The sequence below is a fragment of the Terrapene carolina genome, unplaced genomic scaffold, assembly GCF_002925995.2.
Source record: "Terrapene carolina triunguis isolate 2854851 unplaced genomic scaffold, T_m_triunguis-2.0 Scaffold141, whole genome shotgun sequence".
In the NCBI taxonomy this organism is placed as follows: Eukaryota; Metazoa; Chordata; order Testudines; family Emydidae; genus Terrapene; species Terrapene triunguis.
In genome coordinates, this window is record NW_020664492.1 from 11,994,986 (window position 1) to 12,067,074 (window position 72,089).

The 72,089-nt window shown below is 40.4% G+C and overlaps 1 protein-coding gene across 11 annotated transcripts; it reads right to left on the bottom strand.

The window, feature by feature from the left end:
• Nucleotides 1-7,560: 7,560 nt before the first annotated feature.
• On the bottom strand, nt 7,561-56,769 carry LOC112103053 (periostin). 11 transcript variants are annotated; one of them, XM_024194639.1, is made up of 25 exons: nt 56,585-56,769; nt 55,029-55,127; nt 47,966-48,030; nt 46,450-46,607; nt 45,565-45,729; nt 44,083-44,229; nt 41,025-41,166; nt 36,641-36,853; nt 36,258-36,392; nt 35,148-35,296; nt 34,417-34,553; nt 33,111-33,241; nt 30,012-30,142; nt 29,725-29,827; nt 28,818-28,885; nt 26,985-27,030; nt 25,843-25,914; nt 21,364-21,426; nt 19,816-19,893; nt 16,674-16,763; nt 15,721-15,801; nt 15,012-15,092; nt 12,678-12,764; nt 9,862-9,903; nt 7,561-8,906 (listed from the first exon to the last, which is right to left on the bottom strand). In XM_024194639.1, exons 1-25 carry the CDS (start codon nt 56,704-56,706, stop codon nt 8,869-8,871), a joined length of 2,643 nt encoding a protein of 880 aa, XP_024050407.1. In that variant the 5' UTR covers nt 56,707-56,769; the 3' UTR covers nt 7,561-8,868. The 11 variants fall into 11 exon arrangements, with proteins under 11 accessions (XP_024050407.1, XP_024050409.1, XP_024050408.1 ...); XM_024194641.1 differs by lacking the exon at nt 25,843-25,914; XM_024194640.1 differs by lacking the exon at nt 21,364-21,426.
• Between the last annotated feature and the right edge of the window lie 15,320 nt (nt 56,770-72,089).

Consider the following 72,089-nt stretch of genomic DNA (forward strand, 5'->3'; position numbering starts at 1 on the left):
TGCAATATCATCCTAATTCAGAGTTCATATCACGGTTGGCAAGCTGAGCTGTTAAAAAAGCTGTCAAACTTTTTAAGTAAGAAAAAAGATATTGGATTAGCAATTAGAGGACTATCTCATGAGACTCAACCCAGATAAGACTGAGATAATGCTTAGAAAATAAACCCCAGAAGTAATTGTTGAATGTTTATGTGGAATGCGGCTACCCACCTATTAAGCAGTATTTCTCACAGAATACGTGTGCTATCCTTTGTGATCCATTTGATTTCCACGTGAAGTTTCAGGTGTTAATTTTGATCTATAAATCCTTAAATTGTTCTGGTTGTGGCTACTTGAGAGGAGAGCTGGTTGGAAATGTTTTGACTACATGTTTTTTTGGTTGGAAAATGTTCATTTTTCAAAACACAAAATGTTTCCATGGGAAAAAAATAAGTTTTGATTAGACTTTCCTCAGGTCCAGGATGGAAATGAGAGAGAGAGATAGCCAAGATTAGCCAATCAATCATAACTGCTGCAATATCACAACAGAGAAGAGGAAATCTCTAAAGTAGATCTGGGTGGGAAATTGTCTTCCTGTCCGACAAAAAGTTAGGGAGTTTTAAAAAAAGTTCACATTCTGCACCCCGCAGAGATGAGCTATGAAATACTGGACAAAGAGCTGCTCACCATAAAAACTCAATTGTACTTCTCCATCTTAATTCAATCCACTGTGCAATCCTAGCTGCTTTTTTGCCACCTTTGATTCAATGCTTAAGCCTTCCATTCTTCCTGCCTCCACTTCTCTCTCCACACGGGATCTCGCCAATTTCTTACAAGGAAAAATTTGACAGACTATAATGTGACCTTCTGCTTCCCCTTCCCCTCCTACAACTCTCTCCTCCTTCTCCCCATCACAAATGCATAAGTTTCTCATCTCCTCTCCTCCTCTAAACCCTTCACTTGCCCCAGCTACCCATCCCATCCCATCTCTCATCCCACTCCAGTATTCTTCTCCTTAACCTCTCACTCTCCTCTGACTCTTTCCCCTCAAATTACAACAGGCTTTAGTCTTCTCAATTTAAAAAAAAAACACCCTCTCCAATGACCTCCCCATCTGCCTTCTCCCTTTAACTCTAAACTCCTTGGTCACACTGTCTACAATTACTGTCTTTAACTCCTCTTCTCTAATTCCATCCTAAACCCTTCCCAATCTGGGTTCTAACCTTCACAGTCCACTAAAACCACTCTCACCAAAGTCTCTAATGATCGCTTCCCAGCCAAAGTTCAGAACCAATACTCCATCCTCATCCTCCTTGACATGGTAACAGCCATTATCACGCTCTTCTCGAAATTGTCTCTTTCCTTGGCTTCCATGAGTCTGTGCTCTCCTGGTTCTCCTCCTAGCCCGCTAATTGCTCCTTCTAAGTGTCCTTTGGAAGATCTTCCTCTTCCCCCTTCAACTTTCAGTGGAGATTCCACAGGGCTCTATCCTTGGTCCCCTTCTCTTCTCCTGATCTGGCACAAGGACCTTGTCTCTGGATAAATCTCATCCACAAACAGAAATCCAACAACTATCTCTTTGGACTGAAATCTTGGCATGTCTCTCTGACATCTCCTTGTGGATGTCTAGCAGTCAATTTAAGTTCAATATGTCTAAAAGATTGCTCAGCTCTTCACACCTTCCCTTCACCCCCAAGCTCTCCTCACTGTCTCCTTTCTCAAGCACACGTCTCACTGTGGATAACATCAGCATCCTGCTTATCACTCAGGCACAGAGCTGTCCCTTGGGTATGGCAAATTGGGATGACTTCCCTGGGCCCCATGCTCTGGGGGCCCCCGTGCTTCTATATATTCATAAGGAGGTGGGCGGGAAGGTGAGGTGGGAGGGGTGAGGAGGTGAGTGGGGAGGCGAACACCTAGCAGCAGGAAGGTGGGGGGGTGAGGAGGAGCCCCCCTACCAGAACCTCCCCCTAAACTCAGCACCTCCTGCCCACTGGTGGGCGCCACCAATCAGCACTTCCCCCTCCCTCCCAGCGCCTACCGCCTGGCATGGATCAAATGTTTTGCAGCATCAGGAGGTTCTGGGGGAGAGGGGAGAGGAACAAGGGAGGAGTGAGGGCGCAGCATGCTCGGGGAAGGGGACGCAAGAAAGCCTAAGAATTTATGGCGTTTATAGCTTATAGTGTGAGTGCAAATGCTCTTCTTTGGAGTTATACATTCTTTTGTAAAGGTTATTTTTGTTTAATGAGTCACAAATCCATAAAATCAGCTCTATGGTATTTAGTGGATGCCAGATAAAGCAAACAGAAAAGAAATATTGAAGTCTTTTATAGCATTAGGAATAAACTATTTGGCTGTAAAGGAGACTGGTAGGGATTCAGTATAATGAACCAAAGAACATATCACTGGGTTTGTTTAATTAGTGTACTGAGTCCTTGGTGGTACAATCTCATCTTGATGGGCTCTCACACAGCATTTATGTCCATCTTTGCCATGAGAAATTATGCTTTTCACTCTCCATTAGAACTTGTATGTGAAACTTACCCATATATAGAGCGGAAGCACAAGGCTTATGCACAATTGAAATCTGATTTAGAGCTAAAATGCTCAAAAAGTTGACATTTCAACCAATTTTTGGTCAAATATTTAACTTTTTGCCAAAAACCTCTCAAAATTTTTTACAAAATTTCATCGACATTTTTCATGTTTTTGACAATTGAAAAGTTCGTTCACATTTTGACTTTTTAAAAAATTTCAAAAGTTTGTAAAAACAGTAGAAGATTTTGAAAGTTTCCAGTGAAACTTTTTACTGTTGGTTTGTGTGGGGAGGAGAGAAGGGGTTTCTGACTAGTTCTCAACCAGTTTTCCAGACGTAGTTTATGTATAAGTGATCTATAGGTCTAGAGCTAGCCCTGTATCAAGGTGAATTTCAGCCTGTAAGAGTATGTGGGGGGTCTGGCTTATTTAAATATGCCAGTGAGGATGGGCCATACTGTACATCACAGTTCTGTGATGAGCCATTACTATCATACTAACATTTAATTTATCATTACCTATGACTGTACTGCTTTATAACTTTGATTTCACTTCAACTATGTGAAAATATTGAAGTAAAATAAATAAAATGTGAGGAAGAAAGAGAGCTTATGAGTCAATGTGCTCTAATGATTGGAGTGGAGGAATGGGGATCAAGTATTTTTTCCTTTCCATTATTGATTTGCTGTGAGATCATGGAAGTCACTTAGGCCAATCTTTTCAAATGGGTACGACCCTTTCGAGCATTCAGCCCTGGAGGATTTGCAACATTTATTTAAATTTTATAATAGTGATTATGTACTGGTCAAATGTCCACCACAGGTGAGAAAGAGATGGGGTGGCCTAGTGGATTGCACTGGAATAGGACTTTAGTTCTACTCCTAGTTTTACCTCTTGCTTGCTGGGTGATCTAGGCAAATCACTTCATCTTTCTGTTCCTGTTTCCTCATCTGAACATAGGGATAATGATACCAGTCTCCTATGTGAAGTGCTTTGAGATCTGCTCATGATAATATATAGGTATTATTACAATATTTATTATTAAACATTTTAATCTAACTAAATATTTTCAGTAAGTAGAAATAGAAGACATTTTGTGAATGTTTTGTATGGTGAATTTTTGCCATTTTCATCAGGTAATTTATTAGACATATTTTGTAGTAGTTCACCAGCTTTATAGCTAGTCATAGACATCATCTGGCAAATAATAGAAACATTTATTGAATAATTCATTTGCTAAATATTTTTGAGTATTTATCCAGTACTAACTGTAAACAGCTTTGAAAAAATTGCAAGCAGAATAACGTACATAGTACTAATCTTAATTAAATTATGATGCTATACATTTTTGTTGTTTGCTGTCTCGTTTTATAAAAAAAAGGTATTTTTTGAAAGGTCTCTGTATAATGTCATACTAAGAACTGCAGTAATATGTTGGCACAGTGGCAATCTTGCAAAAGTCTCTGTAATTCCCATGACACAAATAGGATTTCAATGAAATGGAATGAAAAATCCAAGAAATAATGCAAACCGTATTTCTTCATAAACTGGAGGCCTAATCTCTTTAAAATAATGATACTATAGAATACTTTCAAAAAAAGTCCATAGAGAATAACTTATGGAACGTTTTTGATGAGATGTTGTGTTGGTCTTTATAAAACGCCAAAATGGAAAGTTCATAGCATAGACTTTAAGGCCAGAAGGGACCACCACATCATCCTGCATGGCTATGTCTACACTGCATGCTAGGGCTGTGATTCCTCTGCTTGTGTATACACACTTGTGCTAGCTCTCTTTAAGCTAGTGAGAATATAAGTAGTATTGTACATGGGTAACAGCAGCGGAGCTGAGCTGGGCCAAGTGCATGCCAACCAGTTTGAGGAGGGCTTGTATTCAGCATGGCTCAGCCATGCGTCCATGCTAGCTCAATGAGAGCTAGTGCAAGTATGTGTACACGAGCAGGGGAGTCACACCCTTATCTCATAGCATAGACATAGCCTATTAATTAAGTGACAAATACGTAGATGATCCTAGCAAGTGTCCTGTGCCCTATGCTGCAGAGGAAGCAAAAAAAGCCCATGGGCACTACCAATCTGACCTGGGGGGAAATCTCTTCCCATCCCCCCCTCTCCCAGCATGAGGGCCAATAGACTGCCAAAGTTTACTCTTCTCAGGCCTAACCTGGGATCTAAGGCTGGGTATACTAATTGCTAACACCTTAACTATGCTAGCCTAGGCAGGAAGGGTGAGAGAAATGATTGTCCACAGACTGAGGCTGGCACACTGATTGAACAAGACACAGAAAGCATGCTGCTGCCTCATCCTAAGATAGTGGTAACTGGGCTGAATGGAGCTCACTAAAGCTTGCAAGGAAATATTAGGCAATGGAAATATGCAGATAGGCCTTTTTTGTTTTATGCCTTTGCTCTGTGTGCTTCATACCATTGTTGTGACGCTATTTTGAGTCACTTTAATCAACTAGTTGGTCCCAGGCTCTCAGAGGGCTTGCAGGTGCCAAAATCAGATGGGCCTGTTTCATTATTATGTTGGGAAACAGGGAGGCTGCCGCCCAGAGACCCAGTCTAAGTGTGGTTAGTACCACATAGTTACACCCAAAGGGGGTAAAGGTAACCAGAGTACCCCTGAGGACCTAAATTGCAGCTTGCCCAATAACCATGACAATTTTATATTAGCATAATGATCCACATTTTTCTTTCACTGAAAACACATCTTCCTACTGACTTAAGTGAGCCAACAATCACACTTTATATCCTAGCCTTGCAGGAGGGTGTATTTGATGATCTGTCAGGTCTGTTCCAGGACCTGATTTCAGTCCTAAGTTCCTTCTTCTTTCCACATTTTCAGCTTTGTATTTTCTTTCATGCTACTCTATATGTTCAGAAGAATATCCCACATGCTTCCCCACAATTCCTGTGTACCAATTGTCTTTCTTTTCTTTCAAATTCTTCTCAAAAAACCCCCCACTTCTTGAAGCTTTCCTACACTGATCTCAACTCTAACAACATTTTCACACTGTGTAGGGCTGAAACTATATTTTTGCTTATTTCTGTGTTTGGGCTGACACAGAAGAAGGTTCTTCTGGCTTGACATGTCAGAGGTCACTATCCATTGACCCCTGTGGCTATGTTACTATGATGACACCTGTTTCATGCACTGTTATCTGCTACAGTTTGAGGCTGGGGCATACCTGCTGAACTGTTTTGTTGATCCGTCAACAACAGCAAAGTTACCGACGATCTGAGTGAATGGACTCATTGGTGGCTGGTGGGACATCATTTTTTCCCTTATGACTATCAGTAGAGTTCCCCCTAAATGCCAGGTCCCTTTTCTCATACTCACAGATTACCTTGTTCTATAGATGACACGGTATGTTCCATAGATGACACGGTAGCTGAGATGGGTAGAGTACTGGTGGCAGAGATTTTGTTATGAGCCTGACTGCCTGAGACAATGAGGTCTTCGGTAGCATTGTTTTTTGTGTGTTTTTTAATTGGGGGGTGGGAGGGGATGGGGGTTGCACATGGATGAACTTTTTCACAAGCTATATTAGGTACAGACTTACTGTCAGTCTTAAGTATTCTTGCCATTGCAACTGTTTCTCTCGCACATGTGTAGTATGAGCCTTGAAAAGAAGATTCCCCATACCTTCTCCCACAGAGTGCTGTGAGGTTGTGATAGTATAAATGATCTTTATCTACATTCTTTTTGTCTCTGAGGCAGTTCCTCTGTAGACCCCAGCAACATTTGTAATAAGTTAAAATGTTATAGGAGATGTAGAGGGTTATAGGAAATGTGAGTTGTAGTGGCTAATGTTTTGTGCAAGTAGGTGCATGCGTGCACACACAGATCAAACAGAGTTTTATTTTTCTTAATTTAGAAGTGTTGCGAAGAAGACAGAATCTTGTTTTGACAGCTGGAAAAAAAATTCCATCGAAAGGGTGTATATAGTACAGTTGAGTATATACATTCTGTACTAAACTAAGCATTCAAAATGAATGGCACATTTTAGCTCCATTTAAGGAAATAAAAATGTTGATTAATGAGTCCCCCTTAATATAATTCATACCATATATGTTGGTGTATTACCTAAAGTAGAATTAAATAAAACTACATACTTTAGTGAATAGTGAAGGTATTTGCTTGAAGGAATAAAAAAAAATGAAAAAATTGTGAGACACAAAGAGATACAAAAAATAAACACTTCTCCACAGTAAGACTATTTGTTACCATTTTAAGAATTAGGTAAATTGGTGTGTGAGTCATCGAAGCAGAAAGCGGGGGGCAGCTGTGGTCTGGCTTTGCTCCTTCTCCCCCACCCCTCTTGTGAAAAAGGTATCAGTCCCTCTTCATCAACTCCCCTATCTGGAATCTTCTGTAAGCTCCTGTCCAGATCCCCTCTTTCCCTCACAGGTCTCTCTCGGCTTCTTGGAGGCAGGCAGAAGAGCAGAGGTCTCAAAGTTGCAGGCCATGAGCTCCTATCTTTCAAAACACACCTGACTATGCAGGTCAGTGTGACAGAGAGGCTGAACCAGCTGTACTGTGGAACATACAGTTGAGAGCTTTGGGGAAATGTGCTGATTCTGGCCATTTCTTGGGCAGCCTCCACCAGTAGAGCTCATATACAGCCCTGGCTACAGTTTAAAGCTGACCTCCTACCAAGGCATAAAGTCAGTGGAGCTATGCTGATATACAACCACTGAGGATCTGATCCCCAGTTTTAAAGGACACCCAGCCTATTAAGTCACCATATAAATTCCTAGATAAAGATACTATATTAGTCCAGTAAGACTAAATGGTCTGTCCGGTGCTGACAACATAACTACCCCTGTCACTCATTACTCAATTGACAAAGGACTGTTATGGAGTGTTTTAGGGCCTGATTCATAGACCCTTGAATTCAGTGGGAGACTTTCTGTTGACTTCAAGGGGCTACGGATTAGGTACTTACAGAGTTGTGCTGCTAAAACCCTACACATTAAGTTTAGGATAAACTCCATATGCTAAGTGGGAAAAAGAAAAAATCTGTTTATATGAATGCATGTGTTTATTTAAAAGTTACCCTAGGGATCGTAAGAATATTTAGAATTGCCCGATCACAAAAGGGTTTACTTACAAATAAAAAGAAGCATAATTTAGCCAGGTTTTTTTAATGAGTATTTGTTTCAAAACAGAAGAATAATATCTAATGACTCCTCTTCAACCTTGGTTCTGCAGAATTAAGGCACCTTGAAGAAATATTTTTTTCTTTCCTCTCAAATAGTTGCATTCCAACATTTGACATTAAAATATTGCAAAAGGCAAATGACTTAAACATTTTATGAGTACAAAACTAGAGTTATAAAAATGACATAATTTACAAACAAATCCACATTAGTACCAGACATTAGCAAAGCATGTTTTGATATAAAAGCTTTCATATCAAGCACCAATTATTGTTATGCTTGTTTCCATGCAGAGGTAACAGTTTGCATGCATTTTATTTATCCCTTATGATTTAACATTTCAAGGGCTCATTCTTATTTAAAATGTTATCCCTTTAGTATCTTAAATTTTGTGTTTCCTATAGGATTCCTATAATAGGAATTATTTTTATTAATAGATGAAAATGTAGCCAGCATCATCCTACACAAATACATTTTAGTAAATTCATTTGTGATATTTTTTTAGAACATCCTTTAGCCATATTACCAGGAAATGTTTGAATATGTAATGCAGAACTAGATGATACATTTAATATATGGTATAACTGTTAATTTAAAAAGGTAATGTTGTTGTGTCATAATGACATTAAAAACATGACAAAAGTTGACATCAAAATGCATGATATTACTGAACCAAAAGTGCTAGGTTTATACAGCTCTCCCTAGATTACCCATCATCAAGTCACCTAAACTATATATTTCTAGAAATGATCTAATTTCATGTATATTTCTCATTTATAAGAAATAATAAAATTTACATTCTGAAATGTTCCCTGCTCAGTTTGAGCCCAATCCTGTAAACACTTATTACCAGGCATAGGGTGAAATCCTGGCTCCATTGAAGTCAATGGGAGTTTTGCTATTGACTTCTGTGCGGCCAGCATTTCACCCTAAATAATGCTTACTGCCAAGAGAGGTCTCATTTACTGTAATAGAATACTCATACTAGTGGGCACTAAGCCCAGTAGTGAATGTTTACACAATCAGACCCTTTGTGTGGGCTCATGGTTCAGTTTATACTTGATTCGCAAATGACACATTCATTTTGATTTTATTTTAAAACAACTTCTTTTCCTCTCAAAGATCAGGCTATTCATTTTTAGTTCTATGGACTCTATCTCACTGGAAAGCTCTAAGGACGAACTAGCCTTGTCCTTCTCCGTGGTGTTCCTAGTGGCAAAACATAATAGAAGAAAGTTATTTGCAAATATAATGGATAGTCAATAGGTCAATAAAGTATCCAAAAAAATTAATTTGTCCTAAATCCTTCCTTGCTCCTGCAAATAGCCCAATGGAAGTCAACAGATCTGGCTTTGAACTTCATAGATTACCACTCATTTGATAATAGGACTGCACTAAAACCCTGGATCCAAATACCCCCAGACTTTGAGAATACGTGGAATCTAGACACCTCTCAATCCCATATCTAGTCTTAATGGGACAAATCCTGAGGCCCTTACACAGTTATTATTTATTCCTTATACCAGCAAAATTCTTAATGACTTCACCGTATCAGTGCTGCAGGCCAAATGCAACCTAACTATCTTCCAGTGATGCCCATCTGCAACTCCAGTGAAAGCTAATGAGGTTACACAAACCCAGCCGAGGACATCATTTAGAGAGAATGGGCTTCCACTAGTCTAACCAAGGGTATGACTGGCTTATCTTTGCTGCTGCTGCCAAATCATGAAAAACAAAGTATCTAGCTTGACTTTCAGATGTCACATTGCGTTGCAGGCCTGGCAGTTAGGAAAGTAAAAAGCATCCTTTTCCTTGTCAAGCAACCAAGATTGCTATCGAATTTGTGAAACACAATAGAGATGGAACCCCACAACGCCATTGTTATAAAGCCTGTATTCAGAGTGGAAGTACTGGTTAATACCTTTCAATATTCAACTTTTGTTTCAATAAATGAAATGTGCAACCCAGTTTATCCAGAGCACATAGTCCCTAGGAGCTGTTTTCAGGCATATTAGTGTTGTAAAAAAACATTAACATGACCAACTCTTGTAAAAGAGCACAGTGAACAATGACTACCATTCCTTTTACTGGAATGTATTTTAGTCTCAGGAAAGGATTATTGTCTTAGAAAAAGTATCATATGAAAATGCTTGCTTTCTTGTACCTTGTGCCTTTTTGGGTGGTTTTGGTTTCCTCACTGCTGTATCTACAAAACAGAAATATTGCAGTCAGGAGTGATTGATAAACAAGTATTTGAATTAGAGCTCATTCAACAGCTGATTTGAAACTCATAGCTTAAAAAAGGAAGTCAACACTGTTGTAGGTATTTAATAAGCTTGGGATTACTGATGACCTGCAACACAAAGGCTTGTACTAAGAAAAAATAATAAAACATTTTCATTTTGTTCATTCTACACATTGTAACAAAAATCATCCTTTAAAACTACAGAATTATCCTTAACATTAGGGTGGATTGTGCTGCTGACAAGCTATTTTTTCCTGGAAACGGGAGCAAATGGATAACTTACTGATCTCAGAAGATAAACATAAGACTTGTACTGTTTTGTATAGTTCTTGAAGGTGAACCATCTCTGAGATGCTAGTTGGAAATTCCAAATAACCATGTACAGTACAGTCAATATTGTGATGTCGCAGCACCATTGTATATACAATTCAGATTCCTAGAATTCCCTTCTTTTGAGTGGAGAGGCTTACAGGAATGATGCAAGTAATATGTTGGAGAGGCACCCTTGATTAATAGACATGTAGGTGTTTTCCAAAATATCCATTTGATCTGTGACTCTACAGGCATTTGCTAAAGGTTGTGACCCACATCTGTAGATTAGTGCAAGAAAACATAAATATGAGAAAAATTCCAGAGGAAGAAAAACAAATCTTCTCTGACATCCTTACAGCAGATTTTGCCACTGATATTACATGCATGGAATGCCTGTTAATGTCATCAGAGTTCTGAACATGTAAGAGAGACCAAAATATTAGAGTCAAGATCCATTGATCTGAGTGGAGAATATTCCCCTTAGAATCCATCAGACAACTAAGGCTGTATTTACTAACACATGCAGTTAACTAGCCTTCCACTTTACTTTGTTTACCTCAACACTTTGATTGTGCAAGTCCTTTCACAATCAGGTCCCTTTTTAGGAACATATCCTCCCGGCTGAGGTTGCTCAAAGTTACATCAGCTATTAGGCTCATAGCTAATGGGCATCTCTCTCACTGATGGAAGATCAGACTTCTCTGCCTTCCCTGTCCTGCTTATCACTGAAGTTATACTCACAATACTCCACATCTTCTTTGTGTATGATCAAACCCAGCGTTTATCGCGCACCATTATGCAGTATATGTCCTATAAGTATCTATACCGGGGTGACCAAACCTACTAACCCACCGAGCCGCATATGACAATCGTCAGATGTTTGAGAGCTGGGACGTGCCTGCCGGGGCTCCAGCCCTGCAGGGTGTGCCTGCCAGGGCTCGGGGCTGAGGGAAGGGGAGTCTTGGGACTCCAGCCCCATGGGAGGCACCTGCCGGGACTTGGGGCTCCTGGCTGGGGCTTGAGGCTTCAACCCTGCTTTTGATGAAGCCATGAGCCCCTTCTCCCTGCTGGGCAGAAGCCCTGAGCTCCTCCAGCCGCAAGTTTGGTAGGTGGAGAATGGGGGGAGGAGTATGGGGAGCTTTGTGAGTCACACTTTAACTGTAAAAGAGCCGCATGCAACTCGCGAGCCACGGTTTGGCCACCCCTTATCTATACAGTTGTATCATGAGTCCTGTAAACACAAATACCGGGCACTTCATTTTGAACAATTAAAAAGTGACTATTTATGTAAAAACCAACCAACCAAACAAATCCTCTGGTATATTGTAAATTTACCCTCTGAATTTCTTTCACATTTGTAAAATCCATTAAGTTAACATAAGTTGAAAATACAGTTGAAACAAATTAATTTCTTGGTACTTCAGATAACATGAGAAACTTCATTCACCAGAAGCTATACTTGTTTCTATGTATCCTATATCTGGAATGTGAACAGTTAAGAAACAGATAAACTGTAGCGACCGATCTTGAATGATTAGAAATGCTACTTCAAAGAGGACACACACAAATACCACAAGAAATCACTGCTTTATTTTAACTCACAGTGGGTACTGTTAGATAAGCAACTTGCAAGTAACTGCAAGTTAAACTAGAACATCTAAATTCAGCCCAGGCATAAGCCAGGAATGAATTTGGTCCCTAAGAATTTCATTGCATAGTCCAGTGATTCTCAATCTTTTTAATACTGGGATCCCACTGGATCTCAGATACCACTGGAACCACAGGTGCTGAAACTAGGAATGCTGCCACATCCCCTTGCTTGCAGTGGTTTCCATCATACACAGGGTTTACAGTTTGGTTCAATGGCTCTCCGCACCCCACTATTCAAATTGTTCCAGAACCCCTAACTAGAACCTCCTTCCCATTTAACAATATGAGAAGGGAAGAATGGTCGCAACCCACTGACACCTGTTTATGTTTCCCTCCCCAACCCCCCCCCCAGGGATTGTGACCCCGCAGTTGAGAACCCCTAGCATAATGGATGAAGATTGAAACAGGAAACAAACTAAAGTTATTGAGAACTTACATCTTCTTCTTGTAGTGCTGCTCACAGAAAAGGCAGTAAGTTTATTATGCTCATTTTTCAGTATTCTTGCCTAGATTTTGCAGCTAGACATTTTTTTTGCCTACTACACATGACAATTAATTTATTTAGGATGAGCCTCAAAACAAACTTTGAAATGATTCTCTGCAATGTCAGCGTACGATCAAATCCTTTAAAAAAAATTGACAAAACTCTTTCTGCTAAAACCGTCGTTTCAGAGCTGAGCAACTTATGTGTACAGACACTATAAAACCCCACCTGGGATGATCACTGCAGATGAAGATGGTCTCAGTGCTATTGCATTATTAGACAAACTAACCTTCCAGATGGACTTCCTTGATTTCTCTCTCGATAATCAGTGGCTCTCCCTCAATTACTTTAGTAACCTTGGTGTACTCAGTTCCAGCTATGATAAGCATTAAAAACAAATGAGTTAAATCTGGGATAGCATTTTTCAATATGAAGGGTGCCTGGGCTGGACACATTTCATTCTGGGGGCATACTGGTGAGTAGGATGTCATGTTATAAGCATCGTACAATCCTGCCGGTTTTCTCAGCCCTGACACTGGGGAGTCTCCTTCTCTAGGGCTGAACTGGGGTTTTGTTTCAGCAAAGACTGCCAAGTGCAGCAAGCTCTGCTGGATTATATATAAATTTATAACAGCCCATTGGAGAGTGTGTTGCTTTGCACAAAGGCAAGACATACATTTGTGACTGGACTCAGGTTTGTTCAAGTGCTTGGGGAATTCTCTGTTGTAAAACAGAAATGCTCTGATGCAGTTGGAAGGAGCAGGGAGCCATCACCACCATTATTACAGCAGCCAGAATGCAGCATGTGTAGCTGCTCTTCTTGGCTAGAAGTACTGTACTGTGGTGTAAAAGACTGGTTTAAAACATGGAAAAGTGTAGAGAAGACTGAAGAAAAACAGATAATCTGCTCATTTGATCCATTACATAAAGCAAGAGGCTTTTACTAACCACCTTATGATAGCAAGGAGAAGAAAAGAATTCAAGAGACTATGTTGTGTTACCCAATTTATTACTAATACTCAATGTATCACCATTATATAAATCTGTAGAGTCATATAGCTTTATAGATTAATTGTATTTAATTGCAGAGCTTGATAATTTAGGGCAATAGCTAGGTACTGAAGAGATCCAAAGTGTCAGGACACTCTAATTCACAACAGTAGAGCTTTGCAGACCCATATGGGGTAAATTCTGCATTTTTGACTTCTGCACCCCCACTGTAGACAATGGAATTTAGTCCAGTGTTTCTAATTTGTCTGCTATATCTTTTGTAATTTTTCAACTTAATTTTAAAATAGCTCTAACTGAATTTAGTGCAGGTAAAAGATACAAGATGGGTAGCCCTGGAGACTTTACTGCTAGTATGTGTACACTATATTCAGCAGTAATGCAAGCTTTCCCACACTGCCCTAATCCCAGTGCCTTAAATCCTGACCTAGAGAAGTTTATGAGTAAAGATAATGCAGCAGTTCATTTTCCATGACCAGTCTTTTACTTGTCTGCTGAGACTACCAGTTAAGTTAAGGTGGACCAATGAGTGTTAACTGTGATGGTTTTACTTTATAAAAGAGCTAAGGGTTATATCCTACAGCCTTTACTAAATCCTTACTTAGGCAAATCTCTAAAGCCCAGACTTCAAAGGTATTTAGGTGCCTAATTCCAATGGGAAGTTAGGCAACTAAATACCTTACAGAATCTGAGCCTAGTTGAATTTGTCTGTAGGATTAGGTCCAGGATTGTTTGTGACCTACTTCACTGACTTCCAAACTTGTCATTAATAAAAAGATGACAAGAAGAAATGGATTCAATTAATCTAAATCAGAGGTTTTACTGTATGACTCGAGAAACAGACAAATAGCCTTTCGAGTTTATTAGTCAGGCCAATACTAAATTTCCGCAGAATACTTGAATTCTTTTTCACTGTCACCTTTGCTATTACAGGTAGTTGTTCTAATCTATGCAATAAGCAGAAGACATTCCGTATTTATAGATAAAGAATTAATTTCATATGCACAAATTTTTCTACTTTTTTTTCTACATCCACTGGTTATTTATTGCTAAAACTGTTAGAATAGAGAGACAGAGGGAGAGAGAGAGAATCATTACCAGGAATGCTGTACTTGAAGAGAATTAAAGTTAATATTTTAACCCACATTACCTGTCAGTATTTAAAGAGAGATGCTAAACATGCCTTTGATTATTAACTTGAGGGCAATGAATATTCATTTCTGGATAACAGAAAAGCATAATGGATTTGTCCTCTTGTAACACTTTCCATTTCATTAGTGTTTCTCAAAGTTAACTATTTCCTGGAAAAAAGTTTGCAGCTAATAGAATAAATCTTCATTGCTCCCGTAGGTTTGAATTAGGTAACATTTTAAAGACTAAAAAACAAACAAGCTTCTATTTGTTCATGATCAATGCGAGTATGAAAATTGGCTGTTCAAAGTTTGCCATTTTATAGTTCAGGAGGCCTTTTTTTTTTTTTTTTTTTTTGGTAGATTTATATTTAAACTAGATCAGCTAGGTCAATCTTTAAAATGTTAAGAGATCAAATTGTCTGAGAGAGGTTTCAATCACCAGAACCTGTTATGTAAAGGTTAGTTGTCATACACTCACTAACCTCCCTGCAGGAGTCTTTTGATTTCTTCATCTTCAAGTAAATGACCATCTCCTTCAATGAATTTGGTCACCTTGGTAACCTCTGAGAGGATACATGTTTATGGCATAAAGTTGATTTACATAAGACATTCAGAATTCTAAATTACATTATATTACATTAATGAACAAGCTGAGTAACTACAAAATCCATTTATTATAATAAGTTCCATGCCAAACATCTGGTTATCATCATGACAGAAAAGCAATCATTTTGATCAGTTCTCAGTATACAGTATACATGAGCAGTTTCACTTAAAATGAATTGCTAATGAAGTACATATTGAGACAGATACCAATGATGGGTCATTTGTAGTATGCCTTTCACACCTCCTTCTGGGACTTCTTTTCTTGTCTTGATGTGGAACTGGACATGTTGAAAAATAAAGCTCTCTACTGCATTTCAAGCACATGTTTATATAGATCCAAACAAGCCTCAACTATGAGGTTCAGATTTCAAGGAACCCTACATCTCTATAATAGATCAAATCAAATCCTCAGATCTGAGCACTCCTAAACTTTGCAGTGTTTAATCTCTAGCTCTGAACTTGTGGCTTGGGCCCACCTTGTATATGTATATTTATTAAAATTATAAGATGCATAATTTTCAGAAACTAAATACCTGGGTAGATCTCATGGCGCCTACATTTTTCTTTGAGAAGAAAAATACTAACCTTCTTCAAGCAATTTCTTCAACTGTTCCTCCGTATCTCCTCTACCACCCGCAGTAATTCGGGTATATTTAATTTCAGGACCTGAAACAAAGTTTAAAAGGGGCAGCATTGAAACAAAGACTACACTATTGCATTTTATTGTATTTTCTCCTATGAAACATCTAGTATGTTTTTGTCTTTAACAGAATCATCATGTTCAAATTATAATTAAAGATGACCCCAGAATGCTATATAGATCTCTTCCCCCCTACCCCCCACCCTCACAAGGTACTTACTTAGATTCCTAAGAGCCTAAGTTCCATTTTCAAAATGGGAATTAGAATCCTAATTCACGTAAGTGCTTTTGAAAATTTTACCCACCATGCCTATAATTGTTTTATTAATTAATAATTTATTATGTATTAATTTATTTTAAATGCTAGTAATACATTACTTGTTAATACTAAAATTTTAAATTTAATTTTGGAGATGTTGCCACCTTCCCAAATTTTGCTTTATTTGAAATACTGATAAAATTGTCCTTTCCATGGCAGCAATGTGAATTTTTTTATCCTTTTTCTTCAGAAATCTTCTTATCTTGAAAATGGGCCTATTTTTTAAAAACTAAAAAATAATACTAATACTTAATCATAAAAACCCACCATGGCATACATTAGTGAAATGTTTGCAAAAGGGACTCCTTTTTGAGATATAGAAACATGCTGACTTTTGATAGTTCTACTTTGTGTTTAAAATATTGCAGACACTTCTGTGCACATCTGTGTACAACCCACAGCCAGGAGCTGGCCTTCCCTAGGAGTAGTGGGAAAGGCTTAAGAATTTTGGATGGCATTCACCTTTCTGCAGAGTGCACCACAAGAGCCAGAGTGGGACTTCAGAAATGCATAGATTGGCCTGGTGCAGAAAGGTGAATTTCAGCCAGTCCAAATAGAAAGGTGCTTCACATAGTTTACCTTGAATAATTCTCTCTTCTGTCACTTTTTTTTCAGTCACCTCGACAGGATGGCCATCAATTATTTTGGTGTATGTTTCAATAATAGGCTCTATAATGATATTTTAAAAATTAAAGATCTTAATAAAGTGGTGAGGAATATACTGGATATGTCATTTTGGTGATCCTGCTTTCACATTGGAAAGTAAATAAACTGTCAGATAGGGCACCAGACTGGGACTCAAGAGCTTTGACAATGACCTGCTTTTTTATCTACAGCAAGGCACATTACCTCTCTGTGCCTATATTTCCTCTCTTCTACCCTTTATTTGTCTTTTCTATTTAGATAGTAAACTCTTCAGGCAGGAACTGTTTCTTACTATGTGTTTGTACAGCACCTAGCACCATGGGATCATGATCTTGATTGGGACCCCTAGGTGCTACTTTAGTACAAATTAATAATAATAAGAAGAATGGCCCTATGGAGCTGGCCTCAGTGCTTGGATCTGGATCAGGACCTAAGCTTCCCTCAAGTCCAGGGATGGCCATATCCAAAGTTTTGGTTGAGGCCCATATTTGTTAGAAACACTTCAAGGACCTGAGGAAGTGGAGGAAATGCCAGTGTCCACGTGGAAAGTGGAAGTGGATGAAAGTGATCTTGAAATGATAGAGTTCATGATTCTAAAGAATGTTTGGAGGGAAAACAGCAGCATAAAGATAATGGATTTCAAGATAACAGACTTTAGCAAACTCAAGGAGATGGTAGATAAGCTCCCATGGGAAGTAAGTCTAAGGGGGAAAACAGTTTGAGAGAGTTGGCTGTTTTTCAAAGAGACATTAGTAAGGACACTAGAGCAAACTATCCCACAGCATAGGAAAGATAGGAAATATGGCAAGACATGACCCTGGCTTAACCAGGAGATTTTCAATTATCTTAAACTTAAAAAAAGTCCTACAAAAAGTGGAAATTAGGTCTAATTATGAAGGATGAATATAAACAAACAACACAAACATGTAAAGACAAAATTAGAAAGGTCAAGGCACAAAATGAGATTAAACTAGCTAGCGACATAAAGGGTAACAAGAAAACATTCTACAAATACATTAGAAGCAAGAGGAAGACCAAGGACAGGATAGGCCCATTACTCAATGATGGGGGTGGGAAACAATAACAGAAAATGGGAAGTGCTAAATGACTTTTTTTGTTTCAGTTTTCACCAAAAAGGTTAGTGGCAATCGGATGTCGAACATAGTGAAAATGAGGTAGGCTCTGCGGGTAAAATAGGGAAAGAACAAGTTAAAAATGACTTAGACAAGTTAGATGTCTTCAAGTCGGCATGGCCTGATGAAATACACCCTATAGTATTCAACGAACTGACTGAGGAGATATCTGAGCCATTAGTGATTATCTTCAAAAGATCATGGAAGATGGGAGAGATTCCAGAGGACAGGAAGAGGGCGAATATAGTGCCAATCTATAAAAAAGAGGAATAAAGACAACCCGGGGAATTACAGACCAGTCAGCTTAACTTTAATACCCGGAAAGATAATGGAGCAAATAATTAAGCAATCAATTTGAAAACATCTCTAGAAGATAATAAGGTGACAAGTACATGGATATGTCAAGAACAAGTTGTGTCAAACCAACCTAATAGCTTTCTTTGACAGAGTAATAAGCCTTGTGGATAGGGAAGAAGTGGTAGATGTGGTATATCTTGACTTTAGTAAGGCTTTTCATACTGTCTCACATGACCTTCCCATAAACAAACTAGGGAAATATAGCCAAGATGGAGCTACTGTAAGGTGGGTGTATAACTGGTTGGAAAACCATTCCCAGAGAGTAGTTATCAGTGGTTCATAGTCAAGCTGGAAGGGCATATAGAGTGGGGTCCCGCAGGGATCAGTCCTGGTTCTGGTTATGTTAAATATCTTCATAAATTATAAGATAATTGCTTAGAGAGTATACTTATAAAGTTTGCAGATGATACCAAGCTGGGAGGGGTTGCAAGTGCTTTGGAGGATAAGATTAAAATTCAAAATGATCTGGACGAACTGGAGAAATGGTCTGAAGTAAATAGGATGAAATTCAATAAAGACAAATGCACAGTACTCTACTTAGGAAGGAACACATACAAAATGGGAAATTACTGCTTAGAAAGGAGTACTGCGGAAAGGGATTTGAGAATTATAGTGGATTGCAGGATAAATATGAGTCAATAGTGGAACACTGTTGCAAAAAAACGAACATCATTCTGGGATGTATTAGCAAGAATGTTGTAAGCAAGACGTGAGAAGTAATTCTTCTACTCTATTCCATGCTGATAAGACCTCAACTAGAGTATTGTACACTGTTTTGTGCACCATCAGGAAAGATGTGGACAAATTGGATTAAAGGTCTAGAAAACATGACCTATGAGGAAAGATTTTAAAAACTGAGTTTGTTTTTTGTTTGGCTGGAGAAGAGATGATTGCGGGGGACATGATAACAGTTTTCAAACTGACATGTACAGTTTGTTACAAGGAGGAGGGCGAAAAATTGTTCTTGTTAACCTCTGACGATAGGAGAAGAAGCAATGGGCTTTAATTGCAGCAAGGGCAGTCAGGATGGACATTAGGAAAAACTTCCTAACTGTCTGGGTAATTAAGCACTGGAAGAAATTGCCTAGGGAGATTGTGGAATTGCCATCATTGGAGGTTTTTAAGAACAAATTAGACGAACACCCGTCAGGAACAGTCCAGTTATTACTTCTGCTTTGAGTAGAGGGGGCTGGACTAGATGACCTATTGAGGTCCTTTCCAGTCCTATGCCTCTAAGATTCACTTCTATGTCAACACATGTTCACTTTCTATCACATGTCTACCCACTGCACTTTAGAAGGCAGGACAACAGCTACCAAACACAATTAAATTGAGACAGATGGCAACCCAGGATGTAAAGTGCTGGAATCATAACATCAGATACAGTGTGTTTGAGAAGAGTTAGGAAAAATCTGTAACCAGTAGGAATGAAATGCTACTATTTTTCCTGAATGAAATAATAAAAGCAAATCCGATGACTCATAAAAATCCACATGGCTTTTCATTGAAATAAAACCTGACTTGGAACTATAAATCTTCCATAAGTACTTTGACTAATAAAGTCTAGCCACTGAAAGTTTATTCACCTCCATGAATCACTTTAGTTATTGTCTCGCCTTCTCTAAACAATTTTGTTTCTGGTTCCCCTTCGATTATTCTCGTGCCTGGAAAAAACATATATATTATTCAAAACAGCTAAGGTAGAAAAGGCATTAACACCCTCCACATAAAAACCATAACATATAATATTCCATTCTGATTATTTATTGTTATAATAATACATTTGTATAAAGCCAGAGAGTTTTATTTTCTCATATAAATAAGTGTATCCATTCATGAGAACAACTGTATAATCTTGCATTTTCTCTCTCACACCAGTTGGAGTTATAATATCCCTCAGCCTGTTGTATATTGGGAATTTAAAGATTTGTTGACTAGCCTGTGTCCTGTCTGTGGCAAAAGCATTTCCTCGGGATCTGCCTTCCTGGGTATAAGTTGGGACACATCTCCTCTTTGACATTGTCCCCACTCCTTGGAACCCTACAGATGCTTCTCCACCAGAGCTCTGCATGGAACAAGGTCTGTGAAGATTTGGGAGGTGGACTCCTGACTCTCTTCATGGCACTGTCTCCTGCTAACCACTCAGATACCCAGTTAGTTCTGCTTCAATCAACCTTACCTCCTTGTAGGATTTCTCTGCAGCTGCCACTGTGCAGTCAATGGTAGCATATCTCAAGCAGAGCCATAGTGGAGGCCAATGGAACAGCCTGTAGGGACTGGTGCGGTAGGAACACCTGTCAGTGCAGGTGACTATTGTCTTTGCAGCTCAAGGGGTGAGGTGCCCATAGATCCTCATGCCAATCAGTTAGTATTTTAAAGCCATTTTATACTGACGACAATAACTACACATTATTTAAGACAGCAAAGAACCAGGCCCCAAAGTCTGATTCAGGGAGGCAGAGTTTGAGTGTCTGGCTCAGACTCATCTCCAATTGTAAGGCAGCAGTTGAGTAATGCATGACTAAGTTTAAAACACAACATCAGTGCAGTTTCTTTACAGAGTATTAGGGTGTTCCCAAGAGAGAGATGTGGTTTTGCACCTCCCCTTACTCTGTTTTCGGTGCTAATAGCATGATATAGTCCGTAACCTTATTAGCGGACATTTATTGTACAATTCCTCCCTTTGTAACAGATATCAGAGGGGTAGCCATGTTAGTCTGTATCCACAAAAACGACGAGGAGTCCAGTGGCACCTTAACGACTAACAAGCTTATGCCCAAATAAATCTGTTAGTCTTTAAGGTGCCACCGGACTCCTCATTGTTTTTATAACAGATAGTCACTTTTTTTTTTTTAAAGTTGACCTTCCATAGAAGTTGACTCCATAAGAAGGGTTTTTTTTTTATGATTATTAATCAGGATTAATCTGACATTGTGTTTTCATACAGGTTGGTTTATTGTCAAGTGGTTAAAACAATAAAGTCCAGACTTGCTGGACCTCCTATATGTTGCAATAGGAGGCGATGCACAGGGTCCTAGATTAGCTTTTAGCTAGTTAAATAACTAGCTAAATGAACCTCAATCTAGAGCACACTGGTGCATCACAAAACATATAGCTCTGTTTATAAATCCTACCTTGAGTAACTTTTCGAATTGTTGCACCACCAACTACTTTCGTGATTTTTCTACCTGGTTTTTCTGATAAACATACATATATATTTTAGTGACCACATCAATAACAACTATGCTCAGTTGTTGCTGCTTTAAATTTAGAGGCATGTTTGCATTTTAATTGCGGGCATATTATACAAGTACTTAATAATGCAATGTAATAGAATTTAATGACACAACTCAATACAATTATTCATAAAATGATGTGGTGGTTTTTAAAACCCTGCTCCTTTTAACCTTAATCTGCTTTGTTTTTTGTCAGACTAGTGCAATTGAAATATGTGGCACATAGAGGGCTGCATAAAGCAGTACTCTTCTGCTTAGTTCAGGATGGGTTATAGATTCATAGATTCATAGACTTTAAGGTCAGAAGGGACCATTATGATCAGCTAGTCTGACCTCCTGCACAATGCAGGCCACAGAATCTCACCCACCCACTCCTGTATCAAACCTGTGTCTGAGCCATTGAAGTCCTCAAATCATGGTTTAAAGACTTCAAGGTGCAGAGAATCTTCCAGCAAGTCACCCGTGCCCCATGCTGCAGAGGAAGGCAAAAAAACCCCAGGGCTTCTGCCAATCTGCCCTGGAGGAAAATTCCTTCCCGACCCCAAATATGGCAATCAGCTAAACCCTGAGCATGTGGGCAAGACTCACCAGCCAGACACCCAGGAAAGAATTCTCTATAGTAACTTAGATCCCACCCCATCTAACATTCCATCACAAGCCATTGGGCATATTTACCACTAGTAGTCAAAGACGAATTAATTGCCAAAATTAGGCTATTCCATTATACCATCCCCTCCATAAACTTACCAAGCTTAGTCTTGAAGCCAGATATATCTTTTGTCCCCACTACTCCCCTTGGAAGGCTATTCCAGAACTTCACTCCTCTGATGGTTAGAAACCTTCATCTAATTTCAAGTCTAAACTTCCTGATAACCAGTTTATATCCATTTGTTCTTGTGTCCACATTGGTACTGATCTTAAATAATTCCTCTCCCTCCCTGGTATTTATTCCTCTGATATATTTATAGAGAGCAATCATATCTCCCCTCAGCCTTCTTTTGGTTAGGCTAAACAAGCCAAGCTCTTCGAGTCTCCTTTCATATGACAGGTTTTCCATTCCTCGGAATGGATAAGACAGAGTCTGTCTGGGCAAAAATCACATTGGGAAAGAAAGCTACTAGAGCCTCCCCGAGATAGTGCTTGGGGTGTGCTACAGACCGCCGGGATCTGATTTGGATATGGATAGACACCTTTTTAATGAAGTAAATACTAATGGGAATTGTGTGATCATGGGAGACTTCAACTTCCCAGATATAGACTGGAGGACAAGTGCTAGTAATAATAATAGGGCTCAGATTTTCCTAGATGCGATAGCTGATGGATTCCTTCACCAAGTAGTTGCTGAGCCAACAAGAGGGGATGCCATTATAGATTTGGTTTTGGTGAAAAATGAGTACCTCATAGAAGAAATGGTTGTAGGGGACAACCTTGGTTCGAGTGATCATGAGCTAATTCAGTTTAAACTAAATGGAAGGATAAACAAAAATAGATCTGTGACTAGGGTTTTTGATTTCAAAAGGGCTAACTTTAAAGAATTAAGGAAATTAGTTAGGGAAGTGGATTGGACTGAAGATCTTGGGGATCTAAAGGTGGAGGAAGCCTGGAATTACTTCAAGTCAAAGTTGCAGAAGCCTGCATCCCAAGAAAGGGGAAAAGATTCATAGGCAGGAGTTGTAGACCAAGCTCGATGAGCAAGCATCTCAGAGAGGTGATTAAGAAAAAGCAGAAAGCCTACAAGGAATGGAAGATGGGAGTGATCAGCAAGGAAAGCTACCTTATTGAGGTCAGAACATGTAGGGATAAAGTGAGAAAGGCCAAAAGCCATGTAGAGTTGGACCTTGCAAAAGGAATTAAAACCAATAGTAAAAGGTTCTATAGCCATATAAATAAGAAGAAAACAAAGAAAGAAGAAGTGGGACCGCTAAACACTGAGGATGGAGTGGAGGTTAAGGATAATCTAGGCATGGCCCAATATCTAAACAAATACTTTGCCTCAGTCTTTAATGAGGCTAATGAGGAGCTTAGGGACAAATAGGAATGAGGATATGGAGGTAGATATTACTACATCCGAGGTAGAAGCCAAACTCGAACAGCTTAATGGGACGAAATCAGGGGACCCAGATAATCTTCATCCAAGAATATTAAAGGAACTGGCACATGAAATTGCAAGCCCATTAGCAAGAATTTTTAATGAATCTGTAAACTCAGGGGTTGTACCATATGACCGGAGAATTGCTAACATAGTTCCTATCTTTAAGAAAGGGAAAAATCTGGGCAACTACAGGCCTGACAGTTTGACATCTGTAGTATGCAAGGTCTTGGAAAAAAATTTGAAGGAAAAAGTAGTCAAGGACATTGAGGTTAATGGTAACTGGGACAAAATACAACATGGTTTTACAAAAGGTAGATCGTGCCAAACCAACCTGATCTCCTTCTTTGGGAAGGTAACAGATTTTTTAGACAAAGGAAATGCAGTGGATCTAATTTACCTCGATTTCAGTAAGGCATTTGATACGGTTCCACATGGGAAATTATTAGCTAAATTGGAAAAGATGGGGATCAATATGAAAATCAAAAGGTGGATAAGGAACTGGTTAAAGGGGAAACTACAACGGGTTGTACTGAAAGGTGAATTGTCAGGCTGGAGGGAGGTTACTAGTGAAGTTCCTCTGGGATCGGTTTTGGGACCAATCTTATTTAATCTTTTTATTACTGACCTTGGCACAAAAAGTGGGAATGTGCTAATAAAGTTTGCGGATGACACAAAGCTGGGAGGTATTGCCAATACAGAGAAGGACTGGGCACCCTACCCTCTAAAGAGACTTTGGAAGAGTATTTATTTTCACTAAATCTTCTCTAGCACTATGATCTGTCTATGACTTCCTGCCATAGCTAGAAAAAAATAACATTTTGGCAACTTTGGGAGATTTTTTTAATGGCAGTTGCAGGCATTTGTGTCTTTTGGGGACTGCTGCAGCTGCTGCTGGCAAACCATGAGAGCCAAAACTGGCTTCACCAGGAGTGAGACTCAATGGTGAGAATATGGGCGGAGTCAGAACACTGGCAAACAAAAAGCATGCATTGAGGTATAGTCAGAGGTAGGATTACTGATTTGCCACCCAGTGATAGTTGGCTGGATGAAGTGACTAGTCAATGCTCACTATTTGTACTGTTATTTCATCTTGCTTTGGTGAATGGCTCTGACCCGTGCATCAGAAAGTACCAACTCACGCCATTTCACATTGTCATTAACTGTGGAATAAGCAAGATCACAACCTTCATGTTGGGAAGAAACCCCCTCAACAACAGATAATAACCTTGATAGAAACTTTACAAGCATTTATTTAATCCCTTCTTTGCTGGGTTTGACTTCAGTAAATTCCCTTCAGAACATTGCAGTGGGACATGGGGGCTTCCAAGTGATGTGCTGGGTGCCTAAGGAAGCAGCGTAACTGTGTTCTGCCTTATGTACCAAGTTCACGAGGCAGCATTTAAATGACTGAAGATTTTTTATTCTTTCATAGAATTTATCCAGTAGGGATGAGAGTCATGAGACTTTCAAGAGTACTCAGTGTTGGCTTCATTCTGCTTCCAATGAACTCAATGGGAGTTTTACCTTGGAGTTCAGTAGTAGCAGAGTTAGGTCAACATTGAATGCTTTTGAAAATCCCTTCCAAGATTTCTATCCCACTTTCTTTGGTCCCACCATCCAGAGGTGGTGACTTCCTCTCTACCCAGGGGTACTCGACTGCCACTCCACCCAGGCTCGCCCTTCCCCCCCTGACCCACCTCTTCCCCCAAGGCCCCACTGCCTCTTCCCATCCCTGCCCCACCTCTTTCCACCACCTACCCGGAGTGCTCCCCGTCCCCGCTCCTCCCTCCCTCCCTCCCAGCTGTTCCGTGGTGTGCAGGAGGCAATCGGAGGGAGGGGGCGGAGTTGATCAGTGGGGCCGCCAGCAGGCAGGAAGTGCTGGGGGGGAGGAGGGGAGCTTGGCTGTCGGTGGGTGCTAATTACCATTTTTTGTTCAATGTCCCATTTTTAAAAATGTTAACCAAAACACTATCGAAAATTTCAGTTGTTTTTTTTCATTTACTGAAAACCGAGTAAAGTTTTTGGTACTTAAAATAACCCAACAAATCTTTGAAACAAGGCACAATTTGGTTTTTTGTTTTAATTAAAATGCAAGCCATTTCCCATGACAAAAATTACTTTAGAAAACAGGCCTTTTAAGAAAGATCTTTTTGTTCAGAAAAGTTTGGCCACTTCTAGTTGTTATCTCTGCTTTTCAAGCAACATGTGGAAACCTGGATTTGTTCTGTTCCAAAATTAATCCTATTACATCAATGTATTTCAAGCTGAAAAGGAGCCAGTTTTACCCTCTTTTCTGGTGATGGGCTGGAGGCTGCCTTCAATCACTTTAATATTTGGCTTCACTTTAAATTTAGATGCTGAAAGTACAGAAAGTGGAATATGAAGCACAGTTACATAAAAGCATCCAAACAAAGTTGTTCCTTTATTATGATCTCTTTATAGGATGGCTCTTTCAGACTTGGTGTGGCTATAAGGAATCAGGTAAAATCAGTGTGAAGTACTGTATGCAAAAAAGGACTTTTTTAGAGATCCAGAGTAAGAACCTACTCAGTTCTAGTGATTAAGCTGTGACATTATACACGTTATGCACAGAAGGAAACTATTCAACAGAAAAATCAACTAAATGTATTAATAGGTTTTATTGTTTGTATAGCACCAATAGCGTTCTAGGCTTGGGGATTATAGTGTTGGACTACACAAATATGCCATTTACCTTTGTTTGTATCTCCTGAAAATGTCAGCTCCATGGCAACAGAAGATAAACAATGGAAAGCAGAGACTCCTACAATTCTCTAACATTTTTTTAAAAATTTGAATTCTATATTTTTTTTCAGGAGACAGCACAGGTGATAGGGAGACAAAAAACAAACAGCATCGACTCATGTCATTCTGAGAACTGAATCTGAACGTCAGCTTATCAGTTCCGAATTCTCTAAAGCCCAATGCAGTGTTCTCTAGATCTAGGCTCCAGTCCTGCAAAGACGTAGGCATCTGCCAAAGTCTAACATGAATAAGCCTTTGTGGCACCAGAGCGTTGGGCTATGGCTACACTAGAGAGCTCACAGGTCAATGCTGTCTCCTGCCACTTCTTTGAAGCAATATGACTCTGCACTGCCCCTAACACTGGGCTATGGCTGAAAGCTAAACGAGGACTTTTTTCCCACCACTGTAGCCCAAGGAATTTAAACTGCTTCCTTCCGCGATGCTTCCCCATCACAGATGTGAAATATGAAAATACAGCATTGGGTATCATGATAAAGACAAATCGGTGTCTTTGTACTACCCTTCATCCATACGCCATGAGAATGGCCTAATTTCATAGCGATGACTTTCTTTTTAATTGAAAAATGCTTTTCAAGCTGCAATGGCAACAGTTTTTAAAAGCAATATCACCAAATGTATCTGGAAATATTCCAAATTAACTTACTGAAAAATGTCAGGGGGATCTCTTGGAAGCGGCTGCCATGAATAAACTATAAATAAAGAACAAATCCAGCAAACATATAAGGACTTTTACAATAAAAACTTACTTTTTAATGCATTAAATACTATATGAACCAGATCCAAAGCCTACTGAGATCATGGGCAAGATCCATATTGAATTTCCTTAGGCATTGGATCAGACCCTATGCCACAGTAGTATTGGAGACATGAGGGTGTGCAAGGCTCTAGCCCCTGGTTGTACAGACCATGAGGGATGTTGGCAGAGGACACACAAGAGTGACAATTGCTACACCCTCTAAAAATTCTACACCTTAGTGCACCATAATGGTCTGCCCATTTCTGCCCACCTCTGTGGAAGGGCCAAACCTCTGAGCTCCCTTCTAGCGGTGCCTCGACCACGCCTCCTTTTGCCCCCTGATTCATGCTGGCGCTGGTGTGTGTGGTGGCAGAGGTGATGGCAGATCCTTTGCCACTCAAGGTTTCTCCCAGCGAGGCAGAGGCAGATTAAGATTTATTGGGGCCCTGGGCACAAAGAACATCTGGTCCCCCCACACCCTGGGGGCCCCGGGGTGCCAGAACTGGGCAGGCCAGTTGTGCCATGGCCCCTCCATACTTTTAAAAATGGGAGGGGCATGCCTGCCCACTTTTTAATATGGGTGTAGTGGCTTTGAGCAGGCACAAGGTGGCGGTAGTTTTGGAGGGTAGCAGGGGGGCGTTGCCCCTCCCCAAACAGCAGCCTTGGGCCAGAGGTGACAGGAGGAGCATTGCTGCACATGGGTGATGCCTTGGGCACAAAGCCCAGACAGCAGAAGGGGCAGCCTGTCACCGGGAGCAGGAGAGACCCAGCAGGGGCAGCCTGGCAGCGGGAACTGGGCTCAGGCACTGAGCGAGCCTGGGCAGAATGTGGTGGCTGCTGAGGCCCGGCCAGTAGCAACGGGAGCTGTGCCAGAAGAGCCCTCCCTGCCCGGCTCCTCACTGCCTGTGACCTTCCCGGGGCTCCCCACAGTGCCTCTCAGCCAGGGCCGGGCCTCCTCTCCTGCAGAGTGTGTCTGCAGGTCCCAGGGAGAGGGCAGGATGCCTGACCAGAGCCCCCGTCCCTGGGTCCCACTCACAGTGGGGTGCCCTGGGGGATGGGAACACGGGTTAGGGGCTGCTCATGGGCACCCTGGCCCCTGTCTAGGGCAGGCAGAGGGTCCGGGGCTCCCCACGGCGGCCCTGGCTCCCTGGGAGTCTCTTACCATGGCCCAGCTTTGGCTTCTGTTCTGGCCAGTGGGTGGGGTTCTGGGGGGAAAAGGAGAAGCAGGGGGCGGGGCCACAGTTCCAGTGTAGGAGCCCCCTCCCCCCACTTCCACCCAGGTTCTGGAGCTCCCGTGGGGGCCCCCATCTTGGCCAGGGCCCCTGGGCATGAGCCCCATAGACCCAGGCATTAATCCACTATTGCAGAGAGGGGAATCCTCATTTTAGAGCCATCTGGCTTTAGAACTGGTTTATGCTGCTGGAGGGGTGGAATATAACCACAACAGGAATCTGAATCTGTTCCAGAGTGTGTCAGAGACTTCAGTGTGTTCAAATGTACTGTAACCAAAGATACTTGGCAGGATATTTGTTTAATCTGGTATTTACGAGTTTCATTTGACAGTGAATATAATGGCTCATGGGATGACTCTATGGAAAGTAGATCCTTGTTCTAGAACAAACAGGGCTCTATCAGTCAGATTAAATGTTGTTCATTGAAGAAATACTGGTGGAGGGAACTCTTCTGTTTCATATATATGGCTAAAAGCATAAACAATCAAACCTTTATTTAAAAAAGTACCTTAATTTGAATGTATTTAATCATCTTATTAAGGATGGTGAGCAACTGATCATTTCCAACAGGTACATCTGCAAAAAGGAATGCAAATATTTTGGGAAAAGGAAACAGTTGTAAAGATCTTCCGTTGATCAGCTGCCAAGGACTGCACTGTTCTGAACTGAAGGCATTTCTTGAGGTTCATAATAAGCGTTCAGATTTGAATTTATAATTAAATGACACAATCTGAAGTCCAGTAATGAATAAAAATATGTCAATTTTAAATATGTCAATTTTAAGTGTCAATTTTAATAATGGTAAAGGCAACTTGCTATTAGTAAGACTAGAAACCCTGTGAAGAAACAGTATTCATGTACATTTGACATCTTTAACTCTAATTATTTCCTTCTGCCATTGTTCTTAGCAATCCGAAGGGATTTTGATTACCATGGACATGGAGTCCAAATCTCTCTCCTATTGGGTACATAGTCTGTATCATCTTGTATTCTACTATAAGCCTCAGCAGTGTTTAATTTGTGCCAGGGCTTGCCAAAGCTGAGCCCCGCACTGCTAGGCTTGGCAGTTCGTAGCCCCCACACATCTGGACTTGCTGCATCAGTTTTGAATGTAAAAAAACTTGCTTGAACCCCAGCACCTAATTGCCTGAGCCCTGGCACCTCTTTCATTACAAATTAAGCACTGAGCCTCAAGTATTCTCACAATTAAGAAACTACCACAGCACCAGGCAAGGGTTGTCCAAAAACCGATTCTTATTTGCTTTTCTGCATTGTGTAATTATAAAAGTAGTGATTTTTTTAAAAGACACAAAACATAGAGTACTGCTAACTCTTTGCATATGCTTAGACATGTCTGAGAAGAGGTAGATAGAGGTTTTCTATAGATTTACTCCCTGCATTAAGCCAATACTCACCTACTGGATACAAGAGTTGATCTATAACATGAATAACACCATTAGTTGCCATGAGATCAGATTCTTTTGATTTCAGTTCATTCACCAGAACTGTGTCATTTACCTAACAAACAACGAAAAGGAACTCAAGATACTGAACATGTATGTTTCCAAAAAAGTTTAGTCTTACTACGGTGGTTTATTACTGTTCAAGTACACATCTTTCTGTAATATACACTATTTAATATATGGGCCTGATATGCCAATTCCCTATTAGAGGCAGTATCATAAGTTTTTTTAGTACTTACTGTTTTCAAGTACAGTTTGCTTCCTTGGATAGTTTTGAGAATGTTTGTCACACCAGGTTCAAAACCGCTTCCAATGTAAATTCCTTTTGTCAGGTGATAAAGAAGAATAGTCCTGAGAGCGTTTTTGTCCCCTATAAAAATAGCCATTAATTGGTACTGCTTAGTTCATTTGTAAAGATACCAAGGACTCATGGAATGATGCTTGAATAAGATCACTGCTTAGACAGACACACAGCCTGGCATATTCAAAAGCACATACCATTCTTCCCCTAGGAAGAGGATGAGTGAGAGCATGAACCAGATGTGACCAAATGTTAGTCACATTGCTTAATGAGAAGGCACTAAGAAAAAATACAGTGATGAGGGTGTATTAGAACCTATATAGAATACAACAGAAAAGTGTTCAGCATTTTGCTCCTATTCACTTGCTTTGAAAAATCACAGCTATGAATTCTCCAGTCCTTAAATACTTGTCTGATCTCCTCTTACTTAAATCCCATAAAAAAGCATCTACCAGACAACAGTGTAATGGTGTCCCAAGCCCACTATGGCTAGAATGAGATCATATTGAACAGTCTGCAGTATATTAAACAAATTCAGAAAGCTAAGCCATTTAAAAAATCCAGTGGGATCCAGGCTTTATATGAATTCTCAGAGTGAAAATAATGGCAGAAAATAGGAGAAGTAAATGCTGGGTGAAAAGTTAAGTAGTGAATTAAAGAGAGTGACAATGGACTTGGATTGTTATATGCAGTGTTGCTGTAGCAATGTTGATCCCAGGATATTAGAGAGACAAGGTAGTTGAGTTAATATCTTTTATTGGACCAACTTCTGTTGGTGAGAGAGACAAGCTTTTGAGCTTAGGCCTGGTCTACTGTAGGAAATTAGGTTGGTATAACTATATTACTCAGGAGTGTGAAAAATCCACACCCCTGACCAGTGCAATTAAATCGACCTAAGCCCTGGGAAAATTCTCCCTTCCACCTAGCTGCTGCCTCCTGGGGAGGTGGATTAACTAAGCTGACAGGCGACCTGCTCCCATCAATAGGTAGCATCTTCACTGAAGTGCTAAAGTGGAGAAGCTGCACTGTTGCAGCATTTTAAGTGTAGACAAGCCCTTACACAGAGCTCTTCTTCAGATCTGGGAAGTGTACTCAGAGTGTGACAGCTAAACACAAGGTAGAATGGATTGTTTAGCATAAGTAGTTAACACAGAAAAATGATAAAAAACAAAACCAGCATCTCACCTTTGGGGATAGGCAATGCGTCGGATGGGTATGTGGGGTCAAGTGCCCCCCCCCAGATTTCTGTTTGGCCTGCGGGGAGCTGAAGGGGTGGGACCAGCTGCTTCTCATGAGCTAGGTTGCTGCTCTGTGCAGTGTGGCGGATGCCTGAGAGAGAGTCTGGATGTGGCAGTGGCCCACCCAGCCCTTTTGCTCCCCTCCCATGCCCAGCTGCCAGGGATGGGGGGAGGTGGGGCTCTGGCTCGCTCTGCTGCTGTCCCCGGCAGCCAGGCCGGGGCGGAGAACAGAGAGGGTGGAGCGGGGCAGGCCACCACCCCAGTCAGGCTCTCTCTCAGGCAGCCGCTGTGCTGCACAGTCACCAACCCAGAGAGGCCATTTTCAGCCAGTGTGAGAAGCGACTCACTCCCACTCCCCACCTGGGCCCAGCTGCCAGCAGGGAGAATGGCCAAACGTATGGGGGAGGGGAGGCGCAGCGGGAGAAGGACAGCGCCTCCCCCCTGCAGGTAAGTCTGGTGGGGCAGAGAGAGTGCAGCAGCCCCAGGCTGGGCACAGGGCGGGGAGGTCGCTGGGCAGAGGAGACACGTGGGGTGGTCACGTGTCCTTCCCTTTAGATTGTGCCGCCCCAGTATCAAGAGGCACGAGTCGTCTATGCCTTGGATCAACACTTTTCACGAAGTGATCACTGTATATCTGACATTTAAGTCCTCATCCTCAAAGGAAACCTGCACAACACCTTCAAAAGATGAGCCCGGGAGCTTAAATTCATAACGTTGCTAGATTCCAATGGACTGAACTGAGACACTGGATTTAAGGCTTATTACAACAATCTATAACCCACGTAACCTCCCTCCTACCCACCAGCTTTTTTTCCTTTCCTCCCTATGACTGGAGAGGTGTTAATCAGCCACTTAACCTTGAATGGTCCCTTGCAAGATGTGTTAACTGCTTATGCTAAACAATCTGTGTAGCCAGAAAGCTCCTCTCTCTCACCAACAGAAGTGGGTCCAATAAAAAGATATTACTTCACCCACTTTATCTCTCTAATGAATTTAGAGGGACATGACAAAGTAGATTTGTTCCTGTGGAATAGTTCAGCCTTTGAGGCAAATAATAATAAGTTATGATGTAGCTCTTAACTGAAGCAATTGGGTGAGTAAGTGACAGAATGATTGGAGATGTAGGATGGGGTGTAATTGATTGACACAGCTTTACACTATGGCTCTGATCTTTACTCTTTTCACTCATTAAAGATCCTCTAGAACTTTCTATAGGATATGAGATATTAACCCTGATATCATTGCTGAATTCCAGTATGTAAAGTGAGGGGACTGGACCTGTTTCTGGCCTTTGCCCAGGGAGGTACAAAGTGGTCAAAGTCTTTGTACCCTGCCACAACGCACCCGACTGCAGTAGTGTTTGAAGTGAGCAGTGTACATCCCTTGTGGGGTTTAAAAAAGCTACTTTAAGTGCCATGAGAGTCTTGTTTGAAAGTCGTTATATAAATGCAAAGTATTGTGGTATAAGTAGCAAAAGTAGCAAGGATCCAGTGAAGATATACTTTTCTAATAGGAGGGTGAGGGCAGAGATGGCTGTGCTGGAGGCAGGGGAAGAGAAAGGAAAGAAAAGGAGGGATGCCAGCTTATAAACTCTGATCCCGTTGCCTGGGGGTACACAGAGTTCCTTGCAGGGACAGGGTCTTTGGTGGATCCTAGGAGTATGAAGCACGCAGATTTCAGGCACATTAAACATTGAGGGTGAAATCCTGCCCCACTGAAGTCATTGGAATCTTTCCCATAGACTTCAGTGGGATTTCACCCCTAGTTAATTACATTTCTAATATTCTTGTGCTACTTACTTCTCAGTATTTCCTTTTCCTCATCCGTCAAGCCTTTAAAGGCCTCATTAGTTGGGACAAACAAAGTCCATTCTCCAGGTTGTGATAGAACATCATCTAAATCGGCTTCTTTCACCAGATTAAGGAATATGCTAATCAGAAAAAAAAGCACACATTAAGTTATGGTCCAGTTCCCAAAGACTTGTTTACACAAGGAATTTTGCAGGCAACATCAGCACACAAAAGTTTGCTTAATTAGTTCCTGTCACTTCTAAGCATCTGTGTAATACCTTACTCTGCAATTATTCCCAATGATTTCAAGGACGAGGGAGAGTGGAGGAGGTGGTGAGTCATTGAATGTGTCAAGAGCAATGGCTAGACTGAAGAGGAAGGGAGTAGAGGAAGAGGAGGATGTTGGTGACCTTGATACAAGTACTGTTCATGGAGTGGAGCAGTCAGAAATGAGAATCCAGTGGAGAAGTAGAAGGAGAGGAAGACTGTACGCTCCCAGGGCAGTAGATAAAAGGGAAGAGGGAGATAATAGTAAGATAAGTGAGTTCAAGGGAGTAGTACTTCATTAAATGGGATACTAGAGTATGTACTCAGGCTACCCTGTGTACAGGCAAGTTGTGTACAGGGATTAGGGTTTGAGAAAAATTAAGGCCCCAGGCTGTAGCCACACTTACTCATGAGAAGTAGTCCTATTGAAAACACTCTAGACACATCCTCTCTGCTCCCCTACTGTCCCAGCCCCTGTGAACATCTTGCCAGTAGCTGAGCATGCGTGGCCATGTAAAGCTATTACACCAGCCCTACACTGCTCTGGTGCTGGAGGACTTACCAGCAGGGAATGAGTTCTGGGTTCTGGACCTTATTGTCACTGGAATGGCATGAAAGAGCTAGACTGCCGCCCAGAATGGGAGCCTATAGCTTCACTGTACCATTCTGGTATTATAAAATATACCTGCATGGAAAATGGAGAAAGAAATCCATTTCCCACCCTACCATTTTTTGTCAAAATTTGATTTTTCAGAGCAGCTCTACTCTATATTGATCGAGGGCTGGTCTAGACTACAAAGTTAGATCAGTTTAACTACATTGCTCAGGGCTGTGAAAAATGTCATATGCTGAAAGATGTAATTAAGCTGACCTAAGCCCCGGTATAGAAACCACTAGGTCAATGGAAGAATTCTTTCACAGAGGTGGATTGACTACAGTGACCGAAGAACCCATCACTATAGTATGTGCTGTGCTGCTGGAGCATTTCTTGTGTAGACATAACCACGTCCATAGAGAGATTTCTATGCTATGAAAACCTTTTGCTTACCTAAAGCGCTTATCATTCTTCAACACTTCACGCAGTGACTTTTCGGCTGGTTTGATGATCTGTCTGAAAATGTGAATAACACCATTCCTTCCCTCTTTGCTTCCTCTTACCATGCATGAATTTTCAATACATACAGCCTGATATAAAAGAAAAAACAAGACAAACCACCCGACATTATAGTCACAGCGTCCATGCCACAGCCATGGCGACATTAGTGAAGCATATTTTTTGTAATCAGCCTGAAACATGAACTCCTCTGTAGCCTCTACAATTTAAAAATAGAATTTCTCCAACTGCTCATTGGCAAGTTATTTGTTCCTCCTTTTTCAAATAAAATGTGCAAAAGGAAGCAAACGATGTGGTAAATGAATATGTAAATAGTTTGAAACTTGATTACTTGTGTCACTTGAAAAAATTGTTAGCTGTTCAGAAACTAGAAATTTTTATTATTAATCTCAAGCCAAATTGTGAAGCCATCTTCTAGTTTTCCACTCATTCATCTATTTCAGCCAAAGTTTAATTTAATTTAATTGCATAATATGTCAAAATCAAAGACCTCTCTACTGTACCGTGGTGTGGTAACTGTTGGTAATTTTGACTTTCAATGGTGAGTTCTCTTATAATACCAATAGTATTGTCTTCTCGAGTGAGCTCCATCCTTCTCCAGCTTCAGATTTTGGATAGATTTTATTAGTCACTGCCCCAGGATTTGGAAATCCTCATTCACTTACTGTGCGGTATACAAAGATTCTGAGTCGTTTTCCTCCCAAGGTCTCCACCTTCTGCCCATTGTAGAGCTCACTGAGGCCAATTTTCACTTTCAAAATGTGGTTTTGCATGATCAGTTTAAGAAGGCGTTGGTCCATCCTCAAAGTGTCATCTACAAAATCATTTAGACAATAATGTATAAATGATTCCTTCATTTAGGTAAGGTTCACTGCACACACTATGTTTGAGTATCATGAAAATACTTGTTCTTTTTGCATTGTTTACATTTTAGATCAATCATTTTAGACTTAATAAAATTGGGAAACTATTCACCGAAATGAAATTAACTCCTTTTTATGATTACAAATGATCTGTAAACAGGCTTCTAATTCTTTAGTAGATATTTGGCAGATGATTTATGTATAGGCATGTTTTAACCTCTAGATTACTTGTAAAATATTTGTTGTAACTATTGCTTTGAGTATCCACCATTTGTAATTCACTCTGTGTTGTGACATCTAAGTCATATGGAGCTGTTTCTTATCTCTGATTGGATGACTACCAAATCCACAAAGAGCTTCCAGAAGGGCCATGTGGCCACTCCTAGTGCAAATACTAATTCAAATGTGTATTGACACATACATATGTGACACCTTCTCTTTGCTCAAACATTATGGTAAATAAAAATGTGCTTGTGTGAAACTACTTGGACAGTAAATAAAGGGGGTTCTGATGACAACTCAAGTGAATTTAAGGGGATTTATTGTAATATATTATTACATTATTCATCCAGCTCTCCTGCTAAGCATTAGGGTACGTTTTGCATCTTATTTTAACTCTACTTTTCCCATCAAATAAAGAGGTTCTCAATATACTGAATAAAATAAATTGTGTAGGCTTAAGTAAGACTCAAGTGGCACATAGGTCTTCTGCGGTCTCTGCATAGTGGTAAATTTTACCCACTGTGCATATTGAAAAGGACAAAGAATCTCTTATTCTCAGTTGTGCCAATTCTTTGCAGTCTCAAAACACAGACTGGGGAAAAAAGTTTGTTTTAGAAAACCATGATGGCAGAAAAGATGCTTTTGACACTATGTCAGAAAGAGGGAATATTCCCCTCCAAGGCTACCTACCTGAGAAAGCACCATTCAGAGGAGCCAGCAGAGTGTATTGTCCCTCTGGCCTTAGAGAAGAAACCAATCCCAGCTGTGCCAAAAGGTCTATGAAGGTGGTCTGCTGGTCACTTGCAAGCTCAATAACTTGCTTGGCTGCAATTGATAAAGGAAAAGATAATTAATTTTAGCCTGTTAATTAGTTTTCTTGATTCAGCGACTGCCCTCCCTACAAATTACAATTCAATACAAGAGGGTTTAGAGGGTTTGGATAAGGTACAGAGGAGGAGTGCACACAGGTCCTCTCAATAAACAGGCTTGTATAGATTCTCAGGTGGAGAATGTCTTGTAGTCAACATTCCTTATCACTGTGATACATACATGAAACTATGTCAGTTACTCACCAGAGTTAGGAATCAGCACGTGGTCAATGAGGTGGATAACACCGTTGCTTGTCACAATGTCTTTGCGGTTTATCATCTTGACTCCATTTACAGTCAGGCTTTCACCATCACAACCTACTTCAATTGTACTCCCTTCCAAGGTCTCATAGACTGCTCCACCCATGATGGCTTCAGAGCATTGAAGAGTGTTTAAAATATGGAACTTCATGAGAGCTATGGAGAAAAGAAGAGACAGGCACTTGATTGTAACAGGATTGCTTAAAAGAATTTAATGCATTGACTGAATTAATGTTGTTACAATATAACTTTGAATAACTATCTTTATTTCCCATAATTTTTCATACCAAGTTTGAAAAATACAAAATATAATATTCTCTTAATGGCTGTACAGATAACTCTTTTTTCTGGTCACTGAAAATAGGGTTATTTGTACAAGAACTCATACGTGCAGACTGCTATAGCACATTATGGTTAAGAATTTTTTTTAGTGATTCCCATGATATCATTAAATACATCCTAGTCTGTTAATTAGATCTCCAGAGGATATAGTTTAATGGTCATGGGTAAAATTAGGTTGCTGGTGGAACTCAACATATTTTGTATTGGGTATTCAGAACCAAGCCTCAGCTTTTATTATTATTGTTCATTATTTGGTTCTAGTAGCTCCCACTGGGTTTTTTGTTTCTCCTTTTTTCCTTTTTTTTCCTTTTTTATAATGGGAAAAAGGGCACCTCCAAGAAATATCCTCCTGCTAGTGATCCAGTGAGAGGATTTTCTAGCTGGTGGCCTTACCCCTTCAGATACACCAGTGTCATTAGTTGTCAGTCACTAAACATCTGCAACCAGTCTGTGGAGAGGCTGGTAGTAGACACAGATGTTTACTCTTCCCTGTAAAATGAAGGGAGTGTGAAATGTGGTTACTTGCTGGCAGTGGGGAGAGTCTGTTAGACATGTGGAGCTGAGGATAACCTAGGTGGTCTGAACTTTGTGGAGGAATTTAAAGATGGTGTTACAGGACTGTCTGCTGCTTTCAGTTCTTTACTTTTTGCAGATACTGAAAACACAGAGGGCCATATTCTGTCCATGGGCAACCCTGCTGCCTTCATTGTACGATGAAGGACAGAATTCAGCTCACAGGTGTGTAGCCCCAGCAGAGATTTCTCTTCCTTTTTGTTGTCAAATATACAAGAGGGGGTTCTGGTACATATTGGAGAAGTGAGATTCAGAGTCCAGTCTTCTGGGTGTGGTGCCCAGAAGACAAGATGAAATTCTTATAGGTGAACTCAAAAGCAATTTTAAAAAAAATCACATTTTACTTTTTTATGATGCATAAAGAAGTTCTATGAGATTTCAAAAATTTCTCTTTTCTTGATTATTTTTTTACATTCCAAGTATCAGCCCAGATTCCCTCCCTCCAGCATTTGCCACTTTATGCCACTCAGATGATGGCAAGTTGCCTGATCTGGCCCTAATGAGAATTCTCCTGGAGTAGGGGAGCTTGCAGATTGTTTAACGTGACACAGAGTATTCCTAATGCCTCACCCTCAGCAGAGTGCACAAACGCTGTTGGGGTCACAACAAGGGTCAACTGGAGCTCTGCCGATTAATAACTGGCATTTGTTCCCTTAGGGACCATAGCTAGCTAGCACAAGATAGAGCAATCCTTAGGCTACTATAAATTATGTGGGTCCAGGACCAGAACAAATCTGCCCTGATCCACTCAGTATGCAGCGGCAGTCAAAAAAGTGAAGAGAATGTTGGGAATCATTAGGAAAGGGATAGATAATAAGACAGAAAATATCATATTGCTGCTTTAAAAATCCATGGTACATCCACATCTTGAATACTGCGTGCAGATGTGGTCACGCCATCTCAAAAAAGATATATTGGAATAGGAAAAGGTTCAGAAAAGGGCAACAAAAATGATTAGGGGTATGGAACAGCTTCCACAGGAGGAGAGATTAATAAGGCTGGGACTTTTCAGCTTGGAAAAGAGACAGCTAAGGGGGGATATGATAGAGGTCTATAAAATCATGACTGGTGTGGAGAAAGTAAATAAGGAAGTGTTATTTACTCCTTCTCATAACACAAGAACTAGGGGTCACCAAATGAAATTAATAGGCAGCAGGTTTAAAACAAACAAAAGGAAATATTTCTTCACACAACGCACAGTCAGTCTGTGGAACTCTTTGCCAGAGGATGTTGTGAAGTCCAAGACTATAAGAGGGTTCAAAAAAGAACTAGATAAATTCATGGAGGTAGGTCCATCCATGGCTATTAGCCAGAATGGGCAGGGATGGTGTCCCTAGCTTCTGTTTGCCAGAAGCTGGGAATGGGTGACAGGGGATGGATCACTTGATGATTATCTGTTCTGTTCATTCCCTCTGAAGCACCTGGAATTGGCCAGTGTCAGAAGACAGGATCCTGTGCTAGCTGGACCCCGTATGGCCATTCTCATGTTCTTATGTTCTGAGAATCAGGTGACTGTTACAGTCCCCAGACCGCCTCCCTCATCCTCATCAGGTCCTGAGTTCTTTCTTTTTTGCTGGAGGACTTCTTGGAGAATTGGATAAATAAACTAACTTACTGCTTTAATATCTTACTCCTCACAAACAGTTGGGAGAAAACCTGTATTTTTGAAAGATTACACACGCTTCAATAAATTGTTAGGAAACATCCCATAGATTCCAATCCTCCAAGGAATGCTCCAGAAGAAAAGATGAAATCAAAACTTGATATGTCTAAATTCCCCTCCCCCCACTTTTGTTTTGTTTTGTTTGCTTTTTAGTTTGGGAAGAAAACTTTGAACCATCTTTAATCTTTGTAAAGGAGAACTTACCAAAAGGCATAAAAGTGCCCTTTGCAGTTCACCTTTAAAATGCCTCAAATATGCAGCATAGTGCATACAGAAACTGCAGTCTCAGTCTTTACAGCATAGTTTCCATAGATTTCTTTCAGACATCCTGCTCATAATGCTTATTCTGAATCCCTTGGCTTTTTTATTTTATTTTATTTATTTATTGGTAATTTAAAGCAGGACAGAAACTCTGACTCCTACAGTACAGTATATAGCAATTGCCCTTTCTTAATGAGAAGGACAGATGTTAGCTGTAACTTACAACTATAATGATTCTAATGGGACTTCCTTTTCCTTTCTGTGGAAAGTAAATTTTATGAGCTATGCATGCATTTAACCAATGTTGATTGCATTAGATGCATAGTCTTTCTTTTGACAGCTTGGTTGTTAAAGGATTCTTATCCCCAAGTATCAGACCACTGCAGATAAATGTGCTGGAAAGTGATGTAATAGCCATACAATCCGCTTAAGGACTGGGGTTCAGTGACTGGTAACATCTTTTTAAAGGATTAAAATTAGATTGTCTTGAAACCATAGTTGCACAGACAAACTGAAGACAATCTTCCTTCTTGACCTTCACTTACACACCACAGACATAAGTAGGACAAGAAAATTGGCATCTGCCTCATTATTTAAAATGCACTGTACAGCCATCATTAAATGATTCTTCTTCATTAATAAATGGTGGGTCAGATCCTCCACTGGTGTAAGTCAATTTAGCTATACCACTTTACACCACCTGTAGATCTGGCCCAGCACATTCTGCTCTGTTTTCCAATTGATGCCTGTCATTAAAGGGCCTGCAGGCATAGCTTCCATAAACTTCAATGGCAATTCTGCCTGCATGAGATAGGAATATCCAGTTTAAAGCATGTAGGGCAAACATTTTAAAAGCACCTCTGTGACTCAGCTAGGTCTCCATGAAAGTCCATGGGAAGTAGGTTTCTAGAATCACTTAGGTGCATTGGAAAATTTTACCCATAAACAACATGTTGGATCCCTGTGGGATTGGGAACCAGTGTACATTTTTGTGGAAGTAAAATCAAATTGTCTTGAGTACCCTTCTCAAATGAACTGAAGGTTATTTTATTGGTAATTATTATTATTTTTAACACAGCACATAGATGTGCATAGCATTTCACAGACCAAATTGTCTGTGCTTTTTATTTCTTTGTGTTACAATAGTACCCAACAGACTGAATTAGGATTGCAGCCCCACTGTGCTCTGTAAAAAAATAAGACAATCCCTTGAAAAGTTTACACAGTAGAATTTGGCCCATAGAATACATATACCCTTACTATGAAAGAGCTATAGCTGAGATGGCGTTTGAGGCAAAAGCCCAGATCCAGATGCCCCGGAATATAAAGCTGAGGTCCATTTCTATTAAATAAATACAAACAGTTATAATTTTCTGATCACTCTTTTGAGAGATGTGTATGGTTTTATAATCCCTTTGTTGCTAATTCCTGATTTGATTATGTTTGATATATTTTCACATTTTCCCATATACAAAATCACTGATGTACCTTCAGAGGCCACCTTGTCGCCCATGATCCTTTCCAAGACTCCCCGTGGAAGTTTCTCAAAAGCTTCATTAGTAGGAGCAAAGAGTGTGTAATGGCCGGGCTTTCCAAGTGTGTCCAATACACCAGATGTAATGGCAGCAGCCTAGAAAAGAAATGTATTGCTTACTGAGAACATTGTTCAAATACATTAAACTTATGGGTGCAGAAAAGCAAAACCCTTAATTTCAAAACCTCAGAGGGTCAAATCCTGCACTTGAATGCTCACATTCATCTCTCATTGAGAACAGTGGAAGTTGTTGTATATGAATCTGTAGGTAAAATTTGGCACATAGTTTCCGTGCAACTGATACCATATTATGATTTAGCACTTTAGGATTTGTATCCAGATATCTTAGTGGTATGTTGAAATGAATTATAATATTCTTCAGAGAAAAGACTGTTTACAGAAGTAAAATTACAGAAACAAAATGTAGAAAACTAAATACTCTAGGGAAACATCTTGGCTCAGTCTTCTGAGTTTCTTTGATATTTTAGCAGATATTAAGAAAGAGCCCAATTCTGATACAATTTATAATGATTCAAATGTAGCATAACTCTGTTGATTTCAGTTGAGATAGATTGGATTTACTCTAGTCCAAATCAGAATGTAGTTCTGAATGTAGTTCATTAGATTCATCCACCACATGAAAACACTCAATAGTAAATTTAAATAAAGCTGAATGAGTGAAATTCTATATACAAACCTTTAGGTTAAATGAATACAAAGAATCCTGAAAAAGTTCAGTGCCTTGAAGAACATATGCACATAGGTTTTGCCATAGCAGATGAAACCAACAGTCTATCTAATCCACTGTTTTACCTTTGGAATAGAAGCCAAGACCTGATACTTCTGAAGAAGGTAAAAAATCTTTCATAATACAGCTAGTGAATTATGTGTTGTACAGTACATTGTTTCCTAACCCTTCCTAAGGCATAAGGATACATTTAGCCATAATGTTTACATGGTTTAATTCCTTCAATTTTGTTCAGATTGGCTAATGGACATTAATGATGAAAGGTATCTAATCACAGTAGATATGAACTAGGATTGAAATATCTAACCTCAATAGGGGTTCATCTTTACTTCCTGGAAACTAGGTATGTGGGAATCAGTCTGAATGAAATATGAACTAACTCAATTCCTGTCCTAAAAGTGTAATCAAGCCAACCCTTTTCTGATTAAAGAAAAAAGTTTTCTTAATTTGCTTATTTTAAGTTCTCCCCCTGCCCATATGCTTGTCCATGCTCAGATAAATAGGTATACTGAAAAAAATATATTGAGAGGCTGTTTTATAGGTAGCTTTGGTCCAGTTGATACTAGAAAGAATTAGGAGTCTTTCAAGAAAGCATAAGATTTTCACATCATTTGTTCAGATACAAAGGTTTGGCTACATCCAGACAAGTGCAGATAAACACCAGGGTGAAATCCTTGCTGTATTGAAGTTGACAGGGGCTGTGCCGTTAGACTTCAGTGGGTTTGGGATTTACTCCAGAACTTTTGGAGGCATAGCTGAATTGAGCCGCTAACATTTTTGATGTTTGATTTGCCCTGTTGAAAACCTGCCCTAAGCTGGAACTCATCAGACCAATGGGATTATCATGTTTTGAGTTCATAGAATCATAGAAGATTAGGGTTGGAAGAGACCTCAAAGGGTCATCTAGTCCAATCCCCTGCTCAAAGCAGGACCAGTCCCAACTAAATCATCCCAGCCAGGGCTTTGTCAAGTCGAACCTTAAAAACTCTAAGGATGGAGATTCCACCACCTCCCTAGGTAACCCATTCCAGTACTTCACCACCCTCCTAGTGAAATATTTTTTCCTAATATCCAATCTAGACCTCCCCCACTGCAACTTGAGACCATTGCTCCTTGTTCTGTCATCGGCCACCACTAAGAACAGCCTAGCTCCATCCTCATTGGAACCCCCCTTCAGGTAGTTGAAGTCTGCTATCAAATCCCCGCTCACTCTTGTCTTCTGCAGACTAAATAAGCCCATTCATACAGAACCTACTAATTCCAGTGTCAAAATATAAAACATTGAAATAAGTTATCTAGATTAATATAGTTATTTACAGAACAGTGTAAGTGTACTTGAGATACGTTGCTGAACAGATGGGAACATCTCTAAGCCAATTTATTTAAAAAACTATCTTTAATATTAAGATGTCTGGGTTTATATAAGAATTATAGTTACATCTTGTCATGAATGTCTCCCATTTGTCATTTGAGCATAACAACACAATTATATTTTGACATCGTATATGACTCCACCGACCAGGAAATAAGAAAAGCAGCCCTATATAAGGGTTGACTTCACACACCTTCCATAGTTTTTCTCACCTCCTCATGCTACAAAGAGGGAGTCTGCTGGGCCCTCTCTGTTCTCTGCTGCTTCTAACTTTTCTCTTTCTTCCAAAGAAGGAAGAAAAGATGAGAGAAATCAGAGGAAAGGAAGGCAAATGAGAGAGTTTTTCAGTTCTGGAAGAGAGTGAGGGAGAGGCTTGGAAAGATTCCATAATATCCTGGTGCCCCAGCCCAAGCCAGCGAGTAAATATCCTTCTCACCACTCTCTAACCAACTTTCTGAAACCAACTGGATCACTTCAGCTTCCATGATGATATCTCTATTACTTCCATTACTTTTAATTATTGTCCTCATTTTGGATCTAATTCTGATCAGACAGGACCAGATTCTGTGATCTGTACTCACACTGAGTGATACCTTACTCTCCGAACAGCCCCAGGGCTCAAGGAGTAAAGACTACTCACTGCGAATAAGGGTGCCAGAATCTGCCCTAGTGACGTCAATTACACGACTATCACAAAAGCAGGACTGGGCACTTATGTAAAAATATATAGCTCTTCTACCTTGCATCATATGGTGGACTGGTCCTTGATTTGGTTCATTTCACTCCCCTGACAATGTGTTAATAATCTTTTCTTACATCTAAGACTACAGAAAAAGAAAGGAAAATTACAAGGCCAAAGAAGCTTATTAGCATTTTATTTTCCCCCACTCACTCTAAGAGATGAGAGATCATCCTCAGCTTCAAGGAACTCTTGAATGGTATTTCCAACAGGGGTCAGGACACGGTCAATGACATGAACGACACCGTTTGTAGCAATCTGGTTGCCATGGATGATTCTGGCACAGTTAACAGTAACAACCTATGTTTAAAGAATTGAACAGTAGAATATTAAGCATCCTATCTCTTTTAATTTATTTTTAAGGAGGACATCCACCTAGCCATAATTGCCAACTCTGTGGGTGTTCTGGGGCTCAAGCACCCACTGAAAAAAAATTGGGGGTGCTTAGCACTTGCAGGGCTGGATTAATCTTCTGTAGGCCCCAGCATCCGGACCATGAACCCACCCACTGCTCTGCCCAAGCTCTGCCTGAGGCCCTGCCCCCACTTCAGGGCAGTCCAGAGGGGTGGGCAAGTGGGGCAATTTGCCCCAGGCCCTGCAGGGGCCCCCACAAGAATATAGTTTTCTATAGTATTGCAACTTTTTTTTATGGAAGGGGCCCCCGAAATTGCTTTGCCCCAGGCCCCCTGAATCCTCTGGGCGGCCCTGCCCCACTTGGTCTCTTTGCCCCAAGGCCTTGGCCCCGCTACATCCTGAGGCCCTGCCCCTACTCAGCCTTCTTCCCCCTCAGGCCCCATCCCTGCTTGGCCTCTTCCCCCTAAGGGCCAGCCCACGTTCTGCCCCAAGGCTCCACCCCCACCCAGCCTCTTTCCCCCGACGACCCGCCCACTGCTCGCAAAGGGGGAGGGAGCGAGAAGAGCACAAACTGGCAAAAACAAAAGTCAGTGCCTGTGCACCTAGATTTACCAATAGATCAACTTGTGCAGGTCATCTTGATTTCCAACCATATTACAATTGTTTAGCGTTCCATTTCCCTGAATGGTTAAAATGGTTCTTGCTTTTGGTTTACACTAATTTCAGTGCCAACCTAACATGTAGTTTCTATGAATTTAAAAAAATAAATACTAGTGACTTTACTTTGGGAATCGTGGTTTATAAAAATTAAATCCCATGTAGGAAGATAATATAAGCGTTTCTTCTACGACTAAATATTTCTGTCACATGCTGCAATTGGAATAAAAATCTAATTAAAATGTATTTAGTAATATATGAAAAAAGTAATAAATCTAACTTCTGATATTTAGAAGGATAATAATCTGTCCTATCCACAAAAGGCTACCTCTTTAGAGGAAAATTCATTCCGTGTTTTTACAACTTTCTTAAAACAAAAATTAGCTCTTGTTACCCAGTCCTTTCTTAGCAATTAGCCTTCAGTCTATGAAAGAGTCCTTTAATGGATAGATTTATTCTGTATTCCTAGCATTTGTAAGGTAAAATGTATAACTGACATGCCAAGTGATAATCTCGTTATGACTTTATCGATTCTTCATTAGATAAATAAAAAAAATGCACAGAGTTAATGAAAGTGACCACTCTGAAATACGGTATCAAAGAAGCTTATGGAAATAAACTTACCCCATTAGGATAATGATTAATAAGCAGTTGCTGATCATTGTACATGGATACAAGAGTCAGGCCATTCTTAAGATCCTTTGTCAACATACGCTTGTTTACCATATGGTTGTGGAGGGCATTGTACAGTTCAATATTTACATTGTCAACTAAATTACTATGAATTTCCTGAGGAAGAAGATTCAGTTAGACATTTTCTGGACAATCTTAATCAGCTAGTTATACAGATTTCTTTGCAACAAAATACGCTTTCAACATATTTTTGAATGTATATTTCATTTGACTAGGTAAATTACTTAAGTTACATACCTTACTGGTACGCAGCTGGCTAGAGGATTCTCTAGACTGATTAAGTATCGAAGACAGCAGGCCTCATTACATAAGCAAGGCATTCAATTTTTTTTTTTTTGGTTCTGTACTGGATTTGATTAACATTGTAGTTCTAGGGAAAGTACCCTACAGTCATGCACAAAAATGTCTGTCACCCTCCCTTATTGGAATTACTTCAGTTTTCAAAACTATTCCCAAAGCTATGCTGACAAGACTAATAATGATAATTGTATTTATAAAGCAGCCAATCACAAAAGTACTCAGGGTGCTGAGCAACAATCATAAAAACAATTTCTCTTTGACGGTGCTCAAACAGATATCCTTTGCAAGTGTTCATTGTTTCTAGACTTTTTTTTTTAAATGTAAAATACCTATGTTCCTTAAGCATAGTTTAGTTTAGAATAATATAATAATTGAGTTTCAATATTTATCTCTGATATATAAAAAAATCATCATTGTTTCTAATGTGGTTTAAAACACAGCTACTGTAGATACAAAAAAGCACTCATAACATTAATGTGTGTGTGTGTATATAGAGATATATAGATATATAGTTACTCGATCCAACAGCTCCCAAGCATCATTGCTTGGTGAAAAGAATGTGAATGATCCCCGTCCTTCAATCTCTTCTCTCAGCTTTGACATATCAGAATACCGTTGAGTAGAGGTTGCTCCCACAATGCCCAGGGTGCCATAAACATGATCAATAGGAGCAACTAAAATACACAAGACAAGACTACTGTAAATTCTTTGACAAGTCAGTCTCTCAAAATCATTACCTATTACCACTCTTTTAACTGGAGGAGAGAATCATCTTAATAAAACCCTTTTAACTAAACATTGCTTTTAAAATTCCATAATTTGGGTTCAAATTAAGCAGAATTTGCCATATATGCCAAATCGTCATTGCAGACAGTGCCCAGAAAAAATAACTCAACAAATATCCAGAGGGGAGGAATTCTCCACCCCAAGTTGTGGAGAGGTGAAGGTCTGAAACTTTTGTTTAGAAAAAATGTAAATGGCATTCTGATTTTATTTTTTCTAAACAAAATCCCCAAGCTGCCTGGAGCCCCAGCTGCCCATCTGATAGGTTATTGAGAAGCCTAGAAGTCCTGAAAACTCTGGCTTGTGTTAAGGCTCCCAGGGCTTCCAGGATCCTGGCAGCCCATGTGACAGGTGAGCTGGCAGAAAACCCTTTGAAAATCTGCTTGGTTTCTATAGGAAAATTGGACAAAATTGAAAAGTTCCTGCAAAAGTTTTCATTTTGACACCAGCATTTTCCCATGAAAAAATGTTCCACTGGAAATTGTATAGCCAGCCAGTTCTACTGAGTAGTACTTGGTACCTTCTTATACACCTCTAATACCCATCCCTCCCCACCCATCTCACCTCCTATACCTGGTTTTGCACCATCCTTCCCCCTACCCAATGGTGCTTAGTCCACTGCAAGCAACTATGTAAGTGACACAGAAGGGAACGCCACACCACACAAGAATCATAGAATATCAGAGTTGGAAGGGACCTCAGGAGATCATCAAGTCCAACCCCCTGCTCAAAGTAGGACCAATCCCCAACTAAATCCCCAAATGGCCTCCTCAAGTATTGAACTCCCAACCCTAGGTTTAGCAGGCCAATGCTCAAACCACTGAACTATCCCGCCTCCTCATGTATGCCTCATGTACAATTCCCCCAAATCCTGTCCCCTTACACAGTGGGACTGTGATATTTCTGCTGCCGGGGAACCTATCACATCAGCAGGACCAAGACTTGCCAGGATTATCCATAGTGGTCAGGTTCATATTTTAAGGGTTTTGGCTTAAATTTTCAAAAGTAGCCTCTAATTATGGATGCCTCAGTGTTCGGTGTCCAATGTCAAACACCGTGGGGATGATTTCCAGTGGTGCTGCCCACACTCAGGGACATCAAATGAAGTTGTGGATCCTCAATCTTCCCCTCTGAGAAACAAGCTCTAGATGTCTCAGGTTGGGCACCCAAAATTACAGACCACTTCTGAAAAATCTCCTGTGTTAGAATGGGACCCATATGTAAAGATCATGCGCATCTAAGACTGTACCTGCCGGACAACCTCTCATTCCATCCAACTTCATGTAGCCAGGGCAACATTCATACAAGACAGTTCTGCAGGGTATAAATAAAACTAGATTAAATAAAGTACAAACGAAATGACACCATTTACAGTTAATTATCTTAGTTTTACTTTTTTACAAATTATCTACTTCTATTCAGTTTCCTTGGCTAGAGTTACCTAATCATCTTTTTTTTTTTTTTTAACATTCAGCAGCCTATTTTCTGTTGGTATCAAATCAGACCCTATTAAGTGGCTGCACTGTACTGTGTTCTGTAGCTACGTAGCATTTTAAATATACAACACATCCACAGTCATGAAGGTTGACAAGGAGCTTGGAATGGATGTGGGAGGGGAAGTGGAGCTAGTGAAGGGACTCGTAAAGGGGAATGATGTATTGCAGTAGCAGGTGAAGAAAATGAATCTGATGGTGACATTTTGGCTAGGAGAGAAGGGATTGGAAAACCAAAGAGAAGATTACAGGAGGGATCAACAGAATCAAGATTGAGAGGGATGGGGAGGATTATCAAAGCATGGACAAGCTTTTGACAGTGTGGATGTAAAGAAAAAAAGCGCCAAGCTTTGGCAATAGTCTACATGTGAAGGGTAAATTGATGGTAATTAGAGTCATGAAAGCAAATAAGACCACCCAGGGATAATGTGAAGGAATGAAGGCAGGGGGTTAGGAATAGGCCCTGTGGGATGCTGACAGAAAGGGGAGGAGGTGGAGCCACAGAGGACAACACTGAAAGAGAAATGCAAGAGGTAAAAAGGAAAACTGTTCAAGAACAGTGTTGTAAAAGCCAATAAAGGAGAGAATCAATAAAGATTGACTGGTTATGTTGAAAGCAGGGGAAAAATCAAGGAATATGGAGAAGACAAGGGAAAGGTCATTGGTAACTTTAGTGAGAGCAGTCTCATTTAGGGTGACCAGATAACAAGCGTAAAAAATCGGGACAGAGGGTGGGAGGTAATAGGTGCCTATATAAGAAAAAGCTCCCAAAATCAGGACAGTCCCTATAAAATTGGGACATCTGGTCACCCTAGTCTCATTAGTTAGAGTAGAGAGGGTGAAAGCCAGATTGTAACAAATGAAGGAAAGAGCTAGCAGAGAGGAAGTGAGAGCTTAGCCATGAAGGGGAGGATGGAGTTGAGCTGGAAATTGATTAGTGCCTGATGTATAGTTGTTCAAGGAAATCACCTCACCTTTGAATGTATAAACTGTACTCAGAAGCAGGTTGATGCTATGTAATGTTGCATTCAGCATTATGGATTGCTTTTTATTGTACCTTATTGATTTGAAGGAAGTAACAGCCTTAAAATAGACATTTTTAACCAAACTCAGCCCCGCTATAAATAAGCACAATTCTACTGAAGTCAATGGAGTTATGGCAAGGATGAATGTGGTTGCTAGAGGATAAAGAAACCCAGGAAATTATATGGACTTACTGAAACGTGAAAAGTAACATAAATCACTAAACTCTTTCTTCTGCAGTTATTGCTTTTCAAAGTAATTACTGCAGACTGAATTACTAGAAAAACATGCAATCAGAGCTTTACATGATTTTTTTAATGCATGTGGCTCAAGGATCTCAATTTTGAAGCTGGACGCTCCCTAGAGGCAGCTGTGTGGGATCTTGTAGGTTTTTGTAATGAGTTAGAGCTGACATGCATCTGACGAAGTGGGCATTCACCCACGAAAGCTTATGCTCCAATGCGTCTGTTAGTCTATAAGGTGCCACAGGACTCTTTGTCACTTTTTACAGACCCAGACTAACACGGCTACCCCTCTGATAGCTGACAAAGTATTAGCAACAAATACATTAAACTAAATGGCTTGCTCAAATTACTTGAAAGTTGGAATTTTCAGAACTCTGGGATAAAAATCTATTTGAAGATGAAATAAAATCTTAAATCTTAAAAATAAAAAAACCTAAAAATGAAAGCAGACTGGAATAAAAACAACATTACAAAGCATGAGTTTAAAATGAGACTCTGAGCTACGTAATTTATAGCAAAGTGATAGCTGGTAAAGAACAAAGAGCTTTCCATTATAGAGAATTTGCTTTGCCATGTTAGATTTGTTTGTGCTATGAATGTAGGTTGTTTGACTCCCTATTTTCTCTTTTTAATCTGATTTTAAAATGAATCTATTTATTTTTCAGCTGGCGAAACCTTACACAAGACAATTCTAACTGAGCTTCAAAAAAGTTTTGTTCAACAGTCTGTAATATACTTCTCTGTGGATGGTGACAATTCACTTTACGCCCATCCCCCAGAACTTTACATTGTGGGCTTCATATTCCACCAGGTAGATGAGCATGCAAACCTGGCATGGGTAGGACTAGATTTAGTTTGGAGAAGGTTTGTGCCTTCCCCGACTCCCGAGCAAGCAGCAATAGTGAAACCCGCTCTATCACAGAGGATGCAACAATTGTCCTGCTTCCTCCCACCCTGTGCACCCAAAGATTCCCTTTTGGAGTGATTCCTGGCCCTTTCACAAGGCACACAAGTGTGGGGAGAGGGCTCCTTGCACCATTCCTCCCATGCCTCCTGCTCACCCATGCTAGAGTCAGACAAAACCTGGCTCTTGAGGAATCTCTGCCACAAACCAGCAATTAGCATGCATCTGCCGTTCAGGGAATTGCTTTGTTATAAGAATATATACTTCTTTCAGAGAGAAAATATTCCAAAAGGAAACAGGAAAATATCCTGTGTGTTTTGACATCTCACTTAGGTTTTGATAACAGGAAAAGGGGGACTAAGCACCAATCAGACACTGCATGTTTACTCTTCTTCACCATATTTAGCAGAGAAAAGACTGACTCTGATATGAGTACAATTTATGTGAGTCAGAAAACTGGCTATAGAGCACAATGGACAAAAGAAATGCTTCTCTGGCCAAGAGCTACAATGCTGGCACCTTTGGGTTATCATATTACTTTTAACATACAGCATGCTTCCTCTGAGGACTGCTAGTAATTAAAGTCTGGCCAGTTCTTCCTTTTAGTATCCAAAGCCATATGTTCCCTCATGGTTGATTGCAACTAGAAAGCTGATGTATCAAGTGTATGTGAAGTGTGGGTAGATGTGATGGAGTGAGGGTTGTCAATAAGCCCGATGCTGAGGTAGGTGGAATGTGCAGCTTCTATTGAAATCAATGTAAGATGCAGTTGCTCGGCACCTTTCAGGTTGAAGGACAATTTAGAGGAAAAAAAGAACGCAGTCCCCCGTCCGTCCCCCACATAGAGAGACATTATATAAAATCCAAAGCAAAGTTGCCTTTACACTAATATCGCACTCCAAAAAACTTTCAGTTACGTACTTCTGCAAATTCAGCACATGGTGTGATGTTACTGAAGAGAAGTGACTCTTCAGATAATGATGTAATGCTGCATTCCTAAGTAAAGAAAACCAGCTCTATGCCACTCCCATCTCACCCCCAGGGATACAGGGCATTCCCAAGGAAAGAGGGGGCATGGCCAGGGCATCTCTATGGATAGTCAAGCATCCTCTTGGGGCTGTTGGTGGCTGGCATAGCTCAGAGTGGCCCTGAGGCTTGTTTGCAAATTATCTGTCTTGTTAGCAGGCATAATATACTATTAAAACGACAAACACCTTTATGATCCAATAGGGCCCCTGTTTCTACAGAGCCCTCAGGTCAGTAGTTCAGCTGGGGAATTTGTAAATACAGTTGGAAATGGGAAATGAGAGAATGTAGATCCTTTTGGTATCTTTTGTACATTTTCTGGATCAGAATATACAATCTGAAGGGAGTTACCATGGAACTGTTATAACTATAAGAAATAACATTGTTTTTTAAAATGAGAAGGAAGCAAATTAATCTGTTTAGGAATAGTGGTAGTTCTGTTTTTGGCGTTGTTCAAAATCTCCTGTTAATAATTACATTACTTTCGGCACCATCTAAATTATACCAGATGTTCTACTGTTACCACACAAAAAGTACCAGTATGCCTATCATTCAATCCAAATCCAATCCAAAGTTTTCCTCAAATCTACTCTTTCTAGTATTTGCACAACCCAAAAAGTGCCAAAGCAGAGCTCAGAATGTATTTGATACCTTTGTGTAACCTCACTGTCAATGAGTCCAAACTACACTTAAGGAATCTTATTTTGAGTACTGTAAAATCTCTTCATGGCCTCAAAATATTTCTTCTGTCATGTCATGATGTCTCTGGCCACAAAAAAATAACTCATGCTACCACTGTGGCTCAGCTGAATAATGATTCTCTATGTCATCTTAAAGCACTCAGCAGTCTTTCACTTAGAGGGTATTGGCAAGACATGACACAAATGAAGCAGTTAGTCTGCAGAAGCAGCTAATGTTCCAAAAGCAGCTTTGAAAATGTCCACAGAAGTTCAGTCTAAAGCATTTTCAGGAAGCATCCTTCTCCCTAATGTGTCACTAGTGAAAGAAAGTGCTGTGCCAAGAAGACAGTGGTAAGGCAGGCTTTACATAAACGGTGAATAAATATCTTGGACAATTTACACCATGTGCTCTGAAGAAAATGGATGTCACTATTGCATTGAAATGTCATCAGGAGGAAAAGGAAAGACTGAAAGGGAGAAAGACCACAAAACAAACTAAAGTGCCTGGGAAACCCAGGCTAGATGTTGGAAGGATGATCAAACACAACTTCTATAGCACCAATCTGAGTCCTGGAAATTAAACTACATTGTCTCCATAGAATCTCCCAATCTTATGCATAACTGAGCTGATCAAATTGCATAAAGGGGAGCCAGATCCTGACTCAGCTGCAGAAATAAAAAACCTTGCGAAAACATCAGTCTAACTCAAAATGGGAGGGTTAGAATTCTAGATGCTAAATTATATTCCAGAGAAGCTTCTGGAGATTCAAAGAGGTATCTGTGCCTATTCTGGTGAGAATGTCATTGTATCATTCGTGATAATGTTAATATAATACAGCTGTTAATCCGTGGCTCTTGGAGGAAATATGAAGTTTATAATAACAGAAAGCCCAGGGTGAAATCCTAGCCCCATTAAAGTAAATGGGAGAACTTCAGTGGGGCCCAGATTTTAGCCCTGATATCTCAGCTGACCTTAGAGTTCAGAATTATTGGAATATTTGCACCACAAGACTAGATATTGTAAACTTTGCTTGATTAGTGTATCAAAAACATAACTGGCCCCATAATTCTATGTTATGCTGACACTGCTGAAAATATTTTCTGATAAAGAAAAAAACTGGAGGCCATATCCTCCTCCTCCATCTCTTCCCACTCTTTTTTCCTCAGGGGCCATTCCAGTGTTGTGTCACAAGATGGGATGTCTGTCAGGAATCTCAAGAAATGCAAAACAGTCTCATGAACTTCTAACACTGACCAGCACCAGTAGCAACCACAGTACAGGGTTGCTTCAGGTCTTTGCTGAGCTACTGTGAATTCACAAATCTAATTTGTAACAGTGTGAAGAACATTTGTGTAGGCATTTATATCATGCACGTCACCATGCTATCTAAGCTTCTGATGGGTTACACTTCTCTTAATGTGTGCACAATGCCCAGTAGCAACTATGTAGGTTGTGAGTACTTACTGAAGTCCAAATAAATTAATTAATGGGTGTTTGAGGTTTTGAGGGCTTACTTAGGAATTCTGGTTTAATTTGAAAGCAAAGGCTAAAAATGAATTCTAACGTTTAATTGGTTTTGAAAATAGCCATGAAGTAAAGGAAAGTGACAATGTTCCTTTAAATGGCTTGGAAAATGTCAGTCACTTCCTGTTCTGGGTGTTTGCTATCGTTATTTTTTTTAATACAATGGCTAAAATTTTCAACAGCATCTAAGTGACTTACTGCATGAATCCCATTTTCAAAAGTATTTTAGTCATTTAGAAGACCATGTCCCATGGACTTTCAATAAGATGTAGATGCCTAAGTGCCCAAATCACTTTTGAAAATGCAACTTAGGTGCCTAAGTCATAGAATATCAGGGTTGGAAGGGACTTCAGGAGATCATTTAGTCCAACCCCTTGCTCAAAGCAGGACTAATCCCCAGACTGATTTTTGCCCCAGACCCCTAAATGGCCCCCTCAAGGAGTGAGCTCACAATGCTGGGTTTAGTAGACCAATGCTCAAACCACTGAGCTATCCCTCCCTCACTTAGGCATGTTTGAAATTTTTATCTTAGATCTGCCTGACCAAGATTAGTAGTCAAATAACATATGTAATGATTTTTGCCATAGTTGCTGAATAAATTATCCAACCAATAGTAGTTCAGCAGCTAAAGAAAAGGTGGAATGTTGTAAAAATACTAATTGGATAGTTTAGTGGCTCTATAGTGACAGAATGTGGCAGAATAGCTTTTTCTAAGGATACTGATTTAACCAGCTGTACTAGTCACTCATGGCAGCAGCACCAAGAAAAGCGGTGCAGGAAAAGTTCTGCATTGGCTTTTAGGTGCTTGGGTGAGTATGCCCCAAAGATAGTGCATGGCCAGAAGTGGAGGCATTAATGACTCTGATGGTATGGCCCTGAAGTGAAATTTGTCATCACCATCATGGGATAATGAAACAACTCATTTCATCTTGAAATTATGAGGTCACAATTACAATAAACGTAAAGAAACACATTTCTCTAAGGTACTAAAAAGACACCAAAATCACTTAGACTTAGTAAACAACAGACAAAATAACTTCACCAAATCCTTAGGAATATTCTATTCTTGTTCCATGTACATAGATAAAGGTGTGGTCTGGGCACAGGACTGGAGCCACGAAATACTGAATTCTGTCCCCAACTTGGATAGTTGCTCCCTTTGTATCACTGGACAAGTCACTTCAGCCCTCTGTCTCAGTTCTATCATCTTTAAAAGCGTGTTGTGAGGATTATTTGGAAAGCACTTGGAATTTAAGTGCTTTGCACAATGTTGTCATTTTCCAAATTGCCATTGCTAGCACTGGGAGATCTGCATTTGAAGCAAGTACGTAATATGCCTCTAAAGAAGAAGAGTTCTGTAATAATAGTATAACATTTCTGTAACTATTGGATAGTCAGGAAACAAATAGCACTTACGCTTTCTTCCCACAGATAGCTCCCTGATACCAGTTTCTGCAGGTGCTGAAATATTTCTTTTTGGTGCCCATAACTTGCTGAAGAGCACAGACATTTGGACTGGAGAAAAAAAACCACATAAAGTCATTGTACATATTTGAAAAAGTGTGATTAAAAATAGTTTTGAATACAGTATTCAATGGACAAGAGCCAGAAATGAACATCTGGTCCTGATTCCCAGAGCAGGTGTGATTTCAGTCAACCACTGTCCAAGCTCCTGACACCGCCCTATTGAGTTCTTTGGAAAGACCACACTCCCTAGAAGCAAGAGGTGATTCCCCCTGTCTGCCAGCCCAGCACTGTATCTCTAGTGAACAGTTACTGCCAGCTGTGCCTAATCAAGCTTTATTATGCATTGCATTTTTTTTCCTGAAGTGAATTACCATCCGCTAGGGACTGAACTGCGACTATTGCCGAGCTCTTTTCATCAGAGTTCGTCTTGTGCACAGCTGTGTGGCTGTATGTCATGGGGAGGGGGAAGGGCAGAAAGCTGACTTTCTCTTTATCCAGGAAGGAACCCCCTCTTCAGTAACTCAATCAGCTATTTGGATTGCCACTGTCTGGAATGTCAAGAGCACCTAAATAAACAGCCTAGTAATTACACAGGACCAAAGGGTAAACTGCTGTATAAAAAAAGTCAGAAAATTCAAATAAGGAAAACTTTGTAATGTTGTTGTGTGCAAAAGAGACATTTCCTCAAAAGCAAATTTCCATTTTGTCTCTAATTTATATATTACAGTAATTTTTCTGTCGGCGTGTTAGAACATAACACTTTTCAAAAGAGGAAACCATTAAACTCTTATTTTACAAAGCCCCATTCATCTTGTAAGCAGGGGGGCAAAAATTCTTTTGATTCTTTAAAAAAAAAAAACACAGAGCTAAACTATCTTTTACTAATAAACCTTAAAACAGATATGTTTAGATTCCTTAATATTTACTCTGAGACAATTTGTTAAAATAAATAATTTCTAATCACTGCATTTCAGTGTCTTACTGTGCAATATTATTATAAAGCTTAAGTGGGAAGTGACCTTTTGAAAAGTACTTTAATTGTGCATTTACAAATTGCCAGAAAACTGGGTAGAGTTCATACGTCTCACTACGAGAAAAAAAAAAGTACATGTTGTGAAATATACACTAATGCTGGTAAAATATTTAATGGGCCATGTTAAACAGGTCTGATCACACATTATATCTGTTGTAAACTATAATTACTTTCAATGATACTGAAACACATGTATTTTACTTAGCTTCAGATATAATTTTTAGCTTTCAAACAGTTCATAAAGTTTAACAATATTTAATCTTATTTTGTATGGTTTTTCTACAAAAAATAATTTGGAAATATATTTCATACCATTTGCATTTTAGAAATAATATATTTGATTCACACACCGTAAGAATTTACAGTGCACAAATCTCATTTTAATATTATGGCTAATCTTGAGCTCCGTGTAGGGGAGAGAACTTTAAAACACTCCTTTTAGGGTATTATAAAAGAGAAAACACGTACTTACCCCTGCTCACGTGCCCTGATTCGACTATGGGACAAAATCTTGTCATAATGAGCAGAAGAGTCTGCTGGATCAAAAGCAGACAACAAAAAAATGGAGAAGGTGGATAAAAAAAGGATCTTCATCCTTAATCCCCTGTTCCTCCTGCCTAGTCTAAGGAGAGAACTGGCAAAAAGTTTTGGAGAGCTCACAGTTTATATACATGCTACAGGGTTGTGGGAGGGAACATTGTATCAATCTGAGACCCTTCCAGGAATAGCAACTTCAAACTGCCAGCTTCAATTAGTTGAATTAATACCATTCATCAAACATGCAAAGCATGTGTCATCCCCCTCTCCCACCATTGTGACTAATTTTCTTTATTTTATAAAGAGCAGATGTTTATCATTTTGTTCAGTTGACACTTAAAACAGCAGCGTAGTTAAAAGAATTTTAGAGCATGATTTATGATTTGATATTTATGATAGAATACAGAAGCATCCAGCTGCCCCAGACGGGATCAGAGTTGCATTGTGTTAGGTGTGGCACAAACACAGAGGGAGACACTGTCTCTGCCTCACAGAGCTATACCTTGCTTTTTTTACTGTATTTTGTGTGTTCACTATTGTAACCTGAGTTCAGTCATCTTATTAGTGAAACTGACTAATGTCACTATCAATACTTGTCAATAACACTAACATGAGATAGTGTGTGATCAGAAAAAGTGATATTAATACACTTATTAATTAGTAATATAATTTAATGATAGCTTAACTAGTGAATTAATTTAATAATAATAATACTTAGTATTTACATTGAGCATTGTACAGACATTAATTAAGGCCTGGTCTACACTTAAAACTTAGGCTGATATAGCTACAGTGCTCAGGGTGTGAAAAATCCACACACACCGCGCGGGGAGTGCCAGTGCCATGCCGACCCACCCCCCAGTGCAGATACAGTGAGGAAATGGAAGAATGCTTCCATCAACCTAGCTTCTGTTGCTCAGGGAGATGGACTTCCTACCATGACAGAAATACGCACCTTGCATCACTGTAGTCTGCATCTACACTATGGGGTTACAGTAGTACAGTTATGGCCCCATATCTATGGTGCTATAGCATCCATAGCGTAACTATGGCCTTAGTAGTCCTCACAAGCCTCCTATGAGGCAGGTGGGGCAGGCCACACCAATTTATTAGGATTCTTTGAGGGTGCTAGCAAGCATGTGGACAAGGGTGATCCAGCTGAGATAGTGTACTTGGACTTTCTGAAAGCTTTTGACACGATCCCTCACCAAAGTAGGCAGTTATGGGATAAGAGGAGAGGTCCACTTATGGATCAGTAAGCAGGGCCGCCAAGAGCGGGTTTGGGCCCCGGTGAACACATTTTTTTGGGCCCCACAGCACGGGTGGACCGGCTAAACAGGGCTGACGAGAGCGGGGGGAAGCCGGGGAAGCCGGGCCCTGGTAATTTGTACCGGCTTCCCCCCCTTTCGTCGGCCCTGTCAGTAAGTGGTTAAAAGACAGGAAACAAAGGTAGGAATAAATCGCCAGTTTTCACAGTGGAGAGAAGTAAATAGCAGGGTGTCTCAGGGATCTGTACTGAGACCAGTGCTGTTCAACATATTCATAAATGATCTGGAAAAAGGGGTTAAACGCTGAGGTAGCAAAGTTTCCATATCATACAAAGTTACTTAAGATACTTAAGTCCAAAGGTGACTAGGGATGAGTTACAAAGAGATCACACAAAACGGAGTGACTGGGCAACAAAATGGCGGAGGAAATTCAGTGTTGATAAATGCAAAGTAATGCGCATTGGAGAATATAATGCCAGCTATACATACAAAATGATGGGGTCTAAATTAGCTGTTACCACTCATCATGGATAGCTCTCTGAAAACATCTCTCAATGTGCAGTGGCAGTCAAAAAACAGAATGTTAGGAACCATTAGAAAAGGGATAGATAATAAGACAGAAAAATATCATAATGCCACTATATGATTCCTTCAATACTGCATGCAGTTCTGGCTGCCCCATCACAAAAAAGAAATATTACAATTGGACAAAGTACAGATAAGGGCAACAAAAATAATTAGGGGTATGAAACAGCTTTCATATTATGAGAGATTATTAAGAATGGGACTGTTCAGTTGAGAAAAGAGATGACTTGGGGGTGGGGGGAGGTATGACAGAGGTCTATGAAATCATGAATAGTGTGGAGAAAGTGAATAGAGAAGTGTTATTTACCCCTTAACATAACACAAGAACCAGGGGGTCATCCAATGAAATTATTGGGTATCAGATTTAAGAATTAGGTAAGTTAATGGAAGATAAGTTAATAGGTCTATCAACGGTTATTAGTCAAGATGGTTATGGACACAATGCCATTCACTGGGTGTCCCAGAAGCTGGGACTCAATGACAGGAGATAGATCACTCAATAATTGCCCTGTTCTGTTCATTCCCTCTAAAACACTGTTGGAAGACAGGATTTTGGGCTAGATGGACCATTGGTCTTACTCAGTATGTCATTTTTATGTTCATAAGTGTCAATTTTATTTGATAAATGAAGGAACTGAGGCAGAGAGGTGAAGTGACATGATTGAGGGCACATTCTGAGTCAGTGTCAGAGGACTGGACTGGAATACAGAAGTTCCTGACCCCCAGATCAGTGCAAATTTCTCCATTTCAACACAGAAATGTTTTTTGAATATTTTAAACAAATATATGCCTACAGTTTCAATTTATAATCCATCATTTATGAAAATGGGGAAAATGTTAACCCTAAGTTTAAAAGACCTACCATACTGCAGTTAAAGTGAAATAAAAATTGGTAATTATCACATTTTGAAATTAAACAAATAGGTGTGTATATATGTGGTGCAGGAGAGTGCAGTGCTCATGAAAAATGTTGGATTAACATTCCTGGGACTGAAGCTCTCTGTTTCACTACAGAACAGGTACAGCTTGGGCAGAGACAGTGGGACTTTCCCCAGACATAAGTACAAGGAGGGACCATATCTAAGGAGGAGAAGATAGTTCAGGATTATAATAATACATTGAACCAATATAGCACTTTATGTCTTCAAAGGACCAGATTCTGGATGACACCATGCAGGCACATAAAGTGCAGGGAGAAAATATAGAGAGCCCTTCTCTATTGCAGACAGAATTCCAATGCTTGTCCTACCTGCAGGTGTCATAATACTATCAGTATCCCTAGTCCCTCCCAAGGGGAAGAGCGAAGGCCATGTACTCACCTCTTCCATACCAGCTGGTGGCCCAGGGACAGTGATGGGGCAAGCATACGGTACAACTCTAAAATAGAAAGTATAGGAACTTCTTGGCATGCTCCCTCTAGTGCCTTGGAAACCTTCTATCACCCTCTCGTCTCTGCAGATAGCTTGCCTCTGGGAAAAGTCACAGTTGCGAGGCCTCTCCATTGCAATCCACAACTCTGGCTGTGCCTACCCGAGCCACTATATATAAAACCTTAATTAATTAACCTTTGTAGGTAAATAATATTCATGTTCCCACCTGTCAGGGATTGTCTAGATCATACTTAATCCTGCCTCAGTGTAAGGGAATGGACTATCAAGGTCCCTTCAAGTCCTACAATTCTAAGATTTTACAGATGGGCAAACTATGAGATATGAAGGTTAAGTGACTTGCCAACGGTCATAAAGTAACTATGCAGTGGAGCCAGAATTAGAATTCAGGAGTTCCTGGCTCTTCTATGCCCATTCTGCCTTGGCTTTCTAGACTTCCAAAAAGGTTGCCAATTAGTGCCACATATGATGTTCATGGATTTTGTGACTCAGAACTAAAGTGAGTTTATCACTGTGGTAAAGTTAATTTACCACAAAACAGCCATAAAGTGCCAATGCCTTTTGTTCATTATTGAATTGGGCTGGATTTGCACTTAGAATTTGGTTTTTAACTTCTTATGCATTGCCTGTTCCACAGTGGGCTGTACTTTTAAACTAGAGTAGGTATCATGACCACACAAATGTGTACCTTTCGAGTCTCATTTAAAATAAAAACGAACCCAAACCTTTAAATATTGAGGTCAATGGAAATGAGATTCAATCTTGATTGAAAAGAGATGCAGATTTAACGAGTTCAAGGACGCTAAGGACGTCAGGCAAATCTAGTTTCATCCCTGCAGCAAGCTCGTCAGAGCTGGTCTCCAGCTTCCCCTCCCATTTGGTACACGTCATTTTCTCCTTGTTCCCTCTCCTGTGCTGATACTGTGACAACTTCAGTGGGGCTCACTAAGCATGAGGTGGAAGTCAATGCTGCAACAAGCAACACTGAGTCCCATTCACATAGAGGAACATCCTCCAGGTTTGGAGGAGGAGCATGCTGGATAGGGCAACTATTTTCAGGCTCATCTTAACCTCTGGCTAGACAGATTCTCTCCCCCCACCCCTTCCCATAGAACCCCAGCTGAATGGACTTTGTATGGCTGGCTTTCTACCGGCTTGCAGGGAAAGTATTGGGCCTTGACTCATAGGCAGAAATCCCTTTCTAACATCTATTGCTTGTTTGCAGTTCTCATTGATGCTAATGGGAGCTGCACAAATGTACCAATGGGAGTGCAGATCCCATATTAAGCATTAAATCACAGCAATCCCAAAACTTTTTTTGCTTTCCATTCATATGTAAAGAGTAAAGATGAGTGTTAAGTAACTCTCATTTCCATTTCAAATGCATCCAAAGAGAATTTAAAATGAATATTACATGCCTCACTTTTAATATATAGCTGCTTTAATATCAGAGGGGGCTCCCAGAGGTGGTAAAACAGCACAGCAAATGCTGGTGAAAAATATAAATATTAACTGAGTCAGATTAATCAGTCCCATTTAGAAGAAAATCAACCTTAATTTGTAGCATCCCTAGTGACATGTCATTATACTGTTCATTTGCTGGATAAGTAATATGGACAACAGTTATATTAAAAATAAAGAAACACAGATGCAAAGTTTTGGGAGAAAAACATACACTCCTGTAAAAATCTCAGTAATGCAGGTCAGCCTTCTGTTCATCTCTTCACGGGAGTCAAGTGTGGAATACGGAATTTCATATATCGTGCGGCTGCAGGAGTTTCCACAAACGCTGTTCAAGGAAGCTGTTGACATGGTGACCGACACAGATTTAGCCATGTCTAATAAAGGTTTTGTGCAATCCTGGAAAGATTTATACCTACACTTAACTGTAAGCACATGAATAATCCCATGGCAGAGTGTTTGTTTGTTTGTTTTAGACAGTCACTCTTTCCTGACAAAGCTTACCTCAGGCAACATTAGGAGAACAGTTAGGAACATTACAGAAATAGTATGGTTGTGATTGACATGTGTACGTGTGTGCAGGATTGAGGCCTTTGTGAGCCAAATGAAAACATAATTGAAAGGAATGAATATCTTTGACCTCCAACCCTAATATTCCTATAATGTTCATAAGCCATTGGCCTAATATTGCATGCATTAAGCATTGTCGGGAAAGTGTGACTACAAATACACTTGGTCTCCAAGGGTAGGTCTGCATTGCAGTTAAATACCAGCGGCTGGCCCGTGTCAGCTGACTCAGGCTTACAGCGCTCAGGGCTAAGGGGCTGTTTAATTGCTGCATAGAAATTTGGGCTTGGACTGGAGCCTGAGTTCTAGGACTCTCCCTGCTTGCAGGGTCCCAGATCCTGGGCTACTGCTTGAGCCCGAACATCTACACCACAGATAAACAGGCCCTTGTCCTGGACACTGTGAGCCTGAGTCAGCTGACATGGGTCTGCTGCAGGTTTTTAATTGCAGTGTAGATGTACCCCAAGGGTTGTTGTGGATTCACCATCCCTGGTCATTTTAAAGTCAAGATGAGATGTTTTTGTCTACAGGATATGCTCTAGTTTAAACAGAAATTAATTAAGGGAGTCCTATGAACTGTGTTAAACAGGAGGTCCAACTAGATGATCACAATAGTCCCTTCTGGTCTTATTACCTATGACTCTATGACTAAAGAAATTCTGTAAATCCTGAAAATTGTCATTTTATAACTAATCAAACTGACAGAAATTGTGCAATCTTACCAGTTAGCAAACATATGTTAAAAAAACATAAATTGCCATGAATCTAGAAAAGAAAAAAGGAAATAGGCTTCGTGAATCAAATTCCAGGTGAATAATTGTGCCCTATAAAATACAGAGAATTATATGATTAAAATAAATAACATACCCACACCCTCAAGCCCATATACATACCATTAGGTATCACAAAAAATTAGATGTATGGCACACCAAAGTACTAAAGGAAACAATTATATGTTCAGTTTGTAATTTTTAAACCAAACTACTATGTTGGTTAACCAATCCTGGGTTTATTCATCTGTAAGTATTAGCATTATATTTATTTTAATCTATTATTTAATTTTTTAACAATGTTATTGCCTGATCCCTTTGTTTATTTTGCCTGGCCTTATTACTTTCTGGAATATTGTACTTCCCAAGGTATATGGTGCTGAAAATCTAATTAAAAGTACATTAAAAATACTTTAAAAATAAATAAGGGATGAAATTCCTTTGTTTTAGTGATGATTGCAAAGATTACATCCTATCTACAGTAAGAGAATAGTATCAGAACAAATACAGGGATAGATCACAAAATTCATTCTTTTAACAAAATGTAGAGATTGGTTTCTGTCTTTAAAGTCATTTGAACAGTGTCAAGATAAAAATTTTAATGCATCTGTAGTAATTCTGACTAGTGCAACTTGTATTTCTCTGGAGACCTCTAGTGGAGAAAACCCAGTAATATTTATTTTCCCCTAAACACTTTGAATGTTCATGCTAAATAATTTGTTGACTGAATAAAAAGTGGTTAACTGAAAACAATTAGTTTAATTATTTCTTCAAAGGTTTAATTTTATTCCCTGACACGAAAATTCTTGAATTCAAATATTTAAGAGTTTGGCTAAGCAAACATTTAGGGCGAGTCTACAAGCCTCTCAGCTCTTGTCAACCTTGAGGGGCTCACACTAGCACTCTAAAAATAGCTGTATAGACAGTGCTTTGAAGTTGCAGCTCAGTCTGGAGCTCAGGCTCTGAAGCCCACCCCACCTCCCTAGGCTTCAGAGCCTGAGCTGCATCCACAGCTAGCATGGGTATGTCTCCTGGAGATGTCCCCTAAGGGGCTCTAAGAAGAAGCCACCAAAAAGAGAATATCTGTACAGAGTGGGTGTTGAACATGACCAGCTTTACGCAGTCATGATTTGCACCTACTTTATATTCACATTCTACAGTTGAAAATGACTACACGAGGCAGTGGAGAATCAGGCCGAGAGAGCTGTACTGCCATGGGAAGGGAGATCCATGAGAGTAATGCAGAGGCACCCAGAAAGGCCCAGACCCAGGAATGGAGCCTGGCTTCCACAGGAAGTCTAAGGCTCCCCTGGGTTTCGAGGATTCAAAAAGGGACTGGACATTTACATGGATAACACAAATATCCAGAGTCATGACAATAAATACTAAAGAAAAAATAAACAAGAGTGCGGAGAGGGATATGAACCCTCGTGCTTCAAGATTAAGTCAATCTCTAACAACTGGGGGTTAGAGCGATGGTTTCTCTGAGGACAGGTTGTCCCGTAACTCACCACCGCAGGGTTTCTTGCACCCTCCTTTGAAGGATCTGGCAAAGGCTACTGATGGCAACTTTGTTACCATCAGCCAACTATCTCCCTCCCATATCTGAACTAGTTAATATAACTACAGTTAAACCCATAGTTCTTGGCACCTTGTTTAGATCCAAATATGTTTAATACATTTTGATGCATTGCCACAGTTGGCTGGTCCCTAAAGGGGAGTTGGGGCCCAGCCACACCTGTGACTAATCAGCTGACTCACAGGGATCAGGTGACAGCTGAGCTGGATGAAATCCTGGTCCTCATCAAAGCCAGTACCTTAAGCCTGGTCTACACTGGGGGCGGGGGGAGATCGATCTAAGATACGCAACTTCAGCTATGAGAATAGCGTAGCTGAAGTCGATGTATCTTAGATCGAATTAAAATTACTTACTTCGCGTCCTCACGGCACTGGATCAACAGCCACGGCTCCCCCTTCGACTTTGCTTCCGCCTCTCGCACTGCTGGAGTTCAGCAGTCAACGGGAGAGTGATCAGGGATCGATTTATCGTGTCTACACTACACGCGATAAATCGATCCCCGATAAATCGATCGCTACCCGCCGATCCGGCAGGTAGTGTAGACGTACCCTAAATTAGACAGAGAAGCAGACATATATCTGTCCCTGTGTCAGGAACAAGATCCCAGTTGATGCATGAGCCTCAGGCAGATGCCTGTAAAGTATAATCCTGCAGGTGTAGATGGGCCGCTGCAGAAGACTCTGGGTTGCGGAAAAAGATGTGATAGATATGTTGAACTTACGTTATTTTGAAGAAATAAAACAGAAGCCCTGAAGCCTGGAATTCTGAAGAGGTTCTTGTGTGCAGAGGCCACTGAGGCTAGGTCTACACTACAGCGGGGGGTCGACCTAAGATACGCAACTTCAGCTACGTGAATAGCGTAGCTGAAGTTGCGTATTTTAGGTCGACTTACCTGGCTGTGAGGACGGGGGCAAGTTGACCGCTGCCGCGCCGCCGTCAACTCCGCTGCCGCCTCTTGCCACGGTGGATTTCCGGAGTCGACGGCAGAGCGATCAGGGATCGATTTTATCGCGTCTTCACTAGACGCGATAAGTCGATCCCCAATAGATCGATTGCTACCCGCCGATCCGGCGGGTAGTGAAGACGTGCCCTCAGTTAGCCCACCAGTGTAAGTGCATGTAACTCTTTGAGTTACTCTACCACATGAGGAATACCAGCTGAAAGAAAGAGGAAGTTTTCAGTGAGCAGAACATTACCCAAACTGGAATTTGGCAAGGACTCCAGAGTTAATATTCTGACACTTGCAAAGGTCCCATAAAATCTTTAATAACAATAAATTGTAAGGAGGCTGTTTTCCACCAGCACAGCACCCGTTAGCACAAGGCTGGTTTACTGGTTCAGTAATAATTCACTGAGAAAAACACCACCTACTAAATTACCAACACGTCTTTCAACAACACTGGGGTTTTTCATAGGTCTCCCATCCTGACATTGCTTAGTTTATGATTTCTGATAAGATCACTACTCAAGGAAATATTGCTACAGGCTTTGATGCTGGGAGTGGGGGGTGAGGGTTAGAATCATAGATGTTAGAGATGGAGAAAACCTATCATGTTATGTCAACGCAGGATTGTTCTCTGCAGTACGTGTTCCAGTGAGCAATGGGGTCTCCACTTCTTTCCTAAGGCATTTATTTCACAGCCTAATGGATCTGGCCCTCAAGATGCTTTCCTGGCATTCTGCCTACATTTTCCTGTTTATTAATTTCATTCCATTAATCCTAGCTATACCACACCTGTACAAAGCAACTTAATTTCCTTCCATCTTACTCTACACGTGTTCAGATATTTGCAGACTGCTCTCAGAAATCTCATTAGCTGTCTTCTAGCCAAGCTGCACAAATATAGATCTTATAACCATTCCTCATTACTCAACTGCCCCAGCCCCCTATTTGTTTATTTTGCTCTCCTCTGAACTTCCTCAGATTCGTCAATATCTTTCTAGCAATGGAATGCCCAGACATGAAAACAACATTTCTATGTGATTGCACTGTTGTCTGAGGAGTCACTGTTGATTTCAATGGGAGCTAATCATATGAAGTGGCTGCATAATCAGCTCCATAGACTATTGGTCTGCTCTGCCACAATGCAATATCATTGCTTATACAGCCTCTTGTATATCTGTGTTCCTGTTTATTTTTTTCTTGGATGCATTGGCTTGAAATTAATCTCAGCTGCTAATTTTCTTTCCACGTTTCTTATTCATTTGTTTCAGAGTAGCAGCCGTGTTAGTCTGTATCCGCAAAAAGAACAGGAGTACTTGTGGCACCTTAAGACTAACAAATTTATTTGAGCATAAGCTTTCATGGGCTACAGCCCACTTCTTCAGATTCATAGAATGGAACATATAGTAAGGAGATATATATACATACAGAACATGAAAAGGTGGAAGTAGCCATATCAACTCTAAGGCCTGGTCTACACTTACCCCCCAATTCGAACTAAGGTACGCAACTTCAGCTACGTGAATAACGTAGCTGAAGTTCGAAGTACCTTAGTTTGAACTTACCTCGGTCCACACGCAGCAGGCAGGCTCCCCCGTCGATGCCGCGGTACTCCTCTCGTATAGCTGGAGTACCGCAGTCGACGGCGATCACTTCCTGGTTTGACTTATCGCGTCCAGACAAGACGCGATAAGCCGAACCCAGAACTTCGATTCCCAGCCGCCGAACTAGCGGCTGGGTGTAGACATACCCTAAGAGGCTAATTAATTAAGATGAGCTATTATGTTCTGTATGTCTATATATATACACATGTACTCCTGTTCTTTATTCATTTGTGTTATTTCTCGGCTCTCATTGGTATTTGATATTCCTTTCATATTTTATTGTTGTGGGGCTACATTCACAAGAGGGCTTAGGCATTGTGATGCCGAGTATTGCAATGCCTAATTTTTAGACATCTTGGAAATCACAGGAACAAAACTGCAAATCACAAAGCCTGACTTTGGCGCTAGGCTCCCTATACAATGAATGGAGAAAGACAGGCGCCTTAGACTGTGATCTGCAAAAGTCACCACACTAGGCAGGGAGCTGCCTAAAATAGTTAATGGGAGATGCCAACAACAGGGATGTGTCTTAATCCCTGGCCCTCATGGAGATAGGTACCTATCTCCGCTAGGGATTCACAAGTGGTAACCCTTCTCCTGGAATCACATGGCTTAGATACCTAGGCACTTCTTGTGAGAATGAGTTAGGAACCCAATTTATTGGAGGAGGGAGCCTTGGGTCTCTCACCTTCCAGACGGGTACCCTAACTACCAGACTACAGAGTCACTCTCTTGCTCGCTCTTTCTGTCCCAATGACTCTACGTTTTTATCCACAATGGAACAACCTCAAGCAGAGACTGAAGGAATCCCACAGCTCAAATTACTCTTCCCCCCTCATCGGAGACAATTCAACCTGGGTCTCCCACATCCCAATTATCCAACCAATGGGCTAAAAGTTATAAGGTAAGCACTACCACCTCCCTCTGCTCCTCTGTCCTGATTTTAAATGAGACCCGGCCACCTATCACATTGGGTCTTGTACTTGAGATAGGTGGAGGGGCATCTTTCTTTCCCCAGTGTGTGAATCATACTGAGGGTTGAGGTGGGAGCTAGGCAATTGGATGCCTAGAGTGAGACAGCAGTGTGCATACCCATGGCCGGATTAACTCTTCTGTGGGCCTGGGGATATTAGATTTTGTGGGGTCCCTGTATACAAGTCCTTTTCCTGGGAGGGAGTTTAGTGCAGGAGGAGGCTGGGGTAGGGGATTGGGGTGCAGGAGGGTGTGCGGGGTCTGGGAGGGAGTTTGGTGCAGGAGGGGATTCTGATCTGGGGCAGGGGGTTGAGGTGGAGGAGGGGGTGCGAGGTGCAGGCTCCGGCCAGGATGTGCTTACCACAGGCGGCTCCCGGCCGGCAGCACAGCTGGGCTCAGGCTGCCTGCCTGCATACAGTGGCTCCTGGAAGCGGCTGGCTGCTAGCACGTCTCTGCGTGCCCTTTGGGGGGAGGGTGGCAGCGGGTCTACGTGTGCTGCCCGTGCCTGCAAGCGCCGCCCCCGTAGCTCCCATTAGCTGGGAACCAGCCAATGGGAGCTGCGGGGACGGTGCTGGGGGCAGGGGCAGAGCGCAGAGCCACCTCCAGCCCCATCACCAGGGGCTGCAGAGATGTGCCAGCAGCCAGCCGCTTCTGGGAGCGGCGTGGGGCTAAGGCATTCAGGCAGCCTGCCTGAACATCCCTTTTAGCGGCCCGGAGATTGCTGCCTGTGATTTATTTTTGAGGTGCCCCCCTTGCGGGGCCCTGGGCTGCAGCCCCTAAAGCCCTTGCCTTAATCCGGCCCTGTGCATACCCAGAGGCAGGAATGTAGGCACCTAGAGAACTTTTACCCTAAAAATGTAGGTTCTGAGTGAGTTTAGGCACCTACAGAATTCAGCAGGAGTTTTGTGAATTGCAGTGGAGCCTAAAACTAAGACTTAGGCTACTAAACCCAGACTTAGACGCCAAAGTCTGGGGTGTAGGCATTCAAGTGCCTTTGTGAATTCCCACCAATACTGTTTACTCCCTCTTCAAGGTCATTAATCAAGATATTAAATGTGGCCAGCCCTAAAACGTCTCTGCGGTATTCCATTGATTCATTCACATGCCCAGATTCTATGCGGTCCTTCTAGGAGATGCAGCACAAAAGATCCAGCCTAGAGGGAGGAGAACAAAGGAGGTTTTAAGCCATCCCAATTCTGGGCTGATCTAGGAGCTAAAAAAGCCCCAGACATAACTTAGGCAGCCTGGAAGGAACCCTTTGTTATGACAGCATCACTGGAACTGCCTATCATTTACGGGGCAAGCCACAATGGCTGTAGCAGCATCCCTTATGGCACTGCCCCTTCCCACCTTCCCATCTCCACCTTGGCTTGCCTTTTATGTCAGTCCTTGGAAGAGTGAAATGTAGGGCCACAGAGGGGGTTGCAGAGATAAACCCTCCAGTACAAATTACAATGGAAAAGAATAAACATCTGTTAGGTAGTCCAGCCTAACATCATCCTGCCAATGCAGAATTGTTCACTGTTGTACATTTATTCAATTCTAGTCTAGTTTTAAAAAAGGCTAAAGTGATGGAATCTTCACCAGTATTCTTACTCGTTTCTACATCTCATGTTTTCTGCTTCCTTGTTTTCTTTGCAAGTGTTGAATTTAGTAATATTTTTTCAAGAAAAAGCATATGATACCATTTGATTACTTGTGTTGTAAATAAGCTATGTACCTTTTTAAAACTATGATAAAACATACTCTGAATATGAAGACAGAGAGAGACAGATATAGTATATTTCGATAAATAGATAACATTAGATGTCAAAATGGGGTGGACCTGAAGTTGATAAGAGATCGGAAGACTAATATTACATGAGGCCATGATCAAATACTTAAGCATGTGTGTAACTTTAAGCACATGAATAGCCCCATTGGCTTCAATGGGACTACTGTTGTGTTTAAAGTAGCATAGATGCTTATGTGCTTTCCTGGATTGGGTTAACAGACCAAAGAACAGGAGACTGAAAATAAAAGAACTGTAAAAGAAAGAAGAAGGTAATGGAACTGTATAAGAAAGGAGGTATAACGTATATCTTGGGGGGGAAGTATATTTCTAATGGACATGCTGGATTTGAGGGGGATAAAGCTGAGACCGGGTTAGATGCAAGAATATATTTTGTTTTAATGGGAGATTTGACACAAAAATCCTGAGAATATTCAGGACTCTCTTCCCTCCAGTATGGATTCATGCATCACCATAAACCTTGTAGAAACAGCTTCTGCACTTGTGTCTAAGATTTAGAACTGATTTTACAATGTGCACAGTGCTGTACACTCAGAGTTCTGAAGGTTCAGTTGAGCCCAGACTCGCTATGGGTAAAATTTTCAAAAGTGCTTAAATTACTTAGGTGCCCAACTCCACTGAAAGTCAATGGGATTTAGGCTCCTAAATCACTCAGCCACTTTTGAAAATTTTACCTTATTCTTATTTTGATGGGAGAAGAGTTGTACTTAAAAACTAACTATATCAAGATGCGTATGATAGTCCTTGATTTTTACAGAATAGCCCTTATTTATTTAAGTGGAATGTACTCCTTGATTTAAGAAGACAGTACTCTTAAATATTTATAATTCTAAACTAAGAGGTACAGTAATCCAATATTCCAATAAATTATTCCTAATTGTGGAATTGTGCAGGAGTCTGATAGTAAAACTGATTTACAAAAACAAGAATTCACTCCATTATTTATACTTCCTGGTGAGACAGTGTCTTCTTCTCTGTTTTGTACAGTGCAAAATATCTAAAAGAATACAACATCTAAATTACAGTTTTCTCCACAGTAGGATATCTGTATCCCTTTCACATGAACTGTCATCTTACTGACAACATTATGTGAAAACCCAAGCACATGTAAATCTATCTATCTATCTACAGAGCACCAATAACCCTTCCTTCTATCCCAAACCTGGCTTCTTTTATTTCAACTAAAATAGACCTAAAAAGAATAAAACAGACACGCATCAGCATCCTCAGCAAATACTAATGTTAATTCTTAATCTGACAGCAGGTGATGCTCTTGCAGTAATTCTATCTCTGAGAATTACTACTTGAGAGACGATCTATACTATTATTAACTTCTTCGGCCAATATAGCACATTGTAAGTACCAGTGTAACCGTGTGATAGATGTAGATTGAACCAATCAATAGAAGTTAATAAGTGATTCAGTCAACACAGTGATGCTCAGGAAGCAGCAGGGGTATGAGTCAGCAATCAAGTGTTTTCTCCCAGGAATATTTCTAGGCTGGCCTGACATTAGACAGTGCCCCAGGCAGTCTAAATTATGTGCTTGTACCGCCCATATTTTTTATCCTAAAGTTAAAAAAACAATCAAACAAATAATATGTAGTTTTTAAATGTGAAAGTATTATTTTTCCTAACATATACCCTTGTATCTGGTTAAGGTATCAAGATTTAAATGCATCAGAGAAGTCTTGTGATAAACTGATGCCAGATTCCTATGTTCATTAACTTCAGTGGAAAGGTTTCCACTGATTTCAATAAGCATTAGATCAGGCTAACAGATGATGAGGAAATGATCACAGAACTAAAAATTAATGGTAGCTTGGGTACAAGTGATCATGACTTGATCACATTTATAATGTGCAAGCAGAATAAAGTCCAGACTAGTAATATATATATAGTTGGTGCTGTAATAGGGCCAATTTCACAAAGCTGAAAACAATTATGAGCCAAATCAGCTGGGAAGAAGAATTTAATCAGAAAAATGTGAATGATAATCGGGAATCATTTAACCACACTTTACTAGATGCCCCAAAAGTCACAATCCCACAACCGAGGAAGAAGGATGTGCTAGTTAAAAAACCAACCTAGATTAGAGGAGAAGTGAAGGCAACTGTAAAAAATAATATATTTATATCTGTCTATACACACACAGGTACACGAATGGAAGAAAGGGGAAATTGCTGGTAACAAATCAGAAGTTAGGAATTGTAGACAATTGATAAGGGAAGCCAACAGACACAAGGAGAAATCTTTGGCCAGCAGAGTTAAGGACAATAAAAACGGAGTTTTTAAAAAAATATACGAGGAACAAAAATAATCCTGACAATGGTGTTGGTCCACTACTAGATGGAAATAGAAGATTTATCAGTAATAATGGAGAAAATGCAGAAGTGCTCAATAAATATTTCTGTTCTCTATTTGGCAACAAACAGATGATAAAGTCTCACCACATGGTGATGATAACACTCTTTCCTTTCTACTAGTATCTCTGGAAGATGTTAAACAGAAG

What these genes read in the sequence shown, in the direction of transcription:
- LOC112103053 (XM_024194639.1), bottom strand. Translation starts at nt 56,706, where the DNA reads ATGAAGATCCTTTTTTTATCCACCTTCTCCATTTTTTTGTTGTCTGCT. An exon ending in ATCAGGGCACGTGAGCAGGG is followed by an intron (nt 55,128 to 56,584) that starts GTAAGTACGTGT and finishes TTTTTTCTCCAG; the next exon opens with TCCAAATGTCTGTGCTCTTC. An exon ending in AATTCGAAAAGTTACTCAAG is followed by an intron (nt 19,894 to 21,363) that starts GTAGGATTTATA and finishes TGTTTTTTCCAG; the next exon opens with GCACGAGAATAATCGAAGGG.